This window comes from Semicossyphus pulcher, unplaced genomic scaffold (genome assembly GCF_022749685.1).
Source record: "Semicossyphus pulcher isolate SPU_LCO1_2020_fin unplaced genomic scaffold, fSemPul1.0.p SCAF_23, whole genome shotgun sequence".
Taxonomy (NCBI): Eukaryota; Metazoa; Chordata; class Actinopteri; order Labriformes; family Labridae; genus Semicossyphus; species Semicossyphus pulcher.
This window is the reverse complement of record NW_027211697.1, coordinates 15509713-15581801: the sequence shown is the minus strand read 5'-3', so window position 1 is coordinate 15581801 and position 72089 is coordinate 15509713. Positions and strand designations below refer to the sequence as shown.

The window sequence follows — 72089 nt, the reverse complement described above, 5'->3', positions numbered from 1 at the left end:
TGGACACACAGTTTAACATGATGGACTACAGGACAGGACTGCTGCTGTTAACTGTCTGCTGGGAAGGTGAAGATCATCACTATATTCATGTTACATAGCGTATATATCTGTCAGCAGCTGATTTCACTTGATGTTTTTATCCTCTCTCCAGGTGTTGATGGTCAGACTCTGACACAATCTGGACCAGTGGTTAAACGTCCTGGAGAATCCCACAGACTGACCTGTACAGCCTCTGGATTCACATTCAGTGGCTTGTATTTGAACTGGGTCAGACAGGCTCCTGGAAAAGGACTGGAGTGGATCGCTTACATCAACGCTGATGGTAGCAGCAAATACTACTCTCAGTCTGTTCAAGGCCAGTTCACCATCTCCAGAGACAACAGCAGACAGCAGCTGTATCTGCAGATGAACAGTCTGAAGACTGAAGACACTGCTGTGTATTACTGTGCCAGAGAGCCACAGTGAGAGACAATAACAGGAGAGTCGTACAAAAACTACTTCCTCTATTTACAACCATCACTGGGGACAGTTGGAACATATGTTTGTAATACTGATGTGCCATAATGTAAATTCTTATTATAGATTCAATGTTGAAGTCTTGTTTAATCTCATTCGTCTGAATGTTAAAGTCGTTTCCATCAAGAATTCAACATCATTCATTTGTCATTGCACAACAGAGTTCCACAATGATTCAATGTTTTAGCCCATTCCTGCAACACACAGAACAAAAGGACACATTGTTTAAAGTAGAATAGAAAAAGATACATTGTCATATTTGAGTTATTTAGATACTAATACACTGGTTCATTAGCACAATTAAAATTATAATTCTGTTGCAGTCTTTTTGGATTTGTTGTTTGGGGGAATGTAAACGGCAGCAACAAGATAGTGCTGATAACTTTATGCTGAAATCTGAACTTTAAAAACTTGACATCTGGGAAATATTATTAACTTTTACAATATTTGAGCACCAAGTATCATCGATAAAAACAGTTTCTCCCCTTGTGAACACTAACATGAAGCCACCACAGGAGGAGCCCTCAGACCACCAAAGATTTCAACATCAGTTCACTGTTACAGCAACAACAGAAACAGTCTTTAGAACATTGGAAATAATAGACAATGTTCCAATCACTGATAAAATAGTGTATGTTGTCACAGCAACAAACTCCACGATACATTATTAAATATTAAAGCATTCAACAACTTATACAAATGAGGTTGATTACTTTGCTCAGTGTTCCTCGTCTCTGAAAGTCAGTTCCTTTTTGAGAACATACTAAAAAATATCAAACTGATAAGTTATCAGAATCATACGTGCATTAGAGACTGAACCGGTCTTTAGCCAAAGTCATGGTGGTGTTTATTATTTAGGACATAAAACATGTGATTTAAACATCAATCTCATGACGTTTGATATGACTGAAGTTTCACCAACTCTTTCTGTGAGACGGAGAGAAAACATTTTAATAAACTTTACTGTCCCATGGATGTAAATAAGCCTCCTTGTGTGTTGCCTTATAAGGACATAAAGTGTCTTCTCCTCTTGCTGGTTTCTAGTTTCTATTCATGGCTGCTCCTTTAGTTTCCGTTAGTGCTCATCTTCATTGTTACAGCAACGCTGATTTTAAAAAACACATTTTATATTGTCCGTGAATGTTAAAATTGACATTAAGAATCATAATAATGATGCTTTTGGTTGTTTGCAATTTGAACATAAATAAAGTAATGTTTCAATATCAAATTTATTGGCTATAAAAGCTTCACATCAGGCTGTCAGTGGAGTTCACAGCACGTTTTACATAAAGCATGTTTTCTGTAGCTCTGCTGCTGCTGAGGAGCCCGGACCTTCTAAACCTTCCAACAAGGACTCTGCAGCCAATACAGTACCAACTCTAACATTAAACTACATAAACATTCTATAATAACTGCACTGATACAATTTTGTCGTGTTACAAAGTGTTCTTCAAACTCTAGAGGGCAGTCTAGGACCGACTGAGTTTGATACAGGTTACTTGATTTGTCTTATGTGACATGAACACAACGACTGATGATGGTTCATTTGTCCAAATCAAGCCCATGTTCCTATGTCACCTGGTCTGATGATGTAAACTACTAATCCATCAAAACACTGACCTACAAATACTAAATGTCTCTTTGGCTGCTTGATTTTGAGTTTTATCAGAACTTTACATCAAACTCTGTGAAAAATTAAAGGAACAGATCAACTCTGATCCAGGTTTATCCTCCCTGTGAGGAGGAGTCAATGCAAACTGTGATGTCTTCCTCCTCTACTTATGTGACTGCAGAGAGGAGGACAGAGAACAGTGGACACACAGTTTAACATGATGGACTACAGGACAGGACTGCTGCTGTTAACTGTCTGCTGGGCAGGTGAAGATCATCACTATATTCATGTTACATAGCGTATATATCTGTCAGCAGCTGATTTCACTTGATGTTTTTATCCTCTCTCCAGGTGTTGATGCTCAGACTCTGATACAATCTGAACCAGTGGTTAAACGTCCTGGAGAATCCCACAGACTGACCTGTACAGCCTCTGGATTCGACTTCAGCGACTACTATATGCATTGGATCAGACAGGCTCCTGGAAAAGGACTGGAGTGGGTCACCCGGATTAGCACTGATAGTAGCAGCAAACTCTACTCTCAGTCAGTTCAAGGCCGGTTCACCATCTCCAGAGACGACAACAGACAGCAGCTGTATCTGCAGATGAACAGTCTGAAGACTGAAGACACTGCTGTGTATTACTGTGCCAGAGACACACAGTGAGAGACATTAACAGGAGAGTCGTACAAAAACTACTTCCTCTATTTATCACCATCAACTTTCAGTTGTCTCAGCATCACTTTATAAAAAGGCCTCTACAACTTATATTAGACTAAATGTAAAATATAACAAATAAAAATGTAATAATGATCGCAGAGTTGAAGTTCATTGATTACAAAAACAGCTGATCGGTCTGCGGCTAAGCAGCCCCATACACAACAATGTGATGCTCTGTGTGTTCTGACACCTGTCTATCAGAACCAGCATCAACTCTTTCAGCTCTTTCAGCTACAGTAGCTCTTCTGTTGGATCGGACCACATGGTCCAGCCTTTACTCCACACGAGCATCAATGAACCTCGGCTGCCCATGACCCTGTCACCAGTTCACCTGTTTTCCTTCCTTGGACCACTTTTGGTTGGTACTGACCGCTGCAGACCGGGAACACCCCACAAGAGCTGCAGTTCTGGAGATACTCTGACCCAGTCGTCCAGCCATCACAACTTGGCTCTTATCAAAGTCGCTCACATTCTTACACTTGACAAATTGTTTTCCTGCTTTCGCCACACCAACCTCGATGACAAAATGTTCCCTTGCTGCCTAACATATCCCACCCACTGACAGGGGCCATTGTAACGAGGTAATTAATGTCATTCACTTGACCTGTCAGTGGTCATAATAGGTGACTGGCGACAGCAGGAACTTTCCCCAGGAACTAGGAACCTTTTGAGGAGCTATGTACGTTTCAACAGCAGGAACCAGAGTCTAAATTTAGTTCCAGGGTAATTGACTTACCCCCCTGAAAAGCCCCTGCTCAGGGGGTAGTACTTTCCAAAGGTCCAGGAACATTCAGGGCAGGGCCTGCAGTGCTGATCATTTCTGATTGGTCAAGTACTCACAGCATTTTATTTCACACACGAGGGCTGCACAATAATGATAAAAAAAACATACATAGCGATATACTTTTTATTTGTTCTGCAATATTTATTTCGGTATTAAACAATACAGGACATTATACCAGATTAATGCAGTGTTTTTATGTCCATAAAAACAATTAACAATCATATTTCTTACCCATTTGCACTTTTAAGTCTATTTTCCTTTAACATAACAAACCCTTCTGTTACTTCTACCACTCTAGGATCAGACTCCCTTATGAAAAAGTAGGATAGATAGTTCAGGCGGAGCGACACGCTTCCTTACGAAATAAATACAAATAGACCTGTGGGCTGCTGCTGTGTTATTTATACGGCGTGCCATCATCCGTTTCTAATGGTGTTCAAATCGAAGCAGGAGACGCGAGCTTTCCTGCTCAATCCATTTGCAATGCAATTAAGCAGGATCGAACCCAGCATAAGTTGAATCTCCTCCATGCTAACAGGCTAACTGTAGTGTTGCACAAATGATGATACCTTCTTCTTCTTCTTTGAGATTTAATGGCGGTTGGCAAACCAGCTTAAAGGTGCATTACCGCTACCTACTGGACTGGCGGTGTAGAGAAGTTACTTTTACTGCTTCTCCCTATGTCACTGGCCAGATTTGCATAATCTTCCCGGGACTTTAGACTGCTGTGGAAAAGCAGATAACAAAAGGGCCACAGGATCTATTTAGTTCCTTTAAGAGAAGTTCCTGGGACTTTTGGTCGAAGATCACTTAGTGTTATGGCTGATTTGTGAATATTAAATGACTCTTAGCTGCTCGATCTTGAGGAACTTTAGTCAGGTATCAACTCATTTCCAGCTGTACGTTCTGGTGAGGAGGAGTCAATGCAAAACTCAGATGTATCTTATGTAAAGCAGAGGTGATTTACAGTCATGCTTTCATATAGTCAGAGCAACACTGATGCTTCATATGTTTGACTCTATGCAAACTCAGTGAGCTTCCTTGTTACTCGGCTATAAAAGCTTCACATCAGGCTGTCAGTGGAGTTCACAGCACGTCACTTTAACATAAAGCATGTTTTCTGTAGCTCTGCTGCTGCTGTTGGCAGCTGGATGTGAGTCTCTCTGGATTTGTCAAAGTCAACAGTTCTTCTTTTGCACTTTAACTTGATCATTTCTTACAAAACATGTTCTTTATTTTAACAGGTGTGAAGTGTGAACAGTTGACACAGCCAGCCTCTGTGACTGTGCAGCCAGGTCAACGTCTGACCATCACCTGTCAGGTCTCTTATTCTCTTAGCAGCTACTGGACAGCCTGGATCAGACAGCCTGCAGGGAAAGGACTGGAGTGGATTCTAACTGGACGTGTGGGATACACAACAGACTACAAAGATTCACTGAAGAACAAGTTCAGTATCGACTCAGACTCTTCCAGAAACACAGCGACTCTAAACGGACAGAATGTGCAGCCTGAAGACACTGCTGTGTATTACTGTGCCAGAGAGCCACAGTGAGAGACAATAACAGGAGAGTCGTACAAAAACTACTTCCTCTGTTTACAACCATCACTGGGAACATTCAGTTCTCTCAGCATCACTTCATAAAAACTGAGTGTTATTATCTATCAGTGATTAAAATGATGGTTATTGAATGTTTTTTCTTTTCTTTTATTTGTTGGAAGGTTTAATTCAGGTCCAACTTCACAAAAACAGTGAAATAATTTCAGTTTTTACTTGTAAGAAATGTTCACAGACACTTATGAAAGATTATGTCCTGTTTCAATGCTGATTAAATTCATTTTAATTAATGTGGTTGAACTGTGTCCATGTGTATTCAACATGTTAAAGCCCTTTATTATTATTACTGCAATATCTACAGTGGAGTGGGCATTTGTGATGGAAATTCTGAGGCTTCCGTTAAAATAAGCAAAATGAAACATAATTCTACACAAAGAAAGTCAAAAACAAACAGTAACCACCTCTTTACAGCGGTTTGAAGAGACATCCAAACATCTAAACACATTTTAAAGAGTGGGAAACTGAGTTTAATTTGATGTTCAGAGAAGAAGAAAGCTGTTAATCTTCAGTTTTCACATGAACTCTTTTAACATCAGTGTTTTTTGTGTTGATTTACTCATGGCTTTGCCCGACCATACTGCAGTTAAAACAGAGGAAAATATGATCAAATATGACTGGTCAATACAAAGAGATGTTCTCTCTGTGAGGAGGAGTCAATGCAAACTGTGATGTCTTCCTCCTCTACTTATGTGACTGCAGAGAGGAGGACAGAGAACAGTGGACACACAGTTTAACATGATGGACTACAGGACAGGACTGCTGCTGTTAACTGTCTGCTGGGCAGGTGAAGATCATCACTATATTCATGTTACATAGCGTATATATCTGTCAGCAGCTGATTTCACTTGATGTTTTTATCCTCTCTCCAGGTGTTGATGGTGAGACTCTGACACAATCTGAACCAGTGGTTAAACATCCTGGAGAATCCCACAGACTGACCTGTTACGCCTATGGATTCACATTAAGTAGCTACCACATGGGTTGGGTCAGAAAGGCTCCTGGAAAAGGACTGGAGTGGATCGCTCTCATCTTCACTGATGGTAGCAACAAATACTACTCTCAGTCAGTTCAAGGCCGGTTCACCGTCTCCAGAGACAACAGCATACAGCAGCTGTATCTGCAGATGAACAGTCTGAAGACTGAAGACACTGCTGTGTATTACTGTGCCAGAGAGCCACAATAACACAAACCATCAGCAGAGCTGAACAAAAACCCCTCAGTGCCTGAACACTTGTAACATGAAGCCACCAGAGGAGGAGCCCTCAGACCACTAATGATTATAACAACAGTTCACTGTTAAGAACAGAACAGACATATTTAGAAACAGGAAAAGGCAAAGATTATAATGTATAAAAAGATATTTAAAGTGAAGTGTCAACATGTGAAATAGTGACATTATTTCTCTTCACAACTCTGTCTCAAAAAGGTTTCCATGAAACAAATGAAACATTAAAGATGGAATTTCTGTCTTTGACTAAATAACATGGGGTTAAATGGCATCTATGTTCTGAGGGCTGACACACGTTTCCTCACTTTGTTGTTGAAGCTTCATTAATATCCACAAATGTTTTCTACACATTTATTCCTGCTGTTTTTTTCCTAATGATGTTCTGAAAAATAAAACTGATGAGAACTCAGTGAGAAAATAAACAACAGAAAGAAAAACTCTGAAGGTTTGATTTGTTGGGAAAACTCACTTTGGCAAAACTTTCAAACTGATTAATTGTTGTCAAAGTCGTCACATCATGCAGCCTGAGCTCCAGAACGTGAAGTTTAGTTTAGTTCATTTCGGTCATTATCTGACTTCTAATAGTACAATGCACTGGTAGATAAATAATAAATAGACAAAACAAAAACTGAATGAGTCGATGCTCCTGGCATTGACAACATATGGTAAACAAACAAAACAGGACCGAAAAGGTGTAGGTTGAAGCCTTAGCTTATGACACCTACCCTTTTAACATTCATTATTTTTCTTGTCAGCTTCCATTAAATTATACAAAGTAATAAAAAAAAAGTAACAAGCTAAATATAGAGCTAAGTTATGTAATCCTATTGTCTACCCAAGATCCCAAACACATTTTGGGCCGGTTTCACAGACAAGGTTTAAGCCTAGTCCCAGACTAAAATGCCTGTTTGAGCTGTCTTAACCAAAAGCGACTTGCACAGACCTATTTTAAAATAGTCATAGACTTAGCCTGTTCTGGATTAAACTAAGCTGATTGCAAGAGGGAAGGTTAGAGCTACTCTAGGCCTAAATTGAAGCTTAAATTAATCCTTCAAAGAGGCAGGTTTAACTTCTGCTTAGTCCTGTTTGTGAAGAAGCATGGACTATTTGGAATATCTAAATGAAGACCAACATGCACTACAGAGGCCAGCCAGACGAGTACTTGTGGATAAGTGTAATCGGAGTGCTGCACAACTACCTGAAAAAGCGCTACTGTCCTGATCCTCCAATGGCAAATCAGGATCAAGCAGTTGTGCCCATGGCTCAGGCCAGCAATGACAAACAAGGACTTGCATACAGAGATGCTTTTACATTGAAGCACAACCAGATGAGATGCATTTAAATATGTAGTGTATTTATTATGGCTTTTTTAATTTTATTTTTTTATTTAAATATTGTGCACGGAAAATCAAATGAGAAAATCAAGGCCGTCTTAAGATATTGTTTGCGGTGATTAAAATACTCCATTAGAAGCAATAAACTCATTTGGTCCTTGGTATGAAAAAAGAATAAAGATTGACGCAGACAGTGGAATATATTGACCAAAAACACTGACCAATTTACTTTCGGTCATCATGAGGTGTACAATTCACCAGTATTAATTCGCTCTCTTCCAATCTCTGCATTCTCTATTTGTTTACACCAGTTTAAGGTTCTTCCACAGAGTCTATAAAAGGCAGATATCATTCTAAAGTGTATGTCACAAAAATAGAAATATGAGAAAAGTAAAACACTGAAAACAATAAAGATATCTCACAAGAACTTTTCTTGTTATATTTTAATTTGTGTTGAATTTACTGCAAATTGCAGCCCAACCACTCTTCTTCTCTTGCTCAGTGAAAGCAGTCTGGCTTTTACTTTCAGTTACTGGAGTGTTTGACACAGTTTTGTTTTAGTTTTTTCAGACTTTTTTCAGACTCACTAAAGTATTTTGAACAAATTATCTTTGCTTCTGCCGTTGTTTTATCTCCAGGTTCACACCAGTCATTGTGTTTTTCAATTCCATTCCGGGTTTTTATGAGCACCATTAGACCAACAGCATGTGCTCATACTTAACCCAATGAGGCTTAACCCTGGTGTTCTCTTTTAGGCTTACTTACCTTACTCCAGGACTCCATAGTCACCGACTAACTAAGCTAAACTTAGGCCACGTCCATGAAAGCCACTTAAATTTCCTGGTTTAACTAGTACACATTAAGGCCTACTCCTGGCTTAATTAAAGCCTTGTCTGTGAAACCGGCCCTATATGTTCACTCTGATACTCTAACTTCATTTTGATATTTGTTGATCATCTTGCTTTTAAATATTTTTTTAATATTACACACTTTCATTTCCATTTCTACGCCATTCCACACATTTACTCCATATACTGAAACACATCTTTGTTTTACATTTGTTCTGTTCTTGTTGTTGTGAACATACAGGTCCCTCTCAGTTCAAACTGACATTCTCTTGTTTGGAACAGCCTCCGGATACAGTCTGGTGACGTGTTATTGAATGCTTTGTACATGAGTGATGCTATTGTAAAGTCTACAAGCTCACTGAATTTAAGTGCCTGTGAATTAATAATTTATTTGTTGGTTCTCCATAATCAGCTCTGTTTATAATTCTGATCACTCTCTTCTGCAGCAAGAACATCGGTTTTTCCCCAAACCTCCACACAATATGTAACGTATGGAAGTATGAAAGAACGACACAATATATGTAATGAATTTACGTTGAGAACATCTTTTGTCTTATGTAATATTGCAATGGACTTTGATATTTTGGTTTTAATATGACTTTAGAGCAACCAATTAAAAATGCTTTAGTCAACATATCACACAAATTAAACTGAAACATGAGAGGAACGACTCATCACACTGAACATTCATTCTCCTGTTTCATTGAACAGGAACTGAGATCCAAGTTAAACCCAGGTTCTCTCTGTGAGGAGGAGTCAATGCAAACTGTGATGTCTTCCTCCTCTACTTATGTGACTGCAGAGAGGAGGACAGAGAACAGTGGACACACAGTTTAACATGATGGACTACAGGACAGGACTGCTGCTGTTAACTGTCTGCTGGGCTGGTGAAGATCATCACTATATTCATGTTACATAGCGTATATATCTGTCAGCAGCTGATTTCACTTGATGTTTTTATCCTCTCTCCAGGTGTTGATGCTCAGACTCTGACAGAATCTGAACCAGTGGTTAAACGTCCTGGAGAATCCCACAGACTGACCTGTACAGCCTCTGGATTAGACTTCAGCAGCTCGGCTATGAACTGGATCAGACAGGCTCCTGGAAAAGGACTGGAGTGGATCGCTTTCATTAGCAGTGCTAGTAGCAGCAAATACTACTCTCAGTCAGTTCAAGGCCGGTTCACCATCTCCAGAGACGACAGCAGACAGCAGTTGTATCTGCAGATGAACAGTCTGAAGACTGAAGACACTGCTGTGTATTACTGTGCCAGAGACACACAGTGAGAGACAATAACAGGAGAGTCGTACAAAAACTACTTCCTCTGTTTGCCAGCACCACATGGGACACTTGGAACACATTTTTGCAATACTGATTGTGATTAACTGTCATGTTCATTCTAACGGTGCCCCAATTGGTCGGCCACCGATCGTGATCAGCCGATATACATACTAACTGCTTTGATCAGTGGCCTGTATTAAAGGCCGATCATAAGAGCTGATCAGATGATGCAAAAAAACAATTTCTCTAAGCGACACTAAAATGGCGTCACCGGTCTGGCGGTTTTACTTGGTGTCTGAAGAAGATAATAAATTAGTCATTTGCAAGGTGTGTTCCAAGTTAGTACCTCGTGGGGGAACGCAAACGATAACATTCAACACCACAAATCTCAGACGTTTGAGGTTGAGTCACGTCAAAGAATATGACGAGTATTCAAAGTGAGCTTGTAGCACTAAGGAGAGAGAGCAGCTGGCATCAGCAACACTGCCACGACTCACTCAAACATCTGCAGCAGAGACATTTCAATGACAGCAACCAGAGAGCAAGGTCAGAAAGAAATCCACCAAAATAATGGTATTGATCACCAGCCGCTGTCAGTTGTGAAAGACGAGGGGCTCAGATGACTCATGTCATACATGGATCTACGTTACTCTCTGCCGGGGCGTAAATATTTCACAGATGTACGCCAGCCGCAGTTATACCAAACAATCTATACGCTTATCGACAGCCTTATGAAGAACAAGATCACTTTGATAAGTTTCACAAGTGACATCTGGAGTTCGAGTGTGTGTCTCATGTCCATGTTGAGCCTAACTGGGCAGTTTATTGATCAAAACTTCAAAGTAAACAAAGTTGTTCTTTATCCTCAAGAGTTCTGCAGGTCACACACCACAGTTGCATTCAGTGACATGTTACGAGCAACGGGGATACCGAAGGAAAAAGTGCACGTTATTCTAAGAGATAATGCCAAGAACATGGAAAAGGCCATGAGGGATACGGATTTACCCAGCCTGCCGTACATGGAGCGTACACTCCAGCTTCCCGTTGCCGAAGGAGTTTCGTCACAATGAAGCATCACATTTGAAGCATTTAATAGCCTCTGAAAGACGCATCGTTGGCCAACAACAGGCTTTGAAGAGCTCACACAACAGATCAGCTCATTAACGGCATCTGCTGCAGATGTGATAACATTCATCAGAGCTTTAACTCGTCTTGAGAAAAACTGCAGATTCTGACCATGAAGTAAAAACATCGAGAGCCACATTGTTGGAAGCAGTCCAGAGGAGATTTAGGGACATTGAATCTGAGCGCCTGTATACCATCGCTACAGTCCTAGATCCGAGGTGAGAAAACCTCATGAGCACATGTGCGTTTGTGTGTGTCCAGTGCTTATGTCGCGCTTAGGAAAGAAAGCAAGCAAAATCAGTAGGCTATTGAAAATGTTTAGATTCAGAAGCAATGTAAATTAAAACGTATTCATTGCTTTGATAAAAATATGACAAATCAAAACAAGACTTATGAACAATCTTCAAAATTCATAAAATTATTGTTTACATTCATTTTTTTAAATAAAAAGGTCTAAAGAGATATTTTCCCGACACACTAAAGCCAAAGATACGTGGGCTGTTTTCTGAAGTCCTAGCTGCCCAAACGGAGCAACAGAATAGTCAGGCGAGTTCAGAAGCAAGTGGCTCCAAGCCCCCAGAGAAAGTACCACGAGCTAGGTCCTAGCATGCTATGTATGCTGAATTGTTGGATGAAGATGGGGAACATGGTGGCGGCGGCATCGTCAGCCCAACATCATCACAGATGAACCTCTGCCTATTGGAACAAGTTATCCCACGAAGCCGGCAGCCACTTGTTTTTTTGGCAGGACAATAAAAGTCGCTTCCCTGCTCTTGCACAAGCAGCACGAGCCTACCTCGGTGCACCATGCACAAGTGTAGATAGCAAAAGACTTTTCAGCACAGCAGGGGATAGTGTTGATGACAAGAGGAACAAGCGGTCTGCCAAAAATGCAGAGATGCTTATATTTATAAAGAAAAATTTGCCATTGATGCCAAAGAAATAAGCTTAGAGAGACACTGATCTCCACCCCCCACCACCACCACCTTTCACCCTCTAAACATGCACCAAACTGCCTCAGCTTTACAGAACAAAAGAACAGGACTGTATTATTTACTTGTGATGCCAAAGTCATCATAATGTTGGAAACATGTTTGAAACTTTATAATCAAATGTTTTAGAGTTGAAGTTATATATCCATAAGATTTATAAATGAAATGTTTTAAAAGTTAAAGGTCTTATAGTCTAATGCCTTAAAATTAACTTTCCTATAGTCTAATGCCTTTATAGTTAAAATGTCTTAAAGTTAACTTTTCTATAGTCTAAAGCCTTAAAGTTTTACACTCAAATGTCTTAAAGTTAAAGTTTTAAAGTCAAATGTTTTATAGTTAAGGTTTTTTAGTCAAATGTTTTAAAATAAGTTTTTATAATCTAAAGTGTTAAAACTTTAAAAATAGAATCCTAAGCTGAGAAACTCGCTGGGCTCAGTATAAAAGCCAGGTGCAGGGTGGGCAGCTGGCCAAGAAAAACAGGTGTCCCCCCGAGCCCCCCCCTTATCTGTTGTACAGTGCATGAACGTGCCTAATTTATTCATTTATTTATTTATTTATTTATTCATTCCTTCCTTTCATGAAAAATGCACAACATACCACAAAACCGGTACACAAATCCACAATACACATTTCAAATAAAAAATCCATGCCCTTCATGTCTGAAAAGGAAAGGAAAGGAAAGGAGCAGAAAGAAGAATATAATTCTTGTTATTTATCTGCCCCTTATTAGAACACAATACATCTTAGATGGTCTGTCATTTCCAATAACCTACACCATTATCTACACCCTTGGTTACAACATCATTAAACAAAATAACCTATAAAGTAAAAAAATTACAGGCACAAAAGAAATAAAGTTAAGTTTCATTTGCATATTGTCTAATTTGTAAATGTTTTTAAACTGAAAGATATTTATACAACCTTTTAAATCCTTCTATTGAGAATTCCAAAGTTTCACACCAACAACAGAAACACACATTTGTTTTAAAGTGGTCCGAGCAACTTGATGCTTAAAATCAAATCTTCTGTGATGATCATCATCTGAGGCAAACACAAACAGTTTTTGCATGTTCTCTGGCAATACTCTGTTTTTAGCCTTGAACACAACTAATAATGTCTGCAATTCTATTATTTCTTTGAATTTCAATCATCTTGACTCAATAAATAATCTATTAGTGTGCTCTCTATATTCAACTTAATGCATAATTCTAAGTGCTCTTTTCTGTAATAAAAACAATGGCGTTATATTGCTTATATACGTGTTACCCCACACTTCTACACAGTAAATAAAGTAAGGCAGTATAAGTGAACAGTACAACATTGTCATTGTGTTACAATCTAAAACATGCTTAGCTTTGATCAAAATAAAAATATTCTTAGACACTTTTTTTTTAACATATGATATATGGGATTTCCATGTCAGTTTTTCATCCACTATAACTCCCAAAAATCTAAACTCAGGTACTTTCTCAATGTTAACTCCATCAATAGATAATAAGACTTCATCCTTTCTTTTATTGGAAAAAATCATGAACTTAGTTTTTTTTTTATTTAACAAGAACTTATTTTCATCAAACCAAGATTTTAGTTTAACCATTTCATTTTCAATATTTTCAGATAACATTTTTAAATTATCTCCTGAACAGAAGAAATTTGTGTCATCTGCAAATAAAACAAAATGCAATAACTTTGAAACTTCACAAATGTCATTAATATATAAAATAAAAAGTTTCGGCCCCAAAACCGAACCTTGTGGAACCCCACATTTTATTTTCATACAGTTTGACGTTTTACCAGCAAATTGCACATATTGTTGTCTGTTGTTTAAATAACTAGTTAACCAGTTTAGAGCAACCCCTCTCACACCATATGTATTTAACTTAGAGATTAAAATTGAATGATCTATTGTGTCGAATGCTTTCTTTAAATCAATGAATACCCCTATTGTAAATTTATGTCTATCAATTGCTGTTGTGATTTCTTCTAATATTTTCATTATTGCTAGACCTGTAGACCGGTTTTTCCGAAAACTATATTGACTCTCACTCAATAAATTATTGTTTTCCATAAAACTATCACATTTTTGAACAAACAATTTTCCTAGTACTTTTGAAAATTGTGATAGCATTGATACTGGTCTATAATTGTCAAAACTGTGTTTATCTCCTGCTTTAAAAAGTGGAATGACCCTAGCTATTTTCATCCTATCTGGAAAAACACCAGTTCTAAATGAAAGATTACAAACATAACTTAATGGTTTAATTATACAATCAATAGTCTTTTTTACTATGTTCATGTCAATTCCATCACTATCAGTTGATGTCTTGTTTTTTGTTTTAGCTACCACAGATAGTATTTCACTTTCACTCACCTATCCTAGAAACATTGACTGCAGCACCTTATTTTCCCCTTTCCAACTACTTCCTGTTTGTCCATGTTTTTTTGTAATGTCATTTGCCAAGCTAGGCCCAATGTTTACAAAAAAAGAATTAAATTCATTAGCCACTTCATTCATGTTTTTAATCACCTTATTGTCTTTTACAAAATGACTGGGTAGATCTGTTGATCTAATTTTGTTCCCTATTACATTATTTAGAATGTTCCATGTACCCTTAATGTTATTTTTATTTACATGTAAAATCTTATTATAATATTCCTTTTTCGCTTTTCTCAATATGTTGGTTAACTTATTTTTGTACAATTTGTATCGTTTTCCAGCAGTCTCTGTTCTAGATTTTATAAAGTCCCTATACAGTTTGTTTTTCTTTTTACATGCATTTTGTAAACCTTTTGTTATCCAGGGTTTTTTATTATATCTATGTTTATGCTTACATAAAACTGTTGGACACTGTTTGTCATAGAGAGCCAAATAACAATTTAAGAATGAATCATAAGCAGTATTTACCTCATCTGTATAAACCCCTCTCCAGTCTTGTTTTAAGAGGTCATTTCTGAAGGTATTAATTGCCTCATCAGTCCATACCCTTATATATCTGTGACAATCTTCTGCTTTCTTTCTCTGTAATCGATAATTAAATGTTGCAAATACAGGTAAATGGTCACTTATATCATTTATTATTAGCCCACTAGTTATACTGTTATCCAAGACATTTGTGAATATATCGTCAATTAATGTTGCACTAGTTGTGGTTACTCTACTGGACTTTGTAATTAGTGGGTACAGCCCTCTACTATATAATGCATCCAGAAAATCAGAAGTTTGTTTATGTGTAGATACCTTGAAGAGGTCGATGTTCAAATCGACACAAATTATAAGTGTTTTGTTGTCATTTAAGCTATTCATTAATTCTTCTAAAGTGTCCTTAAAAGTTTCCACATTTGACCCTTGTTTCCTGTAAACACATGTAACAACGATATTTCTCATTCTTTCTAATTGATTTCCACAGAAATACAATCCATTAGATCATCAATTACAGCTGTCATGCATTCTACTGGTCTGCCTTTTAAGTCACTGTCCACATAGATAGCCACACCCCCTCCTCTCATGTTAGCTCTACTGCTGACATATAAATCATAACCATTAATATGCAAATCAATATCTTTCTCTTCATTTATCCATGTCTCTGATAAAGCTATCAACTTAAATTTACTTTTAAACATGTCTAAATATTCATTGATTTTAGCAAAATCTTAAGGTAGGCTTCTACAATGGAAATTAATTACTGAGAATGTCTTATCAAGTTCAACAATATCATTAATTGGCCGGAGTGAGGAAGAGTCCTGCGGAAAAGTTGGAAATGGGTTGGGCAAAACTGAAAGGAAACAAACTGAGGGCAGAGAGCCAGAGCGAGGGGGGGTCTCCAACAGGTGTTGATACATGCTGAAGGCCAGCGACGGGGGGGGGGGCTTAAGAGTATATAAGACCCGAGCGGCTGAGCTGTGGGCAGTCTCATCCGGATGGACCCGGGTTTTTTTCGTTGTATTTATACGAGAATAGGAGTGCTTCTAAGAGCAGGACCAATATGTGGGGCATGTTACCTGCCTGTTTAAATAAACAGTTGGCAGTACACGGTTCTCTCTCATCTCTTAATTTTAAGACATTATATACAATGTTGTCAAATAAAAGAATAGATCATGTTAAAACAATAAATAGAGCTACACAATCCATCCAGGGCTTCAAAAAGACCCTGTGATCGGCATCGGCAGATCCTGCATCCGGTGATTGGCCTGAAAACTCAGGATCGGAGCACCCCTCTTAAATCCATACTATAGATTCAATGTTGAAGTCTTGTTTCATCTCATTCGTCTGAATGTTAAAGTCGTTTCCATCAAGAATTCAACATCATTCATTTGTCATTGCACAACAGAGTTCCACAATGATTCAATGTTTTAGCCCATTCCTGCAACACACAGAACAAAAGGACACATTTTGTAAAGTAGAATAGAAAAAGAAAAAATAAATTGTTATATCCAAGTTATTTAGATACTAATACACTGTTTCATTTGCACGCATAAAATTATAATTCTGTTGCATTCTTTTTGGATTTGTTGTTTGGGGGAATGTAAACGGCAGCAACAAGATAGTGCTGATAACTTTATGCTGAAATCTGAACTTTAAAAACTTGACATCTGGGAAATATTAACTTTTATTATTATTTATTATTATTTAACAATATTTGAGCACCAAGTATCATCGATAAAAACAGTTTCTCCCCTTGTGAACACTAACATGAAGCCACCACAGGAGGAGCCCTCAGACCACCAATGATGTCAACATCAGTTCACTGTTACAGCAGCAAGAAAAACTTGAGACTTCATGAAAGAACTCTTCTGTTTCCATCAATAGAACTGATCATTATCAGAATCATGTGAGCATTGGAAACTGAACCAGAAGTCACCTTTATTATTCAGACTACAACAAATGAAGCTTTCAACACCAATCTAAACTCTGGGCAGATACCCAGAAACAAAGGAGACAAAACCTCCCACACATGTCGACAGTGAGATCTATAATGAAAGAACATCACGGGCAGTTAACACCTGATAGAGGTTTATATGGGAGCAGATCTTCTGGTGTCAATCAAGAGAAGAACTTACTGCTTCAGTCAGATGAACTGAAAATAACAGAGATAAAAGTCAAATGATATTCCTCCCTGAGGAGGAGTCAATGCAAACTGTGATGTCTTCCTCCTCTACTTATGTGACTGCAGAGAGGAGGACAGAGAACAGTGGACACACAGTTTAACATGATGGACTACAGGACAGGACTGCTGCTGTTAACTGTCTGCTGGGCAGGTGAAGATCATCACTATATTCATGTTACATAGCGTATATATCTGTCAGCAGCTGATTTCACTTGATGTTTTTATCCTCTCTCCAGGTGTTGATGCTCAGACTCTGACACAATCTGAACCAGTGGTTAAACGTCCTGGAGAATCCCACAGACTGACCTGTACAGGCTCTGGATTCACATTCAGCAACTACTGGATGAACTGGATCAGACAGGCTCCTGGAAAAGGACTGGAGTGGATCGCTTACATCAGGGGTGACAGTAGCCACAAATCCTACTCTCAGTCAGTTCAAGGCCGGTTCACCATCTCCAGAGACAACAGCAGACAGCAGCTGTATCTGCAGATGAACAGTCTGAAGACTGAAGACACTGCTGTGTATTACTGTGCCAGAGAGCCACAATAACACAAACCATCAGCAGAGCTGAACAAAAACCCCTCAGTGCCTGAACACTTGTAACATGAAGCCACCAGAGGAGGAGCCCTCAGACCACTAATGATTATAACAACAGTTCACTGTTAAGAACAGAACAGACATATTTAGAAACAGGAAAAGTCAAAGATTATAATGTATAAAAAGATATTTAATATACAGTGAAGTGTCAACATGTGAAATAGTGACATTATTTCTCTTCACAACTCTGTCTCAAAAAGGTTTCCATGAAACAAATGAAACATTAAAGATGGAATTTCTGTCTTTGACTAAATAACATGGGGTTAAATGGCATCTATGTTCTGAGGGCTTACACACGTTTCCTCACTTTGTTGTTAAAGCTTCATTAATATCCACAAATGTTTTCTACACATTTATTCCTGCTGTTTTTTTCCTAATGATGTTCTGAGAAATAAAACTGATGAGAACTCAGTGAGAAAATAAACAACAGAAAGAAAAACTCTGAAGGTTTGATTTGTTGGAAAAACTCACTTTGGCAAAACTTAAAAACTGATTAATTGTTGTCAAAGTCGTCACATCATGCAGCCTGAGCTCCAGAACGTAGAGCAGGGGTGTCCAAACTACGGCCGTGGGCCATTTCTAATTAGCAGAAATTCCTAAACACAGAATGGAATATGGCCCGCATGAGAAAATAAAGCTTGTGCTTGACTGTATTGTACGTCTTAGTTTTGACACTAGGCGGCGCTGCTGTCTTGAACAAGGCAGCTTCTCTGTCCTCACAAAACAGGTGCAATCACTCAGAGAAGATTTTGCCACGGGTGATTAAACATGAAAACCAAAGAAACACAAATTAGCAAGTGAGTGCAGAAAGTTTCAGACACGGTGGGAAAATGAATATTTCTTCATGGAAGTCAAGGGGAAGTGTGTCTGTTGGATTTGCATTGAAACTGCTGCAGTGATGAAAGACTACAATGTTCAACGACACGATGAAACCAAGCATCAGTCCGACACGTCCTACACTGGTGCCGAGCCACAACAGAAAGTTAAGCAAATGGCAGCTAGCCTGTTAGCTCAACAACAGTATTTTTTCCATCCTAACAAAACACAAGAAGATGCCACAGTCACCAGATACGAGGTAGTTCAACTCATTGCCCGACACGGATAACCTTCCTCAGAGGGTGACTTCATGAAACAGTGCCTCACTAAAGTGGCAGGAATAATGTGACCAGAGAAAATGCAGGAATTCAACGTCAGCACGTCCAGAAACACAGTCGCCCAGCGAATCCAAGACTTGTCAGCTGACTTAAAGCATCAAGTGTCAGATGAAGCTCGTGCTTTTGATTTCTACTTGATTGCATGTGATGAGAGCACAGAGGCCACTTTGTTCTTTTTTTGTTTGCAGGAATAGACGAGAACGTTTGACAATAACTCTGTGCCAAGAAGGTCCAGCTTGGCGACGTGATGATCACTTCTGAAAACATATTTCGAGCTCGAGGGCTCTATCACAGAGAATTCCAGGCTCTCCTGAAATCGATGCTGAATACGGGGACCTAATCTTCCAATGTCCAAAGAGCAGTTTGTGCCACAGCTTTACACACACATGAAAGCCTTCTGTGTGAAGCTCCGTCTCTTTGAGACACAATGAGGCAACTTCAATGCTGCACATTTCCCCACGCTTTGTGAAATTTAATCTGCTTTTCCAAAGGCCAACTTCTCTGCTAAGAAAGGGAAATATGTGTCTGGGATCATTTTTCTGCTATTGACAAAGACATCCAGCTGTTCTCTACCTCCTTCTTGATGGATGCAGAAGAAGTGGATGAGAGTCTGCAATTAGAACTGATGGAAATGCAGTGTGAAGACTCTGAAGAATCAACATCAGCTTCTCTTTGTACCCGACTTCTACTGGATCTTGGAAGAGGCCAAGTTTCCTCTGATGAGGTGCCAAAAAGAATGATCACTCTTTTTGTCTCTTCATACAAATGTGAGCAAACTTTAATACACGAGAGGTGAGGTAAATTAAAGTGGGCCAGTTTCTCTCTGTGAGGAGGAGTCAATGCAAACTGTGATGTCTTCCTCCTCTACTTATGTGACTGCAGAGAGGAGGACAGAGAACAGTGGACACACAGTTTAACATGATGGACTACAGGACAGGACTGCTGCTGTTAACTGTCTGCTGGGCAGGTGAAGATCATCACTATATTCATGTTACATAGCGTATATATCTGTCAGCAGCTGATTTCACTTGATGTTTTTATCCTCTCTCCAGGTGTTGATGGTGAGACTCTGACACAATCTGAACCAGTGGTTAAACGTCCTGGAGAATCCCACAGACTGACCTGTACAGCCTCTGGATTCACATTCAGCAGCTTGTTTTTGAACTGGATCAGACAGGCTCCTGGAAAAGGACTGGAGTGGATCGCTCAAATTCAAACTCCCAGCATCTACTACTCTCAAACATTTCAAGGCCGGTTCACCATCTCCAGAGACAACAGCAGACAGCAGGTGTATCTGCAGATGAACATTCTGAAGACTGAAGATTCGGCTATTTATTATTGTGCTGGAGACACACACTCACACAGTGACTGGAGGAGGCTGAGCAGCTGTACAAAATCCTACATGACTCATCTTTTAAGCTGGAGCAAAAGCATGAAGGATTATTTTAAAAAAAATACATATTTTTTAATATATTGCATTTTAACATGCTTCATATTCTCTATTTTCCTTCAGAAAGATTTTTAAAATAATAAACAAAATATCCATCCATCCATCCATACATGATCTTTCGCTTGTCCAGGCTAGGTCACGAGGGTAGCAGGCTCAGCAAGGTGACCCTGGCGACCTCCCTCCAGCGAACTCTGGGTCTACCCCGGGGTCTCCTCCCAGTTTTACGTGCCTGGAAAACCTCCAAAGGAAGGGGCCCAGGAGGCATCCTAACCAGATGCCTGAACCACCTCAACTGGCTCCTTTCGATGCGAAGGAGAAGCGGCTCTACTCCGAGCTCCCCCCGGATCTCCGAGCTCCATACGCTATCTCTAAGGCTGAGCCCAGACACCCTCTGAAGGAAACTCATTTTGGCCGCTTGTATCCGCAATCTCATTCTTTCGGTCACTACCCACAGCTGATGACCATGGGTAAGGGTTGGAACGTAGATCGACTGGTAAATCGAAAGCTTTTCCCTCAGGCTCAGCTCCCTCTTCACCACAACGGTCCGGTACAACGCCCGCATTATTGCTGATGCTGCACCTATCCCCCTGTCAATCTTACGATCCATTTTACCCTCACTTGTGAACAAGACCCCAAGATACTTAAACTCCTACGCTTGAGGCAAAGACTCGCTCCCTACCCGGAGAGGGCAATCCATCGTTTTCCGGCAGAGAACCATGGCCTCAGACTTGGAGGTGCTGACTCTCATCCCAACCGTGTCACACTCGGCTACAAACCGCCCCAATGCCTGCTGGAGGTCCCAGCTTGATGAAGCCAACAGGTCAACATCATCGGCAAAAAGCAGAGATTAAATCCTGAGGTCCCCAATCTGTAAACCCTCCTCCCCCCAGCTGCGCCTTGAGATCATGCCCATGAAAATCACAAACAGCATCGGTGACAAGGGACCACCCTGGCGGAGGCCAACACGCACCGGGAACGTACTTGACTTTGTGCCAACTAGTCTACGTTGCCTGCTGCCCGGTTTGCAATGCACCCGACCCCTATGCCTATCCTTGCAGGTGGTGGGCCCACAAGGCGGCGGCTCCACTTAGCTCGTTAGGGCTGAGTCCGGCCGGGCCCCATCAAAAAAAAAGATAAAACAATGTACAATATGTTTCAATATTGAACTGTGGTCAACACAATACATTTAAGCATTAATAGTTAATATATAAAAGCAGTGAACAGACTCTTCTATTGGCTCCACTTAAACCAACACTGACACTTCATATATATGATTCTATGCAAACTCAGTGAGCTTCCTTGTTACTCGGCTATAAAAGCTTCACATCAGGCTGTCAGTGGAGTTCACAGCACGTCACTTTAACATAAAGCATGTTTTCTGTAGCTCTGCTGCTGCTGTTGGCAGCTGGATGTGAGTCTCTCTGGATTTGTCAAAGTCAACAATTCTTCTTTTGCACTTTAACTTGATCATTTCTTACAAAACATGTTCTTTGTTTTAACAGGTGTGAAGTGTGAACAGTTGACACAGCCAGCCTCTGTGACTGTGCAGCCAGGTCAACGTCTGACCATCACCTGTCAGGTCTCTTATTCTGTTAGCGACTACTACACAGCCTGGATCAGACAGCCTGCAGGGAAAGGACTGGAGTGGATTCTAGCTGCACGTGTGGGATACACAACATACTCAACAAAGATTCACTGAAGAACAAGTTCAGTATCAACTTAGACTCTTCCAGAAACACAGCGACTCTAAACGGACAGAATGTGCAGCCTGAAGACACTGCTGTGTATTACTGTGCCAGAGAGCCACAATAACACAAACCATCAGCAGAGCTGAACATAAAACCCACAGTGCCTCAGCCTCTTGATTCACACTCAGTAGCTCTACTATGGTCTTGGTCAGACAGGCTCCAGGAAAAGGACTGGAGTGGATCGCTCTCATAGGCACATCTAGTTCTCCAATTCGTTACTCGAGTTCAGTCCAGGGCAGATACACCATCTCCAGAGATGACTCCAGCAGTAAGCTCTATCTGAAGACACTGCTGTGTATTACTGTGCAAGAGAGCCACAGTGAGAGACAATAAAAGGAGAGTCGTACAAAAACTACTTCCTCTATTTACAACCATCACTGGGGACATTCAGTTGTTTCAGCATCACTCTATTAAAACCTGATTGTGATTATCTGTCAGTGGTTAAAATTCCAAGTAGTGATTGACTGAATATTGGAATCATGAACCATGGTCAGGCTGAATACTTGACTCTGATTGGTTGCAGGTTGTCACTTAATTTCTCACTTTGGATGGTTCTGGCCTCCAAGTCATCCATAATTTCCTGATAATGGAAACATCATCAGGGGGGTGTCCCTTATTGATTTTATTCTCAGGCTTCCTTTAATAATTGGTCTGTTTTCATGTCAGAAATTCATGTTGTCTCTGTTTCAATCATCAGAAAAATACACTGATACACATTTGAACACAGAGAACATGAAAAAAAGACAAATAATAGGAGTGACTCCTGTTAAAATAAAATGTCAGTAAATATTTGATTCTAGATTAAACGCTGAGATCCATATTGTTCAACACGTAGTGAAAAATTAAGTGTTTTATATTCAGGAATAAAAGAAGGAAGCTTTCTTTTATGTTCCAGAGAATAAGAACACTAAAAAATCATTTTCTACATGAAGTTTTCTTGCTTTGCCCGACCACACTGCAGTTAGAACAGAGGAAACATGATGATCAAATATGACTAAATATGTCGAGGCCACACAAAGAAAATCTCCCACCTGCCCCCAAAACACTCCTTTTCTCTCTGTGAGGAGGAGTCAATGCAAACTGTGATGTCTTCCTCCTCTACTTATGTGACTGCAGAGAGGAGGACAGAGAACAGTGGACACACAGTTTAACATGATGGACTACAGGACAGGACTGCTGCTGTTAACTGTCTGCTGGGCAGGTGAAGATCATCACTATATTCATGTTACATAGCGTATATATCTGTCAGCAGCTGATTTCACTTGATGTTTTTATCCTCTCTCCAGGTGTTGATGCTCAGACTCTGACACAATCTGAACCAGTGGTTAAACGTCCTGGAGAATCCCACAGACTGACCTGTACAGGCTCTGGATTCACATTCAGCAGCTATCCGATGCACTGGGTCAGACAGGCTCCTGGAAAAGGACTGGAGTGGATCACTGCTATAAGCAGTGGTGGTAGCGACAAATACTACTCTCAGTCAGTTCAAGGCCGGTTCACCATCTCCAGAGACAACAGCAGACAGCAGGTGTATCTGCAGATGAACAGTCTGAAGACTGAAGACACTGCTGTGTATTACTGTGCCAGAAGAGACACAATAACACAAACCATCAGCAGAGCTGAACAAAAACCCCTCAGTGCCTGAACACTTGTAACATGAAGCCACCAGAGGAGGAGCCCTCAGACCACTAATGATTATAACAACAGTCTCAGTGGGACAAACAGGCTTTAAGTGTATTTAGGTGTTAAACACTGCAAAATAGTTTATAGTGGTAGTATCAGACCCTCCCATCAAAATCAGAATTTCTGCATGTATAAAATGTAAGTCATAAAATTTGCACAAATTACCATAAAAATGGTGCATGTAGTTGAAAATTGTCCTTCTGAAACATCCTTTAGCTGAATCCTTGTTCTTGTAAAACGTCTTCACTTAACCTCAGTGAGATGTGAACCAAAACTACAAGTTAACGTGTCTTCATGATTCAATAAAAATAAAAACAAAAATAAAGATTAAGTTCATGTGAATAAACTTAATCTTTATATCGTCACCTGTCAATACTTGACTCTGATTGGTTGCAGGGTGTCACTTCTTTTCTCACTTTGGATTGTTCTGGCCTCTAAGTCGTCCATAAGTTCCTCATAATGGAAACATCATCAGAGAATGTCCCTTTCTTAGTTTTTTAAGAGAACAGTGTTTATTCTTTTCTCTCGATTATAAGCATTATTAACAGGCAATATAAAAAGTCTATCTCTGTTTCTAACTATGCTGATTAAATCATTTGTATTTCTGTCATGAAACAGTATAATAAACAAGTCTTACTGCAGCAAAGAAATCAGTAGCAATGAAGTTCTTATTCTCAGGCTTCCTTTAATAATTGGTCTATTTTCATGTCAGAAATTCATGTTGTCTGTGATTCAATCATCAGAAAAATACACTGATAGACATTTGAACACAGAGAACATGAAAAACAGCAGACAAGTTACAGCTGCAAGCGGCGATGAACGGGCCCTCGCACCCATGGCCACGTTGGGGAGTGTCGCGGCTACGGGGTGTGAGGCAGCCTCGGGACGTGCTGCAGCAGCAGGGTGTGCATGAGCCACAGCATGTGCTGCAGCCAGGGGCTGTTAACCAGTAGGTGGTGCTATCAGCATGACCCAAATTCCTTTGTAGATCTGTTCAGGCCGAGACTTTAATCAAGTAAATGAAATTTGAAGCTGATTGAAAATTGTATATGCGAGTTACTACTGCCTCTTTCCACTAGGTGGCGCCAAGAGTATGAGTGAAAATGTATATGCAGATCTATTCAGGGCAGTACCCCCATGAAAAATCACCAGTGCGTGGCACTATAGCTATCATGAAAAAATGACTCTGTTCAGGGCGGGACTCAAGCATATGAAATTTGGTGCAGAGATGATGAAGTACAGCCACGTTATCAAAGCCTTGATGTTAGGCGACGCATCATGGCGAAGGTTATCTTCGCCACGGCACCAGGGTCACGACGTCTGTTGAAACCTCACCGTGTTTTTTCACAAACCTTGATCAAGGTCTTAAGGCTTTCCTGGCCAAAGTTTGATGTTGATGTGTCTTACCACCTTGGAGGAGAAGCTTGGAGAGTAAAACATGTAATTTCCTGTTTCCAGTAGGGGGCGCTAGGCCCGATGGGAAATGTTTTCATGTAGTTGTGTTCAGGCAGGGGCTGTTATCATACATGTAAAATATAAAGAACATTGAACATTGTGTATGGGAGTTACAATGATTTCCTGTTTTTGTCCTTTGACCCCGACGCCAAGGCCCCGCCCTTTGATGAAAACTCAAGCTTCTAATAACTTTGAATGTCCAGTGTGTTGTCAATACACTGACTGAGTTTGAAAAGGATCAGATGAAGTCCCTACGAGGAATTCGTTAAAGTATGACCACTGTAAATCACCAAAAACAAGCCTTATTTTGAAATTCAAAGCAAAATGGATGACTTCCTGTTGGGTTTGAGGTATGGGTGCAAGAGGCTGTTTTGTGCATCTTGACCTGCTATATATACCTACCAAAATTCACACGTGTAGGTCAAAGTAACCTATATGGGGACCCCTTTTTTAAATTTTCTAGGGGGCGCTATGGAGCCATTTTGCCACGCCCATGTGCGTAACCCACAAAATATCAAACTTTTCGTCACACCTGATGCACAATCCAAATGTGGTGAGTTTTTCGGCATGTTTAAGCTGCGAAATTTGCGCTTCATTTGGGGTAAAAAGAAAGGGTCTCTGCACCCATCGGTGCTCGGGCACCAATAATACGAGTGACTCTGGTTCAATTAAAAATGTCAGTAAATATTAGATTCTAGATCAAATTCTGAAAGCTATGTTATTCAACACAGTGAAATATGAGGTGTTTCATATTCAGGAATAAAAGAAGGAAGATTTCTTTTATGTTCCAAAGAATGAGGAAACTGTACATGATCATTTAATACATTAAGATTTCTTGCTTTGCCCGACCACACTGCAGTTAGAACAGAGGAAACATGATGATCAAATATGATGAAATATGTCGAGGCCACACAAAGAAAATCTCCCACCTGCCCCCAAAACACTCCTTTTCTCTCTGTGAGGAGGAGTCAATGCAAACTGTGATGTCTTCCTCCTCTACTTATGTGACTGCAGAGAGGAGGACAGAGAACAGTGGACACACAGTTTAACATGATGGACTACAGGACAGGACTGCTGCTGTTAACTGTCTGCTGGGCAGGTGAAGATCATCACTATATTCATGTTACATAGCGTATATATCTGTCAGCAGCTGATTTCACTTGATGTTTTTATCCTCTCTCCAGGTGTTGATGGTCAGACTCTGACACAATCTGGACCAGTGGTTAAACGTCCTGGAGAATCCCACAGACTGACCTGTACAGCCTCTGGATTCACATTAAGTAGCTACCACATGGGTTGGGTCAGACAGGCTCCTGGAAAAGGACTGGAGTGGATCGCTCTCATCTACACTGATAGTAGCGGCAAATTCTACCCTCAGTCAGTTCAAGGCCGGTTCACCGTCTCCAGAGACAACAGCAGACAGCAGGTGTATCTGCAGATGAACAGTCTGAAGACTGAAGACACTGCTGTGTATTACTGTGCCAGACACCCACAGTGAGAGACAATAACAGGAGAGTCGTACAAAAACTACTTCCTCTGTTTACAACCATCACTGGGGACAGTTGGAACATATGTTTGTAATACTGATGTGCCATAATGTAAATTCTTATTATAGATTCAATGTTGAAGTCTTGTTTAATCTCATTCGTCTGAATGTTAAAGTCGTTTCCATCAAGAATTCAACATCATTCATTTGTCATTGCACAACAGAGTTCCACAATGATTCAATGTTTTAGCCCATTCCTGCAACACACAGAACAAAAGGACACATTGTTTAAAGTAGAATAGAAAAAGATACATTGTCATATTTGAGTTATTTAGATACTAATACACTGGTTCATTAGCACAATTAAAATTATAATTCTGTTGCACTCTTTTTGGATTTGTTGTTTGGGGGAATGTAAACGGCAGCAACAAGATAGTGCTGATAACTTTATGCTGAAATCTGAACTTTAAAAACTTGACATCTGGGAAATATTATTAACTTTTACAATATTTGAGCACCAAGTATCATCGATAAAAACAGTTTCTCCCCTTGTGAACACTAACATGAAGCCACCACAGGAGGAGCCCTCAGACCACCAAAGATGTCAACATCAGTTCACTGTTACAGCAACAACAGAAACAGTCTTTAGAACATTGGAAATAATAGACAATGTTCCAATCACTGATAAAATAGTGTATGTTGTCACAGTAACAAACTCCACGATACATTATTAAATATTAAAGCATTCGACAACTTATACAAATGAGGTTGATTACTTTGCTCAGTGTTCCTCGTCTCTGAAAGTCAGTTCCTTTTTGAGAACATACTAAAAAATATAAAACTGATAAGTTATCAGAATCATACGTGCATTAGAGACTGAACCGGTCTTTAGCCAAAGTCATGGTGGTGTTTATTATTTAGGACATAAAACATGTGATTTAAACATCAATCTCATTACGTTTGATATGACTGAAGTTTCACCAACTCTTTCTGTGAGACGGAGAGAAAACATTTTAATAAACTTTACTGTCCCATGGATGTAAATAAGCCTCCTTGTGTGTTGCCTTATAAGGACATAAAGTGTCTTCTCCTCTTGCTGGTTTCTAGTTTCTATTCATGGCTGCTCCTTTAGTTTCCAGTAGTCCTCTTCTTCATTGTTACAGCAACGCTGATTTTAATAAATATTATCAATGAATGCTTCTGGTTGTTTGCAATTTGAAAATAAATTACATGATGCTTAAAAATCAAATGTCTCTCAGTGCAAAACATTCAGACATTTATATTCTGTAAATGTTGGGACATTTTAAATGTTGAGTGTTCTGAAATGAAAATATCACATGTGAAGCAAAGGTGATTTCCAGGCATGTTTCTACTCGACTGCCCCTCCCTGCTTCACACACATAACATTCATAAAAACGTTTAAATCAAGAATTCATGAATTTAAATAAAAAAGTTGAGATAAACACCAATACACGTATGCATGAAGTGATATTATATAATAACATTTCCATCAATAGAACTGATCATTATCAGAATCATGTGGGCATTGGAAACTGAACCAGAAGTCACCTTTATTATTCAAATGGTAAATGGACTGTACTTATAGAGCGCTTTTCTCACTCAGAGCTGCTTTTTACACTACATATCACATTCACCCATTCACACACTGATGGCAGAGGCTGCTACTAAAGTGCCCAACTGTCAATCAGATATCACATTCATACCCTTTGGCTATGCCACCGGGAGCAATTTGGGTTTCAGTGTCTTGCCAAAGGACACTTCGACATGTAGCCTGAGGGAGCTGGGGATCAAACCTCCGACCTTCCGATTGAAAGACGACCGACTCTACCACTGAGCCACAGCCGCCCCAAACTACAAAACTACAACAAATGAAGCTTTCAATACCAATCTAAACTCTGGGCAGATACCCAGAAACAAAGGAGACAAAACCTCCCACACATGTCGACAGTGAGATCTATAATGAAAGAACATCACGGGCAGTTAACACCTGACAGAGGTTTATATGGGAGCAGATCTTCTGGTGTCAAACAAGAGAAGAACTTACTGCTTCGGTCTGGTGTGTGAGTGTGTGTTATTTGCCTTCTGTGTTGATGTTGATGGACTTAAGTTCAAGTTAGTGAATTTAAAACAGTGAAAGAAGAAACAAGTGGTATCTTAGTCAAATAGTTGTCACCCTCCTGTGAGGAGGAGTCAATGCAAACTGTGATGTCTTCCTCCTCTACTTATGTGACTGCAGAGAGGAGGACAGAGAACAGTGGACACACAGTTTAACATGATGGACTACAGGACAGGACTGCTGCTGTTAACTGTCTGCTGGGCAGGTGAAGATCATCACTATATTCATGTTACATAGCGTATATATCTGTCAGCAGCTGATTTCACTTGATGTTTTTATCCTCTCTCCAGGTGTTGATGCTCAGACTCTGACAGAATCTGAACCAGTGGTTAAACGTCCTGGAGAATCCCACAGTCTGACCTGTTACGCCTATGGATTAACAATCAGTGGCTACTGGATGCACTGGGTCAGACAGGCTCCTGGAAAAGGACTGGAGTGGATCGCTGCTGATGGTGGTGGTAGCACCAAACACTACTCTCAGTCAGTTCAAGGCCGGTTCACCGTCTCCAGAGACAACAGCAGACAGCAGCTGTATCTGCAGATGAAAAGTCTGAAGACTGAAGACACTGCTGTGTATTACTGTGCCAGAGACCCACAGTGAGAGACAATAACAGGAGAGTCGTACAAAAACTACTTCCTCTATTTACAACCATCAACTTTCAGTTGTCTCAGCATCACTTTATAAAAAGGCCTCTACAACTTATTTTAGACTAAAAGTAAAATATAACAAATAAAAATGTAATAATGATCGCAGAGTTTAAGTTCATTGATAAAAAAAACAGCTGATCGGTCTGCGGCTAAGCAGCCCCATACACAACAATGTGATGCTCTGTGTGTTCTGACACCTGTCTATCAGAACCAGCATCAACTCTTTCAGCTCTTTCAGCTACAGTAGCTCTTCTGTTGGATCGGACCACATGTTCCAGCCTTCACTCCACACGAGCATCAATGAACCTCGGCTGCCCATGACCCTGTCACCAGTTCACCTGTTTTCCTTCCTTGGACCACTTTTGGTCGGTACTGACCGCTGCAGACCGGGAACACCCCACAAGAGCTGCAGTTCTGGAGATGCTCTGACCCAGTCATCCAGCCATCACAATTTGGCTCTTATCAAAGTCGCTCACATTCTTACACTTGACCATGTTTTTCTGTTTCCATTACATCAAGTTCGAGGACAAAATGTTCCCTTGCTGCCTAACATATCCCACCCACTGACAGGAGCCATTGTAACGAGGTAATTAGTGTTATTCACTTCACCTGTCAGTGGTCATAATGTTTTGGCTGATTGGTGAATATTAAATGACCTGTGGCTGCTTGATCTCGAGGAACTTTAGTTACAGATCAAGTCTGTTCCAGCTGTACGTTCTGGTGAGGAGGAGTCAATGCAAAACTCAGATGTATCATATGTAAAGCAGAGGTGATTTACAGTCATGCTTTCATATAGTCAGAGCAACACTGATGCTTCATATGTTTGACTCTATGCAAACTCAGTGAGCTTCCTTGTTACTCGGCTATAAAAGCTTCACATCAGGCTGTCAGTGGAGTTCACAGCACGTCACTTTAACATAAAGCATGTTTTCTGTAGCTCTGCTGCTGCTGTTGGCAGCTGGATGTGAGTCTCTCTGGATTTGTCAAAGTCAACAGTTCTTCTTTTGCACTTTAACTTGATCATTTCTTACAAAACATGTTCTTTATTTTAACAGGTGTGAAGTGTGAACAGTTGACACAGCCAGCTTCTGTGACTGTGCAGCCAGGTCAACGTCTGACCATCACCTGTCAGGTCTCTTATTCTCTTAGCAGCTACTACACAGGCTGGATCAGACAGCCTGCAGGGAAAGGACTGGAGTGGATTGGAATGAAATACACTGGAGGCACTCACTACAAAGATTCACTGAAGAACAAGTTCAGTATCGACTTAGACTCTAAGCGGACAGAATGTGCAGCCTGAAGACACTGCTGTGTATTACTGTGCCAGAGAGCCACAGTGAGAGACAATAACAGGAGAGTCGTACAAAAACTACTTCCTCTGTTTACAACCATCACTGGGAACATTCAGTTCTCTCAGCATCACTTCATAAAAACTGAGTGTTATTATCTATCAGTGATTAAAATGATGGTTATTGAATGTTTTTTCTTTTCTTTTATTTGTTGGAAGGTTTAATTCAGGTCCAACTTCACAAAAACAGTGAAATAATTTCAGTTTTTACTTGTAAGAAATGTTCACAGACACTTATGAAAGATTATGTCCTGTTTCAATGCTGATTAAATTCATTTTAATTAATGTGGTTGAACTGTGTCCATGTGTATTCAACATGTTAAAGCCCTTTATTATTATTACTGCAATATCTACAGTGGAGTGGGCATTTGTGATGGAAATTCTGAGGCTTCCGTTAAAATAAGCAAAATGAAACATAATTCTACACAAAGAAAGTCAAAAACAAACAGTAACCACCTCTTTACAGCGGTTTGAAGAGACATCCAAACATCTAAACACATTTTAAAGAGTGGGAAACTGAGTTTAATTTGATGTTCAGAGAAGAAGAAAGCTGTTAATCTTCAGTTTTCACATGAACTCTTTTAACATCAGTGTTTTTTGTGTTGATTTACTCATGGCTTTGCCCGACCATACTGCTGTTAAAACAGAGGAAAATATGATCAAATATGACTGGTCAATACAAAGAGATGTTCTCTCTGTGAGGAGGAGTCAATGCAAACTGTGATGTCTTCCTCCTCTACTTATGTGACTGCAGAGAGGAGGACAGAGAACAGTGGACACACAGTTTAACATGATGGACTACAGGACAGGACTGCTGCTGTTAACTGTCTGCTGGGCAGGTGAAGATCATCACTATATTCATGTTACATAGCGTATATATCTGTCAGCAGCTGATTTCACTTGATGTTTTTATCCTCTCTCCAGGTGTTGATGCTCAGACTCTGAGACAATCTGAACCAGTGGTTAAACGTCCTGGAGAATCCCACAGACTGACCTGTACAGGCTCTGGATTCACATTCAGCAGTGCTCTTATGGCCTGGGTCAGACAGGCTCCTGGAAAAGGACTGGAGTGGATCGCTTACATCAGCAGTGCTAGTAGCTACAAACACTACTCTCAGTCAGTTCGAGGCCGGTTCACCGTCTCCAGAGACAACAGCAGACAGCAGCTGTATCTGCAGATGAACAGTCTGAAGACTGAAGACACTGCTGTGTATTACTGTGCCAGAGAGCCACAATAACACAAACCATCAGCAGAGCTGAACAAAAACCCCTCAGTGCCTGAACACTTGTAACATGAAGCCACCAGAGGAGGAGCCCTCAGACCACTAATGATTATAACAACAGTTCACTGTTAAGAACAGAACAGACATATTTAGAAACAGGAAAAGTCAAAGATTATAATGTATAAAAAGATATTTAATATACAGTGAAGTGTCAACATGTGAAATAGTGACATTATTTCTCTTCACAACTCTGTCTCAAAAAGGTTTCCATGAAACATTAAAGATGGAATTTCTGTCTTTGACTAAATAACATGGGGTTAAATGGCATCTATGTTCTGAGGGCTTACACACGTTTCCTCACTTTGTTGTTAAAGCTTCATTAATATCCACAAATGTTTTCTACACATTTATTCCTGCTGTTTTTTTCCTAATGATGTTCTGAAAAATAAAACTGATGAGAACTCAGTGAGAAAATAAACAACAGAAAGAAAAACTCTGAAGGTTTGATTTGTTGGGAAAACTCACTTTGGCAAAACTTTCAAACTGATTAATTGTTGTCAAAGTCGTCACATCATGCAGCCTGAGCTCCAGAACGTAGAGCAGGGGTGTCCAAACTACGGCCCGTGGGCCAACTGTGGCCTGTGGTCCATTTCTAATTTGCAGCAATTCCTAAACACAGAATGGAATATGGCCCGCATGAGAAAATAAAGCTTGTGCTTGACTGTATTGTACGTCTTAGTTTTGACACTAGGCGGCGCTGCTGTCTTGAACAAGGCAGCTTCTCCGTCCTCACAAAACAGGTGCAATCACTCAGAGAAGATTTTGCCACGGGTGATTAAACATGAAAACCAAAGAAACACAAATTAGCAAGTGAGTGCAGAAAGTTTCAGACACGGTGGGAAAATGAATATTTCTTCATGGAAGTCAAGGGGAAGTGTGTCTGTTGGATTTGCATTGAAACTGCTGCAGTGATGAAAGACTACAATGTTCAACGACACGATGAAACCAAGCATCAGTCCGACACGTCCTACACTGGTGCCGAGCCACAACAGAAAGTTAAGCAAATGGCAGCTAGCCTGTTAGCTCAACAACAGTATTTTTTCCATCCTAACAAAACACAAGAAGATGCCACAGTCACCAGATACGAGGTAGCTCAACTCATTGCCCGACACGGGAAACCTTCCTCAGAGGGTGACTTCATGAAACAGTGCCTCACTAAAGTGGCAGGAATAATGTGACCAGAGAAAATGCAGGAATTCAACGTCAGCACGTCCAGAAACACAGTCGCCCAGCGAATCCAAGACTTGTCAGCTGACTTAAAGCATCAAGTGTCAGATGAAGCTCGTGCTTTTGATTTCTACTTGATTGCATGTGATGAGAGCACAGAGGCCACTTTGTTCATTTTTTGTTTGCAGGAATTGACGAGAAAGTTTGACAATAACTCTGTGCCAAGAAGGTCCAGCTTGGCGACGTGATGAACACTTCTGAAAACATATTTCGAGCTCGAGGGCTCTATCACAGAGAATTTCAGGCTCTCCTGAAATCGATGCTGAATACGGGGACCTAATCTTCCAATGTCCAAAGAGCAGTTTGTGCCACAGCTTTACACACACATGAAAGCCTTCTGTGTGAAGCTCCGTCTCTTTGAGACACAATGAGGCAACTTCAATGCTGCACACTTCCCCACGCTGTGTGAAATTAAATCTGCTTTTCCAAAGGCCAACTTCTCTGCTAAGAAAGGGAAATATGTGTCTGGGATCATTTTTCTGCTATTGACAAAGACATCCAGCTGTTCTCTACCTCCTTCTTGATGGATGCAGAAGAAGTGGATGAGAGTCTGCAATTAGAACTGATGGAAATGCAGTGTGAAGACTCTGAAGAATCAACATCAGCTTCTCTTTGTACCCGACTTCTACTGGAGCTTAGAAGAGGCCAAGTTTCCTCTGATGAGGCGCCAAAAAGAATGATCAGTCTTTTTGTCTCTTCATACAAATGTGAGCAAACTTTAATACACGAGAGGTGAGGTAAATTAAAGTGGCCCAGTTTCTCTCTGTGAGGAGGAGTCAATGCAAACTGTGATGTCTTCCTCCTCTACTTATGTGACTGCAGAGAGGAGGACAGAGAACAGTGGACACACAGTTTAACATGATGGACTACAGGACAGGACTGCTGCTGTTAACTGTCTGCTGGGCAGGTGAAGATCATCACTATATTCATGTTACATAGCGTATATATCTGTCAGCAGCTGATTTCACTTGATGTTTTTATCCTCTCTCCAGGTGTTGATGCTCAGACTCTGACACAATCTGAACCAGTGGTTAAACGTCCTGGAGAATCCCACAGACTGACCTGTACAGGCTCTGGATTCACATTAAGTAGCTACCACATGGGTTGGGTCAGACAGGCTCCTGGAAAAGGACTGGAGTGGATCGCTCTCATCTTCACTGATGGTAGCAACAAATACTACTCTCAGTCAGTTCAAGGCCGGTTCACCGTCTCCAGAGACAACAGCATACAGCAGCTGTATCTGCAGATGAACAGTCTGAAGACTGAAGACACTGCTGTGTATTACTGTGCCAGAGAGCCACAATAACACAAACCATCAGCAGAGCTGAACAAAAACCCCTCAGTGCCTGAACACTTGTAACATGAAGCCACCAGAGGAGGAGCCCTCAGACCACTAATGATTATAACAACAGTTCACTGTTAAGAACAGAACAGACATATTTAGAAACAGGAAAAGTCAAAGATTATAATGTATAAAAAGATATTTAAAGTGAAGTGTCAACATGTGAAATAGTGACATTATTTCTCTTCACAACTCTGTCTCAAAAAGGTTTCCATGAAACAAATGAAACATTAAAGATGGAATTTCTGTCTTTGACTAAATAACATGGGGTTAAATGGCATCTATGTTCTGAGGGCTTACACACGTTTCCTCACTTTGTTGTTAAAGCTTCATTAATATCCACAAATGTTTTCTACACATTTATTCCTGCTGTTTTTTTCCTAATGATGTTCTGAGAAATAAAACTGATGAGAACTCAGTGAGAAAATAAACAACAGAAAGAAAAACTCTGAAGGTTTGATTTGTTGGAAAAACTCACTTTGGCAAAACTTTCAAACTGATTCATTGTTGTCAAAGTCGACACATCATGCAGCCTGAGCTCCAGAACGTGAAGTTTAGTTTAGTTCATTTCGGTCATTATCTGACTTCTAATAGTACAATGCACTGGTAGATAAATAATAAATAGACAAAACAAAAACTGAATGAGTCGATGCTCCTGGCATTGACAACATATGGTAAACAAACAAAACAGGACTGAAAAGGTGTAGGTTGAAGCCTTAGCTTATGACACCTACCCTTTTAACATTCATTATTTTTCTTGTCAGCTTCCATTAAATTCTACAAAGTAATAAAAAAAAAGTAACAAGCTAAATATAGAGCTAAGTTATGTAATCCTATTGTCTACCCAAGATCCCAAACACATTTTGGGCCGGTTTCACAGACAAGGCTTAAGCCTAGTCCCAGACTAAAATGCCTGTTTGAGCTGTCTTAACCAAAAGCGACTTGCACAGACCTATTTTAAAATAGTCATAGACTTAGCCTGTTCTGGATTAAACTAAGCTGATTGCAAGAGGGAAGGTTAGAGCTACTCTAGGCCTAAATTGAAGCTTAAATTAATCCTTCAAAGAGGCAGGTTTAACTTCTGCTTAGTCCTGTTTGTGAAGAAGCATGGACTATTTGGAATATCTAAATGAAGACCAACATGCACTACAGAGGCCAGCCAGACGAGTACTTGTGGATAAGTGTAATCGGAGTGCTGCACAACTACCTGAAAAAGCGCTACTGTCCTGATCCTCCAATGGCAAATCAGGATCAAGCAGTTGTGCCCATGGCTCAGGCCAGCAATGACAAACAAGGACTTGCATACAGAGATGCTTTTACATTGAAGCACAACCAGATGAGATGCATTTAAATATGTAGTGTATTTATTATGGCTTTTTTAATTTTATTTTTTTATTTAAATATTGTGCACGGAAAATCAAATGAGAAAATCAAGGCCGTCTTAAGATATTGTTTGCGGTGATTAAAATACTCCATTAGAAGCAATAAACTCATTTGGTCCTTGGTATGAAAAAAGAATAAAGATTGACGCAGACAGTGGAATATATTGACCAAAAACACTGACCAATTTACTTTCGGTCATCATGAGGTGTACAATTCACCAGTATTAATTCGCTCTCTTCCAATCTCTGCATTCTCTATTTGTTTACACCAGTTTAAGGTTCTTCCACAGAGTCTATAAAGGCAGATATCATTCTAAAGTGTATGTCACAAAAATAGAAATATGAGAAAAGTAAAACACTGAAAACAATAAAGATATCTCACAAGAACTTTTCTTGTTATATTTTAATTTGTGTTGGATTTACTGCAAATTGCAGCCCAACCACTCTTCTTCTCTTGCTCAGTGAAAGCAGTCTGGCTTTTACTTTCAGTTACTGGAGTGTTTGACACAGTTTTGTTTTAGTTTTTTCAGACTTTTTTCAGACTCACTAAAGTATTTTGAACAAATTATCTTTGCTTCTGCCGTTGTTTTATCTCCAGGTTCACACCAGTCATTGTGTTTTTCAATTCCATTCCGGGTTTTTATGAGCACCATTAGACCAACAGCATGTGCTCATACTTAACCCAATGAGGCTTAACCCTGGTGTTCTCTTTTAGGCTTACTTACCTTACTCCAGGACTCCATAGTCACCGACTAACTAAGCTAAACTTAGGCCACGTCCATGAAAGCCACTTAAATTTCCTGGTTTAACTAGTACACATTAAGGCCTACTCCTGGCTTAATTAAAGCCTTGTCTGTGAAACCGGCCCTATATGTTCACTCTGATACTCTAACTTCATTTTGATATTTGTTGATCATCTTGCTTTGAAATATTTTTTTAATATTACACACTTTCATTTCCATTTCTACGCCATTCCACACATTTACTCCATATACTGAAACACATCTTTGTTTTACATTTGTTCTGTTCTTGTTGTTGTGAACATACAGGTCCCTCTCAGTTCAAACTGACATTCTCTTGTTTGGAACAGCCTCCGGATACAGTCTGGTGACGTGTTATTGAATGCTTTGTACACGAGTGATGCTATTGTAAAGTCTACAAGCTCACTGAATTTAAGTGCCTGTGAATTAATAATTTATTTGTTGGTTCTCGATAATCAGCTCTGTTTATAATTCTGATCACTCTCTTCTGCAGCAAGAACATCGGTTTTTCCCCAAACCTCCACACAATATGTAACGTATGGAAGTATGAAAGAACGACACAATATATGTAATGAATTTACGTTGAGAACATCTTTTGTCTTATGTAATATTGCAATGGACTTTGATATTTTGGTTTTAATATGACTTTAGAGCAACCAATTAAAAATGCTTTAGTCAACATATCACACAAATTAAACTGAAACATGAGAGGAACGACTCATCACACTGAACATTCATTCTCCTGTTTCATTAAACAGTAACTGAGATCCAAGTTAAACCCAGTTTCTCTCTGTGAGGAGGAGTCAATGCAAACTGTGATGTCTTCCTCCTCTACTTATGTGACTGCAGAGAGGAGGACAGAGAACAGTGGACAGTTTAACATGATGGACTACAGGACAGGACTGCTGCTGTTAACTGTCTGCTGGGCAGGTGAAGATCATCACTATATTCATGTTACATAGCGTATATATCTGTCAGCAGCTGATTTCACTTGATGTTTTTATCCTCTCTCCAGGTGTTGATGCTCAGACTCTGACACAATCTGAACCAGTGGTTAAAGGTCCCGGAGAATCCCACAGACTGACCTGTACCGGCTCTGGATTCACATTAAGTAGCTACCACATGGGTTGGGTCAGACAGGCTCCTGGAAAAGGACTGGAGTGGATCGCCTGGATACACACTGGTAGCAGCCACAAATTCTACCCTCAGTCAGTTCAAGGCCGGTTCACCGTCTCCAGAGACGACAGCAGACAGCAGGTGTATCTGCAGATGAACAGTCTGAAGACTGAAGACACTGCTGTGTATTACTGTGCCAGAGACACACAGTGAAAAACAATAACAGGAGAGTCGTACAAAAACTACTTCCTCTATTTGCCAGCACCACATGGGACACTTGGAACACATTTTTGCAATACTGATTGTGATTAACTGTCATGTTCATTCTAACGGTGCCCCAATTGGTCGGCCACCGATCGTGATCAGCCGATATACATACTAACTGGTTTGATCAGTGGCCTGTATTAAAGGCCGATCATAAGAGCTGATCAGATGATGCAAAAAAACAATTTCTCTAAGCGACACTAAAATGGCGTCACCGGTCTGGCGGTTTTACTTGGTGTCTGAAGAAGATAATAAATTAGTCATTTGCAAGGTGTGTTCCAAGTTAGTACCTCGTGGGGGAACGCAAACGGTAACATTCAACACCACAAATCTCAGACGTTTGAGGTCGAGTCACGTCAAAGAATATGACGAGTATTCAAAGTGAGCTTGTAGCACTAAGGAGAGAGAGCAGCTGGCATCAGCAACACTGCCACGACTCACTCAAACATCTGCAGCAGAGACATTTCAATGACAGCAACCAGAGAGCAAGGTCAGAAAGAAATCCACCAAAATAATGGTATTGATCACCAGCCGCTGTCAGTTGTGAAAGACGAGGGGCTCAGATGACTCATGTCATACATGGATCTACGTTACTCTCTGCCGGGGCGTAAATATTTCACAGATGTACGCCAGCCGCAGTTATACCAAACAATCTATACGCTTATCGACAGCCTTATGAAGAACAAGATCACTTTGATAAGTTTCACAAGTGACATCTGGAGTTCGAGTGTGTGTTTCATGTCCATGTTGAGCCTAACTGGGCAGTTTATTGATCAAAACTTCAAACTAAATGTGGCAGTGACAGCGAGTGGAAGCGCATTGGAACAATATCTGTCTAATGTTATCAGATCAATTGAATATTTAGTTGCCAAACAACGCCACTCTGGGAGTTTCACCCAGAGAATTATTTAGTTTACCCACACTTAGGACACACAGATTCATATAGTCAGGAGGCCAGAGACGTGGTTCCAATACTTACAATACCAATACTTTATTTTTAAATCAGTTTTTTTTTTAAAGTACTGAAAACACACCATTCACACAAAGGGGGGGGGGGGGGGGGGGGGGAAATAAAGAAAAACCTAATCAGGTGCTGAGGCTTACCAGATGGACGAGGGACTAGTGAAGGGGGGAGGGATCCACCAAAACAAACCAAACAAATCACCCAGGCACAAGTGACACACACACGATGGTGAAGTAACTAAATCCCAGGGGAGCACAGCACACAAAGGGGGGGGATACCGCCACCTGGATCACCAGTACCACCACCGGCCCTCAGCAACTGAAAAGGAATAACACATTTAGTGAAGTTGAAACAATAAAACAAACAAACAATATAACAAAACTATACTAACTTATCGGTAGGTTACAAATTAGACAAACTATACAAATTAACTTCCCAAATGAAACAAAACAAACAACTTAAGTTCACACAAAAAGGAAACTACCTACACACCCAAAGGAAAACCCACAAACTACCCAAATTCAAATAAAGGAACTAAGGAACAGGTAATCTGACTAAATCAAAATAATCAAACAACAGGAGTACACTTCTAGAAATTAATCTAAACAAAAAGGGACATAAATCCCCACCACTCGATCGCACCATTAAAATGTCCATTAAATGCCAATAAGCGGTGTGGCTGGCATCCGTCTCCCTCTGAAGGAGGAGGTGAAGCAGCCAACTCTAGCAGGTGGCCAGACGAGCAGCATGCAGGGCAAGAGACGGACAACCAAACAACTTCCAAACAGTCAGTCGGATCCTCGAACACAAAGCAGCAGTGTTTCCTCGTCAGCTGATGGTGACGTGACGTATAGCGGCGAAATATTTACAGCCACTCAGTTCAACTTCACCTGTCAGAAATATTAACATTTACCATCTAGCTGACAATGATGCGGTTGCGACCTACAGTGATGGATCTACATACCTCTCAGCAGCAGCAGACCCACACACACACGAGAGGAGGGCAGAAGAGAGAGACCCAGGCAGCTACCGGCATCTCACTTGCGACCACACTAGCATTAGCCAGCTATGAGCATGCACAATAACGCAGAGAGAGATGAGAACACTCACCACAGCAACCCTGAGAGAGACATGCACGCGCCAGGGGCACACCAGTCGCTCTGACGCAGCCGGAAGTGACAGACAGGAGCGCAAAAGAAAGAGGCAGGGGGGAAGTCGCTGCTTAAATGCTTCCCTCTAGTTCAATGATTGGCCACCAGTGGCGCTCCGTTAATTGAAGCCGCACACTGCATAGAGAAATAAATATATTTCTATGCTGCTACATAAACAAAGTTGTTCTTTATCCTCAAGAGTTCTGCAGGTCACACACCACAGTTGCATTCAGTGACATGTTACGAGCAACGGGGATACCGAAGGAAAAAGTGCACGTTATTCTAAGAGATAATGCCAAGAACATGGAAAAGGCCATGAGGGATACGGATTTACCCAGCCTGCCATACATGGAGCGTACACTCCAGCTTCCCGTTGCCGAAGGAGTTTCGTCACAATGAAGCATCACATTTGAAGCCTTTAATAGCCTCTGAAAGACGCATCGTTGGCCAACACTCCCAGTTTGCCTACTGGCGACTTCAAAGTATCCAGAAACAACTGGGTCAGCCTATCAAAAGACTTGAGCAAGACGTACCCACCCGATGGAACAGTTCGTTATTTATGCTACAGAGTCTACTTGAACAGAAACGTGCACTGTGCGCTTATGGAGCTGACTACAACAGAGTTGTTACTGTTGATCTCAAATCTACTCACGGCTGAAAGGACATTAAATTAAGCTCTCATCAATTTCAAACAATCGTCATTGCATCATTTTTGTTTATCCTTGTTTACAGCCTCTGGATTCACACTCAGCAGCCTCTGGATGCACTGGGTCAGACAGGCTCCTGGAAAAGGACTGGAGTGGGTCGCTGCTGATGCTGGTGGCAGCACCAAATCCTACTCTCAGTCAGTTCAAGGCCGGTTCACCATCTCCAGAGACGACAGCAGACAGCAGCTGTATCTGCAGATGAACAGTCTGAAGACTGAAGACACTGCTGTGTATTACTGTGCCAGAGAGCCACAATAACACAAACCATCAGCAGAGCTGAACAAAAACCCCTCAGTGCCTGAACACTTGTAACATGAAGCCACCAGAGGAGGAGCCCTCAGACCACTAATGATTATAACAGTTGATAGTAAAAGAGAGATAGACATAATTAGAGATGTAAAAGTAGAAGCAACAACGTTTATCATCATCCAAAACAATAATTATAATAATGATCATGACAATAATTTGATTTAATGAGGACATTTCAGGGTACTGACATACTCTTAAATTAAACTACTAAAATAAAAATATTAAATACAAAGTGGAGGATTTTCAGTGTGTTTTCTGACTTCTCAATATTTATGTGAGTTAACGAGAACATTATATCAGCTTTGTACATTAAATTTCACTTTGTCTAAATATCATTTTATTTGGCTGTTGTCTAAACTCCGACATTATTTTTTCAAGTGGTTCAAACAAAAGTCCAAAACTCAAGTCAATGTAAAACCTAGCTGTCTTACACCTTTACCGATGTGACTCCAGAGAGAATGACAACATGTCTGACTGTGTGTGAGGATGAGTCAGTGATAGAAAGGCTCTAGTTGATCTCTTCTCCTTTTTTATATCATTAGAAACACTAACTCTAGCAGCATTGTAAAACTGATGAACTGAAAATAACAGAGATAAAAGTCAAATGATATTCCTCCCTGAGGAGGAGTCAATGCAAACTGTGATGTCTTCCTCCTCTACTTATGTGACTGCAGAGAGGAGGACAGAGAACAGTGGACACACAGTTTAACATGATGGACTACAGGACAGGACTGCTGCTGTTAACTGTCTGCTGGGCAGGTGAAGATCATCACTATATTCATGTTACATAGCGTATATATCTGTCAGCAGCTGATTTCACTTGATGTTTTTATCCTCTCTCCAGGTGTTGATGGTCAGACTCTGACACAATCTGGACCAGTGGTTAAACGTCCTGGAGAATCCCACAGTCTGACCTGTACAGCCTCTGGATTAGACTTCAGCAGCTCTCACATGGCCTGGATCAGACAGGCTCCTGGAAAAGGACTGGAGTGGATCGCTCACATCTACACTGACAGTAGCAGCAAATTCTACTCTCAGTCAGTTCAAGGCCGGTTCACCGTCTCCAGAGACAACAGCAGACAGCAGCTGTATCTGCAGATGAACAGTCTGAAGACTGAAGACACTGCTGTGTATTACTGTGCCAGAGACACACAGTGACTGGAGGAGGCTGAGCAGCTGTACAAAATCCTACAGGACTCATCTTTACTGCACTGATAGACACTAGGAAACAGTTTAATACTAATATAACATATTTCATTAAACTGGCCTTGTAGAACATCACCAACAGTAACCTTTAATCTCATAACTTAAAAGCTGCTTTTGAAAAGAAACTCTGCTGTTCATTATTGTGCCACTCGTGGACTGAGTTACAGTACTGCCATTATATATATCTAGATCAATGTAAATAATACTAAGAATTAACTTTATTTATATAGCACCTTTAAAAACAAGAGTTTACAAAGTGCTTTGACAGCCAAGCAAACAAAGTAAAGCAGAGAACAAGCAGATCATAAAACCAGCAAATCAGAAAACCAGCAACTCACTCAGGACCAGCAAATCACACAACAAGCAAAGCACAAAACCCAATACCCAATAGGCAGCAGGAGAACCCCCACAACCAAGACCAAGGGGCCGAAGCAGGAAGAAGTAGAAAGAGTAAATACAATAAAATAAAATAAAATACCATAAGAGATAAAGAAAGAAAATAATGCAAAAAGAAATAACAGCTGTAAAAGCAATAGGAGAGATAGAAACCAGTAAAAGGCAATAAAAACAACAAAAGATCTAAAACAATACAAGCAATAAAAAGGAATCAAATCAGTCAAGCATGAAAGAGATTAAAGAAATAAAAGCAATAAAGGAGATAAAGGATCAATAAAAACAAGGAAAGAAGGAAAAGTGAGAATAAGGTGAAATAACATTTAAAAAACATAAATAAGAGCCAATAAGAAGACGTGTACATCCAATCTATTTCAAAGGATTCAGAGCTTAACTTCAGTCAAAAAAGTGTTTTTAATGTAGAGAACAGAACTTCAAAGGTCACACTCGTGACACTCAGATATCTAAATCATCATCATTAATATCATCATCATTAATATCATCATCACAACATCAACAGTAATCATCTGTCCATCCATCCTTTTATTCTTCAGCTTCTTCTCCCTGTTCACTGTCAGGTCAGTTACAGTCCCTCCATTAAAACTGCTGAGGGCAGACAAGGACTGACTGTATTCAGTGCTGATCACAGTAATGGCCTCCATGGAACGAGCTGTATGTACAAGTAATGGCCCTGAGGAAAACACTGACAGTTTAACACAGTTAACACCCTCAAACATCCTCTGAGTGTCTGTGATGCTTTCCTCATCCTGTCAACACACATGTATTTAGGTAAAATGGCTTTTGGAATCCTTTCAGGTGACAATATGTGTGAATGTGTTTGTCTCGTGTTTCAACTTGCTTGTTGAGAATGCAACGAGAAAAGTCCAGTCACCATGAAAAAGACAAAGTGGTTTGGAAGCTTGAAAGAATCCTGGTACCGCTCTACAAACAAAGTTGTGTCTCACGTCAGGCTATAAAACTCATTAGTGCAACGTGTCATTAATGAATGAAAGGGGTTATATGTTGCTTCTACTGTCTGTCTGTCTGTCTGCTGAAATCTGGCACCAAAGACTCGATCCATTCAGTTTGATTTATCGTGCACGTCTTGTCCAACCAGCCCTGAAACCTCCAATAAAAAACAACATGGAAATATGAGGCTAAATCTTCATGCTTCTATTTTCAGCTCTGTGAGGCGGAGTCAATGCAAATCTACATCTCTTCCATCGTTATTAATCTCACTGCAAACTGAGGACAAACCAATCCACCAACCAGACATACAAACACATTTTCACAATGACTTTGGATGTTTTTAGTTTCCATTAGTGCTTATCTTCATTGTTATAGCAGTGCTGATTCTAATAACATTTTCTATTGTCCATGAATGTTACATTAACATGAAGTAATAATGTTTGTAATTTGAAAATCAACATAATGTTTCAGTATCATATTTCTTTCAATGCACAACATTCAGACATTAATATTCTGTAAATGTTGGGACATTTTAAATGTAAATGAAAATATCACATGTGAAGCAAAGGTGATTTCCAGGCATGTTTCCACTCGACTGCCCCTCCCTGCTTCACACACATAACATTCATAAAAACGTTTAAATCAAGAATTCATGAATTAAAATAAAACTATTTAAATACAGTTATTTAGAGGAACACCAATACACGTATGCATGAAGTAATAATTCTGTAGTGCATTTGAATTTGTGTTTGCAGCTGAGGGGAAATGTAAACTGCAGAAACGAGATAGGCCTGAAAGTATGGCTGAAATCTTAACATTAATAAGTCAACATCTGGGTAACATTGTCCATCGACTTTGGCTACAATACAGCCCCAAGCATCACTGATGTAAACACACAGTTTACAATGTGAACAACAGGAGGAGCCCTCAGACCAACAATGATGTCAGCATCAGTTCACTGTTACAGCAGCAAGAAAAACTTGAGACTTCATGAAAGAACTCTTCTGTTTCCATCAATAGAACTGATCATTATCAGAATCATGTGAGCATTGGAAACTGAACCAGAAGTCACCTTTATTATTCAAACTACAACAAATGAAGCTTTCAATACCAATCTAAACTCTGGGCAGATACCCAGAAACAAAGGAGACAAAACCTCCCACACATGTCGACAGTGAGATCTATAATGAAAGAACATCACGGGCAGTTAACACCTGATAGAGGTTTATATGGGAGCAGATCTTCTGGTGTCAAACAAGAGAAGAACTTGCTGCTTCAGTCAGATGAACTGAAAATAACAGAGATAAAAGTCAAATGATATTCCTCCCTGAGGAGGAGTCAATGCAAACTGTGATGTCTTCCTCCTCTACTTATGTGACTGCAGAGAGGAGGACAGAGAACAGTGGACACACAGTTTAACATGATGGACTACAGGACAGGACTGCTGCTGTTAACTGTCTGCTGGGCAGGTGAAGATCATCACTATATTCATGTTACATAGCGTATATATCTGTCAGCAGCTGATTTCACTTGATGTTTTTATCCTCTCTCCAGGTGTTGATGCTCAGACTCTGAGACAATCTGAACCAGTGGTTAAAGGTCCTGGAGAATCCCACAGACTGATCTGTGCAGCCTATGGATTAACAATCAGTGGCTACTGGATGCACTGGGTCAGACAGGCTCCTGGAAAAGGACTGGAGTGGATCGCTGCTGATACTGATGGTAGCACCAAACACTACTCTCAGTCAGTTCAAGGCCGGTTCACCGTCTCCAGAGACAACAACAAACGGCAGCTGCATCTGCAGATGAACAGTCTGAAGACTGAAGACACTGCTGTGTATTACTGTGCCAGAAGAGACACAGTGAGAGACAATAACAGGAGAGTCGTACAAAAACTACTTCCTCTATTTATCACCAGCAGCAACATCATTACAATAATAACTATATATTTTTTTACATTTGAAGGACATTAATATTAATCCAAATCAATCTCTAAATCTAATCTTGTTTTATTAACATGTTACATGATATTTTAATTGCAGGACTTCAGAGAGTTTTTCAGTGATCATCATCATTAAAGTGCTCAAACATACTTCCTGTTTCTCACTAAAGTTACTTTCTCTGTAGTTTCCTCGTGAGTGTGAAATCTAATCAAACCAGCATTACTGTGACTCACATTCATTCAATTATCTGGCAGTGATAGAAATTCATCTGACTGACTCAATGTTGGGATCTTTTTTCATCTCATTCAGCTGAATCTGAAATTCACATTCAACCTGAAAATCAACATTAATATAGAAAGTTGTTTTTTCTCTTATGAACAAAAATAATGTGTGTGTGTTTTTACTGTGAAGCAATGTTTACAGATGATGGACAAAGACTGTTTTCTTTTTGACACTATGTTGATTAAATTCTCTGTATTTGAGGTGAAACTGTGTCCACATATCTTCAAACAGTCCTTTACTGTCCTTTGAACAACAATCACAGTGAGGCAGTCATGGCAATAAATCTAAATATTCAGGCTCCATTCATCAATTAGTTTATCACATAACAGAAATGTATTGTGTCCCTATGGCGTCAAAAACGAGGAAACAACACATTATTCTATAATTCTTCATAGACACTCAAAACAGTCATGTGATGAGTAGGAGAAACTTCTGTCCAGTTTAGTAAATATGAGGACTTAACCCTGAAATCTATGTGGTTAAAAACATTTAAAAACCTTCGACTGTCTCTGATTGCACTGAAACGTTTGTTCATTTTATAGAGTCACAAAGAAAGGAAGGGTTTCTGTTCATGTGTCAGAGAATGAGAAAACTGTAGATCTGCATTTATTACATGAAGTCTGTGGTTGTTATATTTTCTATTCAATTCTGAATAAAGTTATCAGAAGAAGAAACTGGATCAATAATGACAAAAAATGTGACAGAGAGAGAGAGAGAGAGAGAGAGAGAGAGACAGAGAGAGAGACAGAGAGAGAGAGAGAGAGAGAGAGAGAGAGAGAGAGAGACCATCATCCTCTCAGAAAAGAAATTCATGCAAACTGTGATGTCTTCCTCCTCTACTTATGTGACTGCAGAGAGGAGGACAGAGAACAGTGGACACACAGTTTAACATGATGGACTACAGGACAGGACTGCTGCTGTTAACTGTCTGCTGGGCAGGTGAAGATCATCACTATATTCATGTTACATAGCGTATATATCTGTCAGCAGCTGATTTCACTTGATGTTTTTATCCTCTCTCCAGGTGTTGATGCTCAGACTCTGAGACAATCTGAACCAGTGGTTAAACGTCCTGGAGAATCCCACAGACTGACCTGTACAGGCTCTGGATTCACATTCAGCAGTGCTCTTATGGCCTGGGTCAGACAGGCTCCTGGAAAAGGACTGGAGTGGATCGCTTACATCAGCAGTGCTAGTAGCTACAAACACTACTCTCAGTCAGTTCGAGGCCGGTTCACCGTCTCCAGAGACAACAGCAGACAGCAGCTGTATCTGCAGATGAACAGTCTGAAGACTGAAGACACTGCTGTGTATTACTGTGCCAGAGAGCCACAATAACACAAACCATCAGCAGAGCTGAACAAAAACCCCTCAGTGCCTGAACACTTGTAACATGAAGCCACCAGAGGAGGAGCCCTCAGACCACTAATGATTATAACAACAGTTCACTGTTAAGAACAGAACAGACATATTTAGAAACAGGAAAAGTCAAAGATTATAATGTATAAAAAGATATTTAATATACAGTGAAGTGTCAACATGTGAAATAGTGACATTATTTCTCTTCACAACTCTGTCTCAAAAAGGTTTCCATGAAACATTAAAGATGGAATTTCTGTCTTTGACTAAATAACATGGGGTTAAATGGCATCTATGTTCTGAGGGCTTACACACGTTTCCTCACTTTGTTGTTAAAGCTTCATTAATATCCACAAATGTTTTCTACACATTTATTCCTGCTGTTTTTTTCCTAATGATGTTCTGAAAAATAAAACTGATGAGAACTCAGTGAGAAAATAAACAACAGAAAGAAAAACTCTGAAGGTTTGATTTGTTGGGAAAACTCACTTTGGCAAAACTTTCAAACTGATTAATTGTTGTCAAAGTCGTCACATCATGCAGCCTGAGCTCCAGAACGTAGAGCAGGGGTGTCCAAACTACGGCCCGTGGGCCAACTGCGGCCTGTGGTCCATTTCTAATTTGCAGCAATTCCTAAACACAGAATGGAATATGGCCCGCATGAGAAAATAAAGCTTGTGCTTGACTGTATTGTACGTCTTAGTTTTGACACTAGGCGGCGCTGCTGTCTTGAACAAGGCAGCTTCTCCGTCCTCACAAAACAGGTGCAATCACTCAGAGAAGATTTTGCCACGGGTGATTAAACATGAAAACCAAAGAAACACAAATTAGCAAGTGAGTGCAGAAAGTTTCAGACACGGTGGGAAAATGAATATTTCTTCATGGAAGTCAAGGGGAAGTGTGTCTGTTGGATTTGCATTGAAACTGCTGCAGTGATGAAAGACTACAATGTTCAACGACACGATGAAACCAAGCATCAGTCCGACACGTCCTACACTGGTGCCGAGCCACAACAGAAAGTTAAGCAAATGGCAGCTAGCCTGTTAGCTCAACAACAGTATTTTTTCCATCCTAACAAAACACAAGAAGATGCCACAGTCACCAGATACGAGGTAGCTCAACTCATTGCCCGACACGGGAAACCTTCCTCAGAGGGTGACTTCATGAAACAGTGCCTCACTAAAGTGGCAGGAATAATGTGACCAGAGAAAATGCAGGAATTCAACGTCAGCACGTCCAGAAACACAGTCGCCCAGCGAATCCAAGACTTGTCAGCTGACTTAAAGCATCAAGTGTCAGATGAAGCTCGTGCTTTTGATTTCTACTTGATTGCATGTGATGAGAGCACAGAGGCCACTTTGTTCATTTTTTGTTTGCAGGAATTGACGAGAAAGTTTGACAATAACTCTGTGCCAAGAAGGTCCAGCTTGGCGACGTGATGAACACTTCTGAAAACATATTTCGAGCTCGAGGGCTCTATCACAGAGAATTTCAGGCTCTCCTGAAATCGATGCTGAATACGGGGACCTAATCTTCCAATGTCCAAAGAGCAGTTTGTGCCACAGCTTTACACACACATGAAAGCCTTCTGTGTGAAGCTCCGTCTCTTTGAGACACAATGAGGCAACTTCAATGCTGCACACTTCCCCACGCTGTGTGAAATTAAATCTGCTTTTCCAAAGGCCAACTTCTCTGCTAAGAAAGGGAAATATGTGTCTGGGATCATTTTTCTGCTATTGACAAAGACATCCAGCTGTTCTCTACCTCCTTCTTGATGGATGCAGAAGAAGTGGATGAGAGTCTGCAATTAGAACTGATGGAAATGCAGTGTGAAGACTCTGAAGAATCAACATCAGCTTCTCTTTGTACCCGACTTCTACTGGAGCTTAGAAGAGGCCAAGTTTCCTCTGATGAGGCGCCAAAAAGAATGATCAGTCTTTTTGTCTCTTCATACAAATGTGAGCAAACTTTAATACACGAGAGGTGAGGTAAATTAAAGTGGCCCAGTTTCTCTCTGTGAGGAGGAGTCAATGCAAACTGTGATGTCTTCCTCCTCTACTTATGTGACTGCAGAGAGGAGGACAGAGAACAGTGGACACACAGTTTAACATGATGGACTACAGGACAGGACTGCTGCTGTTAACTGTCTGCTGGGCAGGTGAAGATCATCACTATATTCATGTTACATAGCGTATATATCTGTCAGCAGCTGATTTCACTTGATGTTTTTATCCTCTCTCCAGGTGTTGATGCTCAGACTCTGACACAATCTGAACCAGTGGTTAAACGTCCTGGAGAATCCCACAGACTGACCTGTACAGCCTCTGGATTCACATTCAGCAGTGCTTATATGGCCTGGGTCAGACAGGCTCCTGGAAAAGGACTGGAGTGGCTTGCCTGGATTAACACTGGTGGTAGCAGCAAATACTACTCTCAGTCAGTTCAAGGCCGGTTCACCATCTCCAGAGACAACAGCAGACAGCAGCTGTATCTGCAGATGAACAGTCTGAAGACTGAAGACACTGCTGTGTATTACTGTGCCAGAGACCCACAGTGAGAGACAATAACAGGAGAGTCGTACAAAAACTACTTCCTCTATTTGCCAGCACCACATGGGACACTTGGAACACATTGTTGTAATACTGATTGTGATTAACTGTCATGTTCATTCTAACGGTGCCCCAATTGGTCGGCCACCGATCGTGATCAGCCGATATACATACTAACTGCTTTGATCAGTGGCCTGTATTAAAGGCCGATCATAAGAGCTGATCAGATGATGCAAAAAAACAATTTCTCTAAGCGACACTAAAACGGCGTCACTGGTCTGGCGGTTTTACTTGGTGTCTGAAGAAGATAATAAATTAGTCATTTGCAAGGTATGTTCCAAGTTAGTACCTCGTGGGGGAACGCAAACGATAACATTCAACACCACAAATCTCAGACGTTTGAGGTTGAGTCACGTCAAAGAATATGACTTGTATTCAAAGTGAGCTTGTAGCACTAAGGAGAGAGAGCAGCTGGCATCAGCAACACTGCCACGACTCACTCAAACATCTGCAGCAGAGACATTTCAATGACAGCAACCAGAGAGCAAGGTCAGAAAGAAATCCACCAAAATAATGGTATTGATCACCAGCCGCTGTCAGTTGTGAAAGACGAGGGGCTCAGATGACTCATGTCATACATGGATCTACGTTACTCTCTGCCGGGGCGTAAATATTTCACAGATGTACGCCAGCCGCAGTTATACCAAACAATCTATACGCTTATCGACAGCCTTATGAAGAACAAGATCACTTTGATAAGTTTCACAAGTGACATCTGGAGTTCGAGTGTGTGTCTCATGTCCATGTTGAGCCTAACTGGGCAGTTTATTGATCAAAACTTCAAACTAAACAAAGTTGTTCTTTATCCTCAAGAGTTCTGCAGGTCACACACCACAGTTGCATTCAGTGACATGTTACGAGCAACGGGGATACCGAAGGAAAAAGTGCACGTTATTCTAAGAGATGATGCCAAGAACATGGAAAAGGCCATGAGGGATACGGATTTACCCAGCCTGCCGTACATGGAGCGTACACTCCAGCTTCCCGTTGCCGAAGGAGTTTCGTCACGATGAAGCATCACATTTGAAGCATTTAATAGCCTCTGAAAGACGCATCGTTGGCCAACACTCCCAGCTTGCCTACTGGCGACTTCAAAGTATCCAGAAACAACTGGGTCAGCCTATCAAAAGACTTGAGCAAGACGTACCCACCCGATGGAACAGTTCGTTATTTATGCTACAGAGTCTACTTGAACAGAAACATGCACTGTGCGCTTATGGAGCTGACTACAACAGAGTTGTTACTGTTGATCTCAAATCTACTCACGGCTGAAAGGACATTAAATTAAGCTGTCATCAATTTCAAACAATCGTCATTGCATCATTTTTGTTTATCCTTGTTTACAGCCTCTGGATTCACACTCAGCAGCTACTGGATCCACTGGGTCAGACAGGCTCCTGGAAAAGGACTGGAGTGGATCGCTTTCATCAGTGATGGTGGTAGCAACAAATACTACTCTCAGTCAGTTCAAGGCCGGTTCACCATCTCCAGAGACAACAGCAGACAGCAGGTGTATCTGCAGATGAACAGTCTGCAGACTGAAGACACTGCTGTGTATTACTGTGCCAGAGAGCCACAATAACACAAACCATCAGCAGAGCTGAACAAAAACCCCTCAGTGCCTGAACACTTGTAACATGAAGCCACCAGAGGAGGAGCCCTCAGACCACTAATGATTATAACAACAGTCTCAGTGGGACAAACAGGCTTTAAGTGTATTTAGGTGTTAAACACTGCAAAATAGTTCATAGTGGTAGTATCAGACCCTCCCATCAAAATCAGAGTTTCTGCATGTATAAAATGTAAGTCATAAAATTTGCACAAATTACCATAAAAATGGTGCATGTAGTTGAAAATTGTGCTTCTGAAACATCCTTTAGCTGAATCCTTGTTCTTGTAAAACGTCTTCACTTAACCTCAGTGAGATGTGAACCGAAACTACAAGTTAACGTGTCTTCATGATCCAATAAAAATAAAAACAAAAATAAAGATTAAGTTCATGTGAATAAACTTAATCTTTATATCGTCACCTGTCACCTGTCAACACTTGACTCTGATTGGTTGCAGGGTGTCACTTCTTTTCTCACTTTGGATTGTTCTGGCCTCTAAGTCATCCATAAGTTCCTCATAATGGAAACATCATCAGAGAATGTCCCTTTCTTAGTTTTTTAAGAGAACAGTGTTTATTCTTTTCTCTTGATTATAAGCATTATTAACAGGCAATATAAAAAGTCTATCTCTGTTTCTAACTATGCTGATTAAATCATTTGTATTTCTGTCATGAAACAGTATAATAAAGTCTTACTTTAGCAAAGAAATCAGTAGCAATGAAGTTCTTATTCTCAGGCTTCTTTGAATAATTGGTCTATTTTCATGTCAGAAATTCATGTTGTCTCTGATTCAATCATCAGAAAAATACACTGATAGACATTTGAACACAGAGAACATGAAAAACAGCAGACAAGTTACAGCCACAAGCGGCGATGAACGGGCCCTCGCACCCATGGCCACGTTGGGGAGTGTCGCGGCTACGGGGTGTGAGGCAGCCTCGGGACGTGCTGCAGCAGCAGGGTGTGCATGAGCCACAGCATGTGCTGCAGCCAGGGGCTGTTAACCAGTAGGTGGTGCTATCAGCATGACCCAAATTCCTATGTAGATCTGTTCAGGCCGAGACATTGATCAAGCAAATGAAATTTGAAGCTGATTGAAAAATGTATATGAGAGTTACTACTGCCTCTTTCCACTAGGTGGCGCCAAGAGTATGAGTGAAAATGTATATGCAGATCTCTTCAGGGCAGTACCCCCATGAAAAATCACCAGTGCGTGTCACTATAGCTATCATGAAAAAATGACTCTGTTCAGGGCGGGACTCAAGCATATGAAATTTGGTGCAGAGATGATGAAGTACAGCCACGTTATCAAAGCCTTGATGTTAGGCGACGCATCATGGCGAAGGTTATCTTCGCCACGGCACCAGGGTCACGACGTCTGTTGAAACCTCACCGTGTTTTTTCACAAACCTTGATCAAGGTCTTAAGGCTTTCCTGGCCAAAGTTTGATGTTGATGTGTCTTACCACCTTGGAGGGGAAGCTTGGAGAATAAAACATGTAATTTCCTGTTTCCAGTAGGGGGCGCTAGGCCCGATGGGAAATGTTTTCATGTAGTTGTGTTCAGGCAGGGGCTGTTATCATACATGTAAAATATGAAGAACATTGAACATTGTGTATGGGAGTTACAATGATTTCCTGTTTTTGGCCTTTGACCCCCTGCCAAGGCCCCGCCCTTTGATGAAAACTCAAGCTTGTAATAACTTTGAATGTCCAGTGTGTTGTCAATACACTGACTGAGTTTGAAAAGGATCAGATGAAGTCCCTACGAGGCATTCGTTAAAGTATGACCACTGTAAATCACCAAAAACAAGCCTTATTTTGAAATTCAAAGCAAAATGGATGACTTCCTGTTGGGTTTGAGGTATGGGTGCAAGAGGCTGTTTTGTGCGTCTTGACCTGCTATATATACCTACCAGAATTCATACGTGTACGTCAGAGTAACCTTTATGGGGACCCCTTTTTTAAATTTGTTTTTTAAACAACCCTGATCGCTGTACGAGAAGCACTGAAGCATGTCGGGCTTTAAAAACATTTCCCCTTCAATAATGAAGAATTAACACTGACGCACATTTGATCAATGAAAGTGTGTTTGTCAGCATGTTGGGACAGTTCATCATGACTCACAGCAACAGCTGCATTTATGTAAATACATCATCAATACGACTGAACAGAGAACTGTACTTTAAAAAGCTCTCTCTCACCTGTTATGTCTCTGGTTAGTCTTTGACTGACAGCAGATATGCAACAGCAAATTCCTTTAAATTTGCAGATATTTTGTTCCTCCCTTCTTTTTTCTGGGTTATAATTTATCGTTACTCTCCTCATCACCTAACCATCCTCGGGGAACGTAACAGAGAGAATGAGAAAAGTGTAAATGATCATTTTCTACATGAAGTTTTCTTGCTTTGCCCGACCACACTGCAGTTAGAACAGAGGAAACATGATGATCAAATATGACTAAATATGTCGAGGCCACACAAAGAAAATCTCCCACCTGCCCCCAAAACACTCCTTTTCTCTCTGTGAGGAGGAGTCAATGCAAACTGTGATGTCTTCCTCCTCTACTTATGTGACTGCAGAGAGGAGGACAGAGAACAGTGGACACACAGTTTAACATGATGGACTACAGGACAGGACTGCTGCTGTTAACTGTCTGCTGGGCAGGTGAAGATCATCACTATATTCATGTTACATAGCGTATATATCTGTCAGCAGCTGATTTCACTTGATGTTTTTATCCTCTCTCCAGGTGTTGATGCTCAGACTCTGACAGAATCTGAACCAGTGGTTAAACGTCCTGGAGAATCCCACAGACTGACCTGTACAGGCTCTGGATTCACATTCGGCAGCTATGAGATGGCCTGGGTCAGACTGGCTCCTGGAAAAGGACTGGAGTGGATCGCTTACATCTACCCTGGTGGTAGCAACACATTCTACTCTCAGTCAGTTCAAGGCCGGTTCACCATCTCCAGAGACAACAGCAGACAGCAGGTGTATCTGCAGATGAACAGTCTGAAGACTGAAGACACTGCTGTGTATTACTGTGCCAGAAGAGACACAGTGAGAGACAATAACAGGAGAGTCGTACAAAAACTACTTCCTCTATTTACAACCATCACTGGGGACAGTTGGAACATATGTTTGTAATACTGATGTGCCATAATGTAAATTCTTATTATAGATTCAATGTTGAAGTCTTGTTTAATCTCATTCGTCTGAATGTTAAAGTCGTTTCCATCAAGAATTCAACATCATTCATTTGTCATTGCACAACAGAGTTCCACAATGATTCAATGTTTTAGCCCATTCCTGCAACACACAGAACAAAAGGACACATTGTTTAAAGTAGAATAGAAAAAGATACATTGTCATATTTGAGTTATTTACATACTAATACACTGGTTCATTAGCACAATTAAAATTATAATTCTGTTGCATTCTTTTTGGATTTGTTGTTTGGGGGAATGTAAACGGCAGCAACAAGATAGTGCTGATAACTTTATGTGATGAAATCTGAACTGTAAAAACATGACATCTGGGAAATATTATTAACTTTTACAATATTTGAGCACCAAGTATCATTGATAAAAACAGTTTCTCCCCTTGTGAACACTAACATGAAGCCACCACAGGAGGAGCCCTCAGACCACCAAAGATTTCAACATCAGTTCACTGTTACAGCAACAACAGAAACAGTCTTTAGAACATTGGAAATAATAGACAATGTTCCAATCACTGATAAAATAGTGTATGTTGTCACAGCAACAAACTCCACGATACATTATTAAATATTAAAGCATTCAACAACTTATACAAATGAGGTTGATTACTTTGCTCAGTGTTCCTCGTCTCTGAAAGTCAGTTCCTTTTTGATAACATACTAAAAAATATAAAACTGATAAGTTATCAGAATCATACGTGCATTAGAGACTGAACCGGTCTTTAGCCAAAGTCATGGTGGTGTTTATTATTTAGGACATAAAAAATGTGATTTAAACATCAATCTCATTACGTTTGATATGACTGAAGTTTCACCAACTCTTTCTGTGAGACGGAGAGAAAACATTTTAATAAACTTTACTGTCCGATGGATGTAAATAAGCCTCCTTGTGTGTTGCCTTATAAGGACATAAAGTGTCTTCTCCTCTTGCTGGTTTCTAGTTTCTATTCACGGCTGCTCCTTTAGTTTCCAGTAGTCCTCTTCTTCATTGTTACAGCAACGCTGATTTTAATAAATATTATCAATGAATGCTTCTGGTTGTTTGCAATTTGAAAATAAATGACATGATGCTTAAAAATCAAATGTCTCTCAGTGCAAAACATTCAGACATTTATATTCTGTAAATGTTGGGACATTTTAAATGTTGAGTGTTCTGAAATGAAAATATCACATGTGAAGCAAAGGTGATTTCCAGGCATGTTTCTACTCGACTGCCCCTCCCTGCTTCACACACATAACATTCATAAAAACGTTTAAATCATCTCTAAGTCGTCCATAAGTTCCTCATAATGGAAACATCATCAGGGAATGTCCCTTTCTTAGTTTTTTAAGAGAACAGTGTTTATTCTTTTCTCTCGATTATAAGCATTATTAACAGGCAATATAAAAAGTCTATCTCTGTTTCTAACTATGCTGATTAAATCATTTGTATTTCTGTCATGAAACAGTATAATAAACAAGTCTTACTGCAGCAAAGAAATCAGTAGCAATGAAGTTCTTATTCTCAGGCTTCTTTTAATAATTGGTCTATTTTCATGTCAGAAATTCATGTTGTCTGTGATTCAATCATCAGAAAAATACACTGATACACATTTGAACGCAGAGAACATGAAAAACAGCAGACAAGTTACAGCCGCAAGCGGCGATGAACGGGCCCTCGCACCCATGGCCACGTTGGGGAGTGTCGCGGCTACGGGGTGTGAGGCAGCCTCGGGACGTGCTGCAGCAGCAGGGTGTGCATGAGCCACAGCATGTGCTGCAGCCAGGGGCTGTTAACCAGTAGGTGGTGCTATCAGCATGACCCAAATTCCTATGTAGATCTGTTCAGGCCGAGACTTTAATCAAGTAAATGAAATTTGAAGCTGATTGAAAATTGTATATGCGAGTTACTACTGCCTCTTTCCACTAGGTGGCGCCAAGAGTATGAGTGAAAATGTATATGCAGATCTCTTCAGGGCAGTACCCTTATGAAAAATCACCAGTGCGTGGCACTATAGCTATCATGAAAAAATGACTCTGTTCAGGGCAGGACTCAAGCATATGAAATTTGGTGCAGAGATGATGAAGTACAGCCACGTTATCAAAGCCTTGATGTTAGGCGAGGCATCATGGCGAAGGTTATCTTCGCCACGGCACCAGGGTCACGACGCCTGTTGAAACCTCACCGTGTTTTTTCACAAACCTTGATCAAGGTCTTAAGGCTTTCCTGGCCAAAGTTTGATGTTGATGTGTCTTACCACCTTGGCGGAGAAGCTTGGAGAGTAAAACATGTAATTTCCTGTTTCCAGTAGGGGGCGCTAGGCCCGATGGGAAATGTTTTCTTGTAGTTGTGTTCAGGCAGGGGCTGTTATCATACATGTTAAATATGAAGAACATTGAACATTGTGTAAGGGAGTTACAATGATTTTCTGTTTTTGGCCTTTGACCCCCCGCCAAGGCCCCGCCCTTTGATGAAAACTCAAGCTTGTAATAACTTTGAATGTCCAGTGTGTTGTCAATACACTGACTGAGTTTGAAAAGGATCGGATGAAGTACCTACGAGGAATTCGTTAAAGTATGACCACTGTAAATCACCAAAAACAAGAGGCTGTTTTGTGCATCTTGACCTGCTATATATACCTACCAACATTCACACGTGTAGGTCAAAGTAACCTATATGGGGACCCCTTTTTGAAATTTTCTAGGGGACGCTATGGAGCCATTTTGCCACGCCCATGTGCGTAACCCACAAAATAGCAAACTTTTCGTCAGACCTGATGCACAATCCAAATGTGGTGAGTGTTTCGGCATGTTTAAGCTGCGAAATTTGCGCTTCATTTGGGGAGAAAAGAAAGGGTCTTTGCACCCATCGGTGCTCGGGCACCCATCATACGAGTGACTCCGGTTCAATTAAAAATGTCAGTAAATATTAGATTCTAGATTAAATTCTGAAAGCTATGTTATTCAACACAGTGAAATTTGAGGTGTTTCATATTCAGGAATAAAAGAAGGACGATTTATTTTATGTTCCAAAGAATGAGGAAACTGTACATGATCATTTTCTACATTAAGATTTCTTGCTTTGCCCGACCACACTGCAGTTAGAACAGAGGAAACATGATGATCAAATATGACTAAATATGTCGAGAACACACAAAGAAAATCTCCCACCTGCCCCCCAAAACACTCCTTTTCTCTCTGTGAGGAGGAGTCAATGCAAACTGTGATGTCTTCCTCCTCTACTTATGTGACTGCAGAGAGGAGGACAGAGAACAGTGGACACACAGTTTAACATGATGGACTACAGGACAGGACTGCTGCTGTTAACTGTCTGCTGGGCAGGTGAAGATCATCACTATATTCATGTTACATAGCGTATATATCTGTCAGCAGCTGATTTCACTTGATGTTTTTATCCTCTCTCCAGGTGTTGATGCTCAGACTCTGACACAATCTGAACCAGTGGTTAAACGTCCTGGAGAATCCCACAGACTGACCTGTACAGCCTCTGGATTGTCATTCAGCAGCTTCTGGATGAACTGGGTCAGACAGGCTCCTGGAAAAGGACTGGAGTGGATCGCTGCTATAAGCTATGGTGGCGGCAGCACCAAATCCTACTCTCAGTCAGTTAAAGGCCGGTTCACCATCTCCAGAGACAACAGCAGACAGCAGCTGTATCTGCAGATGAACAGTCTGAAGACTGAAGACACTGCTGTGTATTACTGTGCCAGAAGAGACACAGTGAGAGACAATAACAGGAGAGTCGTACAAAAACTACTTCCTCTGTTTACAACCATCACTGGGGACAGTTGGAACATATGTTTGTAATACTGATGTGCCATAATGTAAATTCTTATTATAGATTCAATGTTGAAGTCTTGTTTAATCTCATTCGTCTGAATGTTAAAGTCGTTTCCATCAAGAATTCAACATCATTCATTTGTCATTGCACAACAGAGTTCCACAATGATTCAATGTTTTAGCCCATTCCTGCAACACACAGAACAAAAGGACACATTGTTTAAAGTAGAATAGAAAAAGATACATTGTCATATTTGAGTTATTTACATACTAATACACTGGTTCATTAGCACAATTAAAATTATAATTCTGTTGCATTCTTTTTGGATTTGTTGTTTGGGGGAATGTAAACGGCAGCAACAAGATAGTGCTGATAACTTTATGCTGAAATCTGAACTTTAAAAACTTGACATCTGGGAAATATTATTAACTTTTACAATATTTGAGCACCAAGTATCATCGATAAAAACAGTTTCTCCCCTTGTGAACACTAACATGAAGCCACCACAGGAGGAGCCCTCAGACCACCAAAGATTTCAACATCAGTTCACTGTTACAGCAACAACAGAAACAGTCTTTAGAACATTGGAAATAATAGACAATGTTCCAATCACTGATAAAATAGTGTATGTTGTCACAGTAACAAACTCCACGATACATTATTAAATATTAAAGCATTCAACAACTTATACAAATGAGGTTGATTACTTTGCTCAGTGTTCCTCGTCTCTGAAAGTCAGTTCCTTTTTGAGAACATACTAAAAAATATCAAACTGATAAGTTATCAGAATCATACGTGCATTAGAGACTGAACCGGTCTTTAGCCAAAGTCATGGTGGTGTTTATTATTTAGGACATAAAACATGTGATTTAAACATCAATCTCATTACGTTTGATATGACTGAAGTTTCACCAACTCTTTCTGTGAGACGGAGAGAAAACATTTTAATAAACTTTACTGTCCGATGGATGTAAATAAGCCTCCTTGTGTGTTGCCTTATAAGGACATAAAGTGTCTTCTCCTCTTGCTGGTTTCTAGTTTCTATTCATGGCTGCTCCTTTAGTTTCCATTAGTGCTCATCTTCATTGTTACAGCAACGCTGATTTTAATAAACACATTTTATATTGTCCGTGAATGTTAAAATTGACATTAAGAATCATAATAATGATGCTTTTGGTTGTTTGCAATTTGAAAATAATTAAAATAATGTTTCAATATCAAATTTACTGGCTATAAAAGCTTCACATCAGGCTGTCAGTGGAGTTCACAGCACGTTTTACATAAAGCACGTTTTCTGTAGCTCTGCTGCTGCTGAGGAGCCCGGACCTTCTAAACCTTCCAACAAGGACTCTGCAGCCAATACAGTACCAACTCTAACATTAAACTACATAAACATTCTATAATAACTGCACTGATACAATTTTGTCGTGTTACAAAGTGTTCTTCAAACTCTAGAGGGCAGTCTAGGACTGACTGAGTTTGATACAGGTTACTTGATTTGTCTTATGTGACATGAACACAACGACTGATGATGGTTCATTTGTCCAAATCAAGCCCATGTTCCTATGTCACCTGGTCTGATGATGTAAACTACTAATCCATCAAAACACTGACCTACAAATACTAAATGTCTCTTTGGCTGCTTGATTTTGAGTTTTATCAGAACTTTACATCAAACTCTGTGAAAAATTAAAGGAACAGATAAACTCTGATCCAGGTTTATCCTCCCTGTGAGGAGGAGTCAATGCAAACTGTGATGTCTTCCTCCTCTACTTATGTGACTGCAGAGAGGAGGACAGAGAACAGTGGACACACAGTTTAACATGATGGACTACAGGACAGGACTGCTGCTGTTAACTCTCTGCTGGGCAGGTGAAGATCATCACTATATTCATGTTACATAGCGTATATATCTGTCAGCAGCTGATTTCACTTGATGTTTTTATCCTCTCTCCAGGTGTTGATGCTCAGACTCTGACACAATCTGGACCAGTGGTTAAAGGTCCTGGAGAATCCCACAGACTGACCTGTACAGGCTCTGGATTCACACTCAGCAGCTACTATTTGAACTGGGTCAGACAGGCTCCTGGAAAAGGACTGGAGTGGATCGCTTACATCAGCAAAGCCAGTACTCCTATCCATTACTCGAGTTCAGTCCAGGGCAGATTCACCATCTCCAGAGACAACAGCAGACAGCAGGCGTATCTGCAGATGAACAGTCTGAAGACTGAAGACACTGCTGTGTATTACTGTGCCAGAGAGCCACAGTGAGAGACAATAACAGGAGAGTCGTACAAAAACTACTTCCTCTGTTCACAACCATCACTAGGGACAGTTGGAACATATGTTTGTAATACTGATGTGCCATAATGTAAATTCTTATTATAGATTCAATGTTGAAGTCTTGTTTAATCTCATTCGTCTGAATGTTAAAGTCGTTTCCATCAAGAATTCAACATCATTCATTTGTCATTGCACAACAGAGTTCCACAATGATTCAATGTTTTAGCCCATTCCTGCAACACACAGAACAAAAGGACACATTGTTTAAAGTAGAATAGAAAAAGATACATTGTCATATTTGAGTTATTTAGATACTAATACACTGGTTCATTAGCACAATTAAAATTATAATTCTGTTGCACTCTTTTTGGATTTGTTGTTTGGGGGAATGTAAACGGCAGCAACAAGATAGTGCTGATAACTTTATGCTGAAATCTGAACTTTAAAAACTTGACATCTGGGAAATATTATTAACTTTTACAATATTTGAGCACCAAGTATCATCGATAAAAACAGTTTCTCCCCTTGTGAACACTAACATGAAGCCACCACAGGAGGAGCCCTCAGACCACCAAAGATGTCAACATCAGTTCACTGTTACAGCAACAACAGAAACAGTCTTTAGAACATTGGAAATAATAGACAATGTTCCAATCACTGATAAAATAGTGTATGTTGTCACAGTAACAAACTCCACGATACATTATTAAATATTAAAGCATTCAACAACTTATACAAATGAGGTTGATTACTTTGCTCAGTGTTCCTCGTCTCTGAAAGTCAGTTCCTTTTTGAGAACATACTAAAAAATATCAAACTGATAAGTTATCAGAATCATACGTGCATTAGAGACTGAACCGGTCTTTAGCCAAAGTCATGGTGGTGTTTATTATTTAGGACATAAAACATGTGATTTAAACATCAATCTCATTACGTTTGATATGACTGAAGTTTCACCAACTCTTTCTGTGAGACGGAGAGAAAACATTTTAATAAACTTTACTGTCCCATGGATGTAAATAAGCCTCCTTGTGTGTTGCCTTATAAGGACATAAAGTGTCTTCTCCTCTTGCTGGTTTCTAGTTTCTATTCATGGCTGCTCCTTTAGTTTCCAGTAGTGCTCTTCTTCATTGTTACAGCAACGCTGATTTTAATAAATATTATCAATGAATGCTTCTGGTTGTTTGCAATTTGAAAATAAATTACATGATGCTTAAAAATCAAATGTCTCTCAGTGCAAAACATTCAGACATTTATATTCTGTAAATGTTGGGACATTTTAAATGTTGAGTGTTCTGAAATGAAAATATCACATGTGAAGCAAAGGTGATTTCCAGGCATGTTTCTACTCGACTGCCCCTCCCTGCTTCACACACATAACATTCATAAACACGTTTAAATCAAGAATTCATGAATTTTAAAAAAATAAGTTGAGATAAACACCAATACACGTATGCATGAAGTGATATTATATAATATAATTTCCATCAATAGAACTGATCATTATCAGAATCATGTGGGCATTGGAAACTGAACCAGAAGTCACCTTTATTATTCAAATGGTAAATGGACTGTACTTATAGAGCGCTTTTCTCACTCAGAGCTGCTTTTTACACTACATATCACATTCACCCATTCACACACTGATGGCAGAGGCTGCTACTAAAGTGCCCAACTGTCCTTCAGATATCACATTCATACCCTTTGGCTATGCCACCGGGAGCAATTTGGGGTTCAGTGTCTTGCCCAAGGACACTTCAACATGTAGCCTGAGGGAGCTGGGGATCGAACCTCCGACCTTCCAATTGAAAGACGACCGACTCTACCACTGAGCCACAGCCGCCCCAAACTACAAAACTACAACAAATGAAGCTTTCAATACCAATCTAAACTCTGGGCAGATACCCAGAAACAAAGGAGACAAAACCTCCCACACATGTCGACAGTGAGATCTATAATGAAAGAACATCACGGGCAGTTAACACCTGATAGAGGTTTATATGGGAGCAGATCTTCTGGTGTCAAACAAGAGAAGAACTTACTGCTTCAGTCTGATGAACTGAAAATAACAGAGATAAAAGTCAAATGATATTCCTCCTGAGGAGGAGTCAATGCAAACTGTGATGTCTTCCTCCTCTACTTATGTGACTGCAGAGAGGAGGACAGAGAACAGTAGACACACAGTTTAACATGATGGACTACAGGACAGGACTGCTGCTGTTAACTGTCTGCTGGGCAGGTGAAGATCATCACTATATTCATGTTACATAGCGTATATATCTGTCAGCAGCTGATTTCACTTGATGTTTTTATCCTCTCTCCAGGTGTTGATGCTCAGACTCTGACACAATCTGAACCAGTGGTTAAACGTCCTGGAGAATCCCACAGACTGACCTGTACAGCCTCTGGATTCACATTCAGTAGCCACTGGATGGCCTGGGTCAGACAGGCTCCTGGAAAAGGACTGGAGTGGGTCGCTGCTATAAGCAATGGTGGTGGTTTCGACAAATACTACTCTCAGTCAGTTCAAGGCCGGTTCACCATCTCCAGAGACGACAGCAGACAGCAGGTGTATCTGCAGATGAACAGTCTGAAGACTGAAGACACTGCTGTGTATTACTGTGCCAGAGAGCCACAGTGAGAGACGATAACAGGAGAGTCCTACAAAAACTACTTCCTCTGTTTACAACCATCACTGGGGACAGTTGGAACATATGTTTGTAATACTGATGTGCCATAATGTAAATTCTTATTATAGATTCAATGTTGAAGTCTTGTTTAATCTCATTCGTCTGAATGTTAAAGTCATTTTCATCAAGAATTCAACATCATTCATTTGTCATTGCACAACAGAGTTCCACAATGATTCAATGTTTTAGCCCATTCCTGCAACACACAGAACAAAAGGACACATTGTTTAAAGTAGAATAGAAAAAGATACATTGTCATATTTGAGTTATTTAGATACTAATACACTGGTTCATTAGCACAATTAAAATTATAATTCTGTTGCACTCTTTTGGGATTTGTTGTTTGGGGGAATGTAAACGGCAGCAACAAGATAGTGCTGATAACTTTATGCTGAAATCTGAACTTTAAAAACTTGACATCTGGGAAATATTAACTTTTATTATTATTTATTATTATTTAACAATATTTGAGCACCAAGTATCATCGATAAAAACAGTTTCTCCCCTTGTGAACACTAACATGAAGCCACCACAGGAGGAGCCCTCAGACCAACAATGATGTCAACATCAGTTCACTGTTACAGCAGAAAGAAAAACTTGAGACTTCATGAAAGAACTCTTCTGTTTCCATCAATAGAACTGATCATTATCAGAATCATGTGAGCATTGGAAACTGAACCAGAAGTCACCTTTATTATTCAAACTACAACAAATGAAGCTTTCAATACCAATCTAAACTCTGGGCAGATACCCAGAAACAAAGGAGACAAAACCTCCCACACATGTCGACAGTGAGATCTATAATGAAAGAACATCACGGGCAGTTAACACCTGATAGAGGTTTATATGGGAGCAGATCTTCTGGTGTCAAACAAGAGAAGAACTTGCTGCTTCGGTCTGGTGTGTGAGTGTGTGTTATTTGCCTTCTGTGTTGATGTTGATGGACTTAAGTTAAAGTTAGTGAATTTAAAACAGTGAAAGAAGGAACGAGTGGTATCTTAGTCAAATAGTTGTCACCCTCCTGTGAGGAGGAGTCAATGCAAACTGTGATGTCTTCCTCCTCTACTTATGTGACTGCAGAGAGGAGGACAGAGAACAGTGGACACACAGTTTAACATGATGGACTACAGGACAGGACTGCTGCTGTTAACTGTCTGCTGGGCAGGTGAAGATCATCACTATATTCATGTTACATAGCGTATATATCTGTCAGCAGCTGATTTCACTTGATGTTTTTATCCTCTCTCCAGGTGTTGATGGTCAGACTCTGACACAATCTGAACCAGTGGTTAAAGGTCCTGGAGAATCCCACAGACTGACCTGTACAGCCTCTGGATTCACATTCAGCAGCTACTGGATGCACTGGGTCAGACAGGCTCCTGGAAAAGGACTGGAGTGGGTCGCTGCTATAAGCTATGGTGGTAGCGACAAATACTACTCTCAGTCAGTTCAAGGCCGGTTCACCATCTCCAGAGACAACAGCAGACAGCAGGTGTATCTGCAGATGAACAGTCTGAAGACTGAAGACACTGCTGTGTATTACTGTGCCAGAGAGACACAGTGAGAGACAATAACAGGAGAGTCGTACAAAAACTACTTCCTCTATCTACAACCATCACTGGGAACTTTCAGCTGTCTCAGCATCACTTTGTAAAAAGGCTTCTACAACTTATATTGGACCAAATGTAAAATCTAAAAGTAAATAAAAATGTAATAATGATCGCAGAGTTGAAGTTCATTGATAAAAAAAACAGCTGATCGGTCTGCGGCTAAGCAGCCCCATACACAACAATGTGAGGCTCTGTGTGTTCTGACACCTGTCTATCTGAACCAGCATCAACTCTTTCAGCTCTTTCAGCTACAGTAGCTCTTCTGTTGGATCGGACCACATGGTCCAGCCTTCACTCCACACGAGCATCAATGAACCTCGGCTGCCCATGACCCTGTCACCAGTTCACCTGTTTTCCTTCCTTGGACCACTTTTGGTCGGTACTGACCGCTGCAGACCGGGAACACCCCACAAGAGCTGCAGTTCTGGAGATGCTCTGACCCAGTCATCCAGCCATCACAACTTGGCTCTTATCAAAGTCGCTCACATTCTTACACTTGACCAATTTTTTTCCTGCTTTCAACACACCAATTTCGAGGACAAAATGTTCCCTTGCTGCCTAACATATCCCAGCGACTGACAGGGGCCATTGTAACGAGATTATCAATGTTATTCACTTCACCTGTCAGTGGTCATAATGTTATGGCTGATTGGTGTATACACTGTAGCGTGGCATCAGGATAGGCCTGATCCAGGCCTGACCTGGTCATTTGACCCCAGCAGGAAGAGAGCTAGACCACGAGCTCTGCTATTAATCAAGAGGACACTAATGGACTCAGAGGGGGGGTTTACAACCCTCTCCCTCATTTGTTTCAGTATTCCACAGAGTCAGAATGTAAACCTTGGGACACCTTCCAATAAACTGCAATGATTGTCGTTGTTTAAAAATGTGCATTTAGAATTGTATGTTGAGGATCAGTAACTAAATGCTTTGATCCAAGGACTGTGGACAACAGGGACGAGTCACACTTCAGATGCCAGACTGAAAGACTTTGTGGGTCACATATCTGCTTTCCCCCCTCTCCCTCACACAGAGAGGAGAAGGGAGGGGTGAAACAGAGCTAACTTAGGACAGAGAAAAGGTTGATTCATCACTGTGGCTCTTTTATTTGGTTTAATAGTCTGTAAACACACATATACATTCACATATACATGTGTGTTCACCATGATATGTTTATTACTGAATTAACTTACTTTCATGAACTGTTTGTTTCATTTCATTCTGTGTCTCATAACCCAACAATGTTTGGAGTCTACACGCAGCTGAGAGTCCAGAGGGGGGGGGGGTTATATAGATGAGATTAACAACTTAAATTTAGGTAGAAATAGTTTATTTGATAAGAAAGTTTTGGACAAAGGAGTGGTCAACTTCGCACCGTTTCGCTCAGGACACCGCCCTCGGGAGAAGAGACCCTTAAAATAAGAGACGACACCCCAGGATCGCTCTCTTACTCTCTTCCCCTTTTCCACTCTTTAACCCTTCGCGTTCCTGCATCCTCTTTGACCTGACAGCTGACGAGCGCTACACCCTGCCCCCGGTCTTTTAACCCTTTCTTTATCTTTTAAGTTTTGCCCCGCGTGAAGGCCCGGAGCCTGCGTGCGCCTTGTCGCGCTGAAGACCTCGCGAGTAGACATTGCTCAAAGTAAACTTTAAGCTGTTCTAGCCCTGTGTTCCAAGAACTGAAGACCACAGCTCTCTTTTTGCTCCAATCCTTGCGCTCTGACAAGCCTCGAACCCAGAGCCCAAAAGACGCACGCAGCCTCCATCCAGTACCAGTCACAACACGGAGTGACCTGCACATTGTCATCTAGAGAGACCGAACCGGCCGTGCGGCTGCACCGTGCTCCCTTAACAGGTTTCATTTGAAGCCAAGTTTTCCATCATATTCATCCTATTATTAATCATTTTCATGCTCATCACCATATTTCTTTATCTCATGTGTATTTAGTAGTTGAGTTAATTCTTAATTTAGAACTGATTACGTGCTTTGCATGTGTAAAGTACTAAGCCTCTGTACACCACGAAACAAACTCAATTCTAGACTGTAGCAACCTTCAGATTATGAGATTGAATAAAATAATTAGGTAACTAATTATAAGCTTTCCCTGTTTTATTAAAATAGGGTGGTGCCACAATAAATACCTACAGTAGGTTAAATCTTTTCATTAAAGTTAAACTTTAATTTCCAATAGTCAAAATAGAGTGCAGGCATTCTACGACTAATTAATAATTAAATAATTAATCAACCGAATTATACTACAATGATATGACCCTTGGCTGCGTGATCTTGGAACTTTAGTCACGTATCAACTCTGCAGCAGCAACGAGATCGAGCTGAAAATATTTCTGACATCTGAACACTAATAACTCAACATGTGTGAAACATTGTCCATCAGCTTTGACTACATTTGAGCCCCATGTATAATTGATGCAAACACAGTTTACACCAGAGGAGGAGCCCTCAGACCACCAATGGTTTCAACATCAGGTTACTATTATAGCAGAAAGAAAAACTTTACACTTCTTCTGTTTCTGTTCTGGTGTCAAACAAGAGAAGAACTTGCTGCTTCAGTCTGGTGTGTGAGTGTGTGTTATTTGCCTTCTGTGTTGATGTTGATGGACTTAAGTTCAAGTTAGTGAATTTAAAACAGTGAAAGAAGGAACGAGTGGTATCTTAGTCAAATAGTTGTCACCCTCCTGTGAGGAGGAGTCAATGCAAACTGTGATGTCTTCCTCCTCTACTTATGTGACTGCAGAGAGGAGGACAGAGAACAGTGGACACACAGTTTAACATGATGGACTACAGGACAGGACTGCTGCTGTTAACTGTCTGCTGGGCAGGTGAAGATCATCACTATATTCATGTTACATAGCGTATATATCTGTCAGCAGCTGATTTCACTTGATGTTTTTATCCTTTCTCCAGGTGTTGATGGTGTGACTCTGACAGAATCTGAACCAGTGGTTAAACGTCCTGGAGAATCCCACAGACTGACCTGTACAGGCTCTGGATTCACATTCAGCAGCTTCTTTATGGCCTGGGTCAGACAGGCTCCTGGAAAAGGACTGGAGTGGGTTGCTGCTATAAACCCTGGTGGTAGCGACAAATACTACTCTCAGTCAGTTCGAGGCCGGTTCACCGTCTCCAGAGACAACAGCAGACAGCAGCTGTATCTGCAGATGAACAGTCTGAAGACTGAAGACACTGCTGTGTATTACTGTGCCAGAGAGCCACAATAACACAAACCATCAGCAGAGCTGAACAAAAACCCCTCATGGCCTGAACACTTGTAACATGAAGCCACCAGAGGAGGAGCCCTCAGACCACTAATGATTATAACAACAGTCTCAGTGGGACAAACAGGCTTTAAGTGTATTTAGGTGTTAAATACTGCAAAATAGTTCATAGTGGTAGTATCAGACCCTCCCATCAAAATCAGAGTTTCTGCATGTATAAAATGTAAGTCATAAAATTTGCACAAATTACCATAAAAATGGTGCATGTAGTTGAAAATTGTCCTCCTGAAACATCCTTTAGCTGAATCCTTGTTCTTGTAAAACGTCTTCACTTAACCTCAGTGAGATGTGAACCAAAACTACAAGTTAACGTGTCTTCATGATCCAATAAAAATAAAAACAAAAATAAAGATTAAGTTCATGTGAATAAACTTAATCTTTATTTCGTCACCTGTCACCTGTCAATACTTGACTCTGATTGGTTGCAGGGTGTCACTTCTTTTCTCACTTTGGATTGTTCTGGCCTCTAAGTCGTCCATAAGTTCCTCATAATGGAAACATCATCAGAGAATGTCCCTTTCTTAGTTTTTTAAGAGAACAGTGTTTATTATTTTCTCTTGATTATAAGCATTATTAACAGGCAATATAAAAAGTCTATCTCTGTTTCTAACTATGCTGATTAAATCATTTGTATTTCTGTCATGAAACAGTATAATAAACAAGTCTTACTGCAGCAAAGAAATCAGTAGCAATAAAGTTCTTATTCTCAGGCTTCCTTTAATAATTGGTCTATTTTCATGTCAGAAATTCATGTTGTCTCTGATTCAATCATCAGAAAAATACACTGATACACATTTGAACACAGAGAACATGAAAAACAGCAGACAAGTTACAGCCGCAAGCGGCGATGAACGGGCCCTCGCACCCATGGCCACGTTGGGGAGTGTCGCGGCTACGGGGTGTGAGGCAGCCTCGGGACGTGCTGCAGCAGCAGGGTGTGCATGAGCCACAGCATGTGCTGCAGCCAGGGGCTGTTAACCAGTAGGTGGTGCTATCAGCATCACCCAAATTCCTATGTAGATCTGTTCAGGCCGAGACTTTAATCAAGCAAATGAAATTTGAAGCTGATTGAAAATTGTATATGAGAGTTACTACTGCCTCTTTCCACTAGGTGGCGCCAAGAGTGAGTGAAAATGTATATGCAGATCTCTTCAGGGCAGTACCCCCATGAAAAATTTGTGAGGAGATTGGACAATGCATATGAGGGTTGATACAGGCTGTCACCAGCGTGTGGCACTATAGCTATCATGAAAAAATGACTCTGTTCAGGGCGGGACTCAAGCATATGAAATTTGGTGCAGAGATGATGAAGTACAGCCACGTTATCAAAGCCTTGATGTTAGGCGACGCATCATGGCGAAGGTTATCTTCGCCATGGCACCAGGGTCACGACGTCTGTTGAAACCTCACCGTGTTTTTTCACAAACCTTGATCAAGGTCTTAAGGCTTTCCTGGCCAAAGTTTGATGTTGATGTGTTTTACCACCTTGGAGGAGAAGCTTGGAGAGTAAAACATGTAATTTCCTGTTTCCAGTAGGGGGCGCTAGGCCCGATGGGAAATGTTTTCATGTAGTTGTGTTCAGGCAGGGGCTGTTATCATACATGTAAAATATAAAGAACATTGAACATTGTGTATGGGAGTTACAATGATTTTCTGTTTTTGGCCTTTGACCCCCCGCCAAGGCCCCGCCCTTTGATGAAAACTCAAGCTTGTAATAACTTTGAATGTCCAGTGTGTTGTCAATACACTGACTGAGTTTGAAAAGGATCAGATGAAGTCCCTACGAGGAATTCGTTAAAGTATGACCACTGTAAATCACCAAAAACAAGAGGCTGTTTTGTGCATCTTGACCTGCTATATATACCTACCAACATTCACACGTGTAGGTCAAAGTAACCTATATTTGGAACTTTCTAGGGGACGCCATTTTGCCACGCCCATGTGCGTAACCCACAATATAGCAATCTTTTCGTCAGACCTGATGCACAATCCAAATGTGGTGAGTTTTTCGGCATGTTTAAGCTGCGAAATTTGCGCTTCATTTGGGGTTAAAAGAAAGGGTCTTTGCACCCATCGGTGCTCGGGCACCAATAATACGAGTGACTCTGGTTCAATTAAAAATGTCAGTAAATATTAGATTCTAGATTAAATTCTGAAAGCTATGTTATTCAACACAGTGAAATTTGAGGTGTTTCATATTCGGGAATAAAAGAAGGAAGATTTCTTTTATGTTCCAAAGAATGAGGAAACTGTACATGATCATTTTCTACATGAAGTTTTCTTGCTTTGCCCGACCACACTGCAGTTAGAACAGAGGAAACACGATGATCAAATATGACTAAATATGTCGAGAACACACAAAGAAAATCTCCCACACTCCTTTTCTCTCTGTGAGGAGGAGTCAATGCAAACTGTGATGTCTTCCTCCTCTACTTATGTGACTGCAGAGAGGAGGACAGAGAACAGTGGACACACAGTTTAACATGATGGACTACAGGACAGGACTGCTGCTGTTAACTGTCTGCTGGGCAGGTGAAGATCATCACTATATTCATGTTACATAGCGTATATATCTGTCAGCAGCTGATTTCACTTGATGTTTTTATCCTCTCTCCAGGTGTTGATGGTCAGACTCTGACACAATCTGGACCAGTGGTTAAACGTCCTGGAGAATCCCACAGACTGACCTGTACAGGCTCTGGATTCACACTCAGCAGCTCCCACATTGCCTGGGTCAGACAGGCTCCTGGAAAAGGACCGGAGTGGATCGCCTGGATCCAAACTGATAGTAGCTACAAATACTACTCTCAGTCAGTTCAAGGCCGGTTCACCATCTCCAGAGACAACAGCAGACAGCAGGTGTATCTGCAGATGAACAGTCTGCAGACTGAAGACACTGCTGTGTATTACTGTGCCAGAGAGCCACAATAACACAAACCATCAGCAGAGCTGAACAAAAACCCCTCAGTGCCTGAACACTTGTAACATGAAGCCACCAGAGGAGGAGCCCTCAGACCACTAATGATTATAACAACAGTCTCAGTGGGACAAACAGGCTTTAAACAACCCTGATCGCTGTACGAGAAGCACTGAAGCATGTCGGGCTTTAAAAACATTTCCCCTTCAACAATGAAGAATTAACACTGACGCACATTTGATCAATGAAAGTGTGTTTGTCAGCATGTTGGGACAGTTCATCATGACTCACTGCAACAGCTGCATTTATGTAAATACATCATCAATACGACTGAACAGAGAACTGTACTTTAAAAAGCTCTACCACATTATATTCTGTTTTTCTACATAAACCTACAAATACATCTCCACATAAACTTTTACAAGTTTAAACACATTTTCACTGTATGACTCAAATCAGAGCGGCCCTACAAGTTTGATATATTAACCATCTAGATGGTGACATTTCATAAAAACAGAACAAATAAAAAATGACGTTTATGTTCATT

General features: G+C 40.5%; 1 gene segment (V, D, J or C); it reads left to right on the top strand.

Annotated features, from left to right (window-relative positions):
• Positions 1 to 42323: 42323 nt before the first annotated feature.
• On the top strand, positions 42324 to 48963 carry LOC138602597 (immunoglobulin heavy variable 3-30-3-like). The segment is given in 3 exon segments: positions 42324 to 42420; positions 45495 to 45802; positions 48904 to 48963. Coding segments are annotated over 3 exon segments (465 nt in total).
• The last annotated feature ends 23126 nt before the right edge of the window (positions 48964 to 72089 follow it).